This window comes from Pygocentrus nattereri, chromosome 22 (assembly GCF_015220715.1).
Source record: "Pygocentrus nattereri isolate fPygNat1 chromosome 22, fPygNat1.pri, whole genome shotgun sequence".
Lineage (NCBI taxonomy): Eukaryota > Metazoa > Chordata > Actinopteri > Characiformes > Serrasalmidae > Pygocentrus > Pygocentrus nattereri.
The window spans coordinates 17,454,244-17,526,332 of record NC_051232.1 but is presented as its reverse complement, the minus strand read 5'-3'; the positions used below and the strand labels follow the sequence as shown (position 1 = coordinate 17,526,332).

The 72,089-nt window shown below is 39.8% G+C and overlaps 2 protein-coding genes across 6 annotated transcripts; both read left to right on the top strand.

Moving 5' to 3' along the window:
- The first annotated feature begins 4,531 nt into the window (after positions 1-4,531).
- Positions 4,532-11,217, top strand: fgg (fibrinogen gamma chain). The gene is made up of 9 exons (XM_017709374.2): positions 4,532-4,689; positions 5,631-5,684; positions 6,276-6,459; positions 6,675-6,759; positions 7,049-7,179; positions 7,395-7,528; positions 8,199-8,383; positions 9,044-9,321; positions 10,085-11,217. The coding sequence occupies exons 1-9, from the start codon at positions 4,630-4,632 to the stop codon at positions 10,273-10,275; spliced, it is 1,302 nt and encodes a 433-aa protein (XP_017564863.1). The 5' UTR covers positions 4,532-4,629; the 3' UTR covers positions 10,276-11,217.
- Positions 11,218-17,842: 6,625 nt separating this feature from the next.
- trim2a (tripartite motif containing 2a) lies at positions 17,843-71,553 on the top strand. Of its 5 annotated transcripts, none has more exons than XM_017709373.2 (12): positions 17,843-17,922; positions 54,510-54,688; positions 55,886-56,126; positions 58,040-58,191; positions 59,820-60,000; positions 64,368-65,097; positions 65,458-65,561; positions 65,707-65,874; positions 66,063-66,231; positions 66,481-66,551; positions 66,901-67,041; positions 68,372-71,553. In XM_017709373.2, the coding sequence occupies exons 2-12, from the start codon at positions 54,555-54,557 to the stop codon at positions 68,522-68,524; spliced, it is 2,244 nt and encodes a 747-aa protein (XP_017564862.1). In that variant the 5' UTR covers positions 17,843-17,922; positions 54,510-54,554; the 3' UTR covers positions 68,525-71,553. The 5 variants fall into 5 exon arrangements, with proteins under 5 accessions (XP_017564862.1, XP_017564858.1, XP_017564859.1 ...); XM_017709369.2 differs by lacking the exon at positions 17,843-17,922 and adding an exon at positions 33,018-33,130; XM_017709370.2 differs by lacking the exon at positions 17,843-17,922 and adding an exon at positions 46,098-46,578.
- Positions 71,554-72,089: the final 536 nt, after the last annotated feature.

The following is a 72,089-nucleotide window of genomic DNA, read 5'->3' as shown; positions in this document are numbered from 1 at the left end:
ACAGACCGGTAAAGAGCCCGCATCACTGCTGACCCAGCACCAATCCGCCTGTCAATCTCCCGCTCCCTTGTACCATCACTCGTGAACAAGACCCCGAGATACTTAAACTCCTCCACTTGAGGCAAGAGCTCATGCCCGACCCAGAGAGGGCTCTCCACCCTTTCCCGCGTGAGAACCATGGCCTCAGATTTGGAGGTACTGATCCTCATCCCGGCCGCTTCACACTCGGCTGCAAACCGATCCAGTGAAAGCTGAAGTTCACGGCCTGATGTCCCCAATAGGACCACATCATCTGCAAACAGCAACGATGTGACCCTGAGGTCACCAAACCGGACACCCTCCATCCCCTGACTGCGCCTAGAAATTCTATCCATAAAAATTATGAATAGAAGTGGTGACAAAGGGCAGCCCTGACAGAGTCCAACTCTCACTGGGAACAAGTCTGACTTACTGCCGGCCATGTGAACCAAACTCCTGCTTTGTTTGTACAGGGCCTGAATGGCTCGTAGCAAAGAGCCATGTACCCCGTACTCCCGAAGCACCTCCCACAGAATACCCCGGGGAACACAGTCGAATGCCTTCTCCAAATCCACAAAGCACATGTGGACTGGTTGGGCAAACTCCCATGAACCCTCCAGAATCCTGGAGAGGGTAAAGAGTTGGTCCAGTGTTCCACGACCAGGGCGGAACCCGCACTGCTCCTCCTGAATCCGAGGTTCGACTATGAGCCGGACTCTCTTCTCCAGTACCCCTGCATAGACCTTGCCAGGGAGGCTTAGGAGTGTGATTCCCCTGTAGTTGGAACACACCCTCCGGTCCCCTTTTTTAAAAGGAGGCACCACCACCCCAGTCTGTCAATCCAGTGGCACCACCCCTGATGTCCACGCAGTGTTGAAAAGGCATGTCAGCCAAGACAGCTCCACAACATCCAGAGCCTTGAGGAACTCGGGACGGATCTCATCCACCCCTGGAGCCCTGCTGCCAAGGAGCTTTTTAACTACCTTAGCGACTTCGGCCTCGGTAATGGACAAGCCTATTCCCGTGTCCCCAGACTCTGCCTCCTCACTGGAGAACGTGTTGGTGGGAAGGTCCTCAAAGTATTCCTTCCACCGCCCAATGACGTCTTCAGTCGAAAACAGTGCTAGTGGCACACTGCTTTCCCCTTCTGAGTCGCCTGACGGTTTGCCAGAATCTTTTCGGAGCCGACTTAAAGTCACTTTCCAAGGCCTCACCGAACTATTCCCACACCCGGGTTTTCGCCTTGGCGACGTCTGAAGCCGCAGATCGCTTGGCCTGTCGATACCTGCCAGCTGCCTCTGGTGTCCTACAGGCCAACCATGTCCGGTAGGACTCCTTCTTCAGCTTGACGGCATCTCTCACCTGGGGTGTCCACCACCGGGTTCGAGGATTACCGCCCCGACAGGCACCAACTAATTGATCCAGCCACGGGCCCGTCCATCTGGTTCGTCAAGAGTCACTCTCATTTAATCGGTCCATAAAACCTTTGAAAAATCTGTCTTCAGATTCTTCTTGGACCAGTCTAGACACTTCAGCTTATGTGTCTTGTTCAGTGGTGGATGGGTTTCAGCCTTCCTTACCTTGGCCATGTCTCTGAGCGCTGAACATCTTGTACTTCTTGGTACTCCAGGTAGGTTGCAGTTCTGGAATATGACAGAACTGGAAGATAATGGGTTCCTGGTGGCTTCACGCTTGATTCTTCTCAAACCCTTGGCAGTTAATTTGCGTCTTTTTTTTCTCAGCACGTTTCTTGTGACCGTTTACTATTTACAACCAAACGTTTAATGGTTCTGTGATCTAGCAATTTCAAGAGTTCTGCATCCCTCTGAGAGACTTTTGGTCATTTTAAACTTTTCAGAGTCAGTTCAATCTCTTTTTTGGCCCATGTTGCCTAAAGAAAAAAGCTGCCTAATAATTATGCACACCTTGATATAGGGTGTTGACCTCCTTAGGCCACACCCTCCCTCATTACACAGATACACATCACCTGCTATGCTTAAATCCATTAAGCATTCAAGTTTATCCAGCTTGGAGTTAGAAAATATGCCTAAAAATGATAATATGGTCAAAATACTCACTGGCCTAATAATTGTGCACACAGTGTAGTAATTATGTAACAGTAGCACCAACCTTAAGTGCAACTTTACAACAGCAGATGTTTAAAATAGAACAGCACACTAACACAGTATTAACATTATATGACTTTATACAATATCCAATTGTCATCAATGATCAAAATAATGCCCCAGAAATAGTGCCTACAGAGAACAACCTTCTTGTCAAAGCACTGCCTCTAGTTTACCTTATTGTGCTTGTTCGAATTTGGGGTGAAAATGTATAGATAGCTCAAATTGTTCAAAAGGCTACTTTGCACAGTGATAGCAAAAAAAGATTCTAAAACTTAACTGCATGCTGGTTTAAGACTAATTGTTCTTAAACATGACCAGGATCTTCACATGTTGTATAGAAAATCATTGAAATGTCATTGAATTTTAAAAGAGATGCTGACAAACACGGCCATTCTTGTTTCATGTGACTTCAGCGTTGTTCAGAAGTCCATTGCTTATATTTCCAGAATGGACAGCCTACTTTGACTATCCCAAATCCCTTTGTTCTCCAAACCAAGAATATTAGGGGAGAGCTTTGCACCATCCTTTGGCACGAGGAATGTACAATTTCATAGCAGCATTTCCGCCCATTGTGGTGAGCCATATTCAATGCATAGATTACTCCAAGCATTACTGCAGTCTTGCGCAAGTGATTTGATGTTTCCTACAATAACCAAGACTTCTTAAACTACGGTTTTAGAAAAAATGGTTCTTTAAGGGTTCTTTAATAAAGAAAGTGGTTCTATATAGAGCCATGAACACTCTTTGCATGATTAAAGGGTTCTTTCAATCATTAAAGGGTTCTTCAGTTTGATAGAGTGTGTACATGGCTCATATTTGATAGATATTTGATAGAGCATCATAAGCCCATGACATATTGATTTGCTTTCTTGAGTTCCTTGTTTTTATAATTATCCCATGTTTTTATAATTATCCCACCAATGAAATGCTCTTGTTCCGCTCTCTTTCCTCAATCCCATTTACACTTCTGTCAGTTCTATTTTAGTGTAAGTTGCTGACAGTACAATCAAATGAACTGTTTTATATTAGCAAAACCCTTTAGCAAGTGTGAAAAATCGGATCAAATAGAAGCTGGTAAGGCGCTTTGATGTGTAGATTTGCACATTCTTTAGGCAGCGATTAGGCAAACTCCCACTTTCCACCTCGTAAGTCCACTTTGCTTTGTCACTGCCAGTAAAATGAATAGTGACAAATGACTCAGCGCCATCAAATATTGAAATTGGACTGTGTACTAGAGTCTGTATGTTCGTGTGACTGTGTGACCGTGTGGGTGGGTGGTTTGTGTGTGTACTTGTGTGCTTTGGAGGACATTTGTTGTTCTCTCTGAGAGAAGAAACACGCGTAATCATTAACTCAGACTTCAGTGGAGAACAACTTGTAAGCTTGTGTAGCAATACAGAGTATTGAGCAGAGTCATTCTAAACTGCATTGGTGCAATTTTAGTCCGGATTCAGTGGTGCAACTTCGAAGTGGTAGTTTGGTGATAAATACATAATAAATAAACGTACACGATGATCCCAAAACAGCCAAGACGTTTCATATTTTGCTCAATTAGTTTTTCACTGGGGTTACAAGGCTAATGTGGCTAACAAGTGCTTGAATCTTCTAGCCCAATCAATTAGCATAGATAATCACACCCTTGCCTCAAACCGTGCTGAGTTCTAAAGTAATAGACTTGCTTATGTGGTTTCTGACACTTTGTGACGTACCGTTATCTATAAAAATGGACAGACATATGTACCATAGCTAAAAGTTGTAGCAGCATCTTGTTTTTTCTGCACTTTTGTATAAAAGACAGAACTTAATACAGTGTCAGGAACCGCATAAGTACATTGAATTGAACTGTCTCATTGAAGAAGGAAAATGCTAAATTCATGTAGTTATGTTGGGGAAATTGTCTAGGTTTGATATCATGGACAGAAATGAGTGCATGAACTTAACAAGTCAAGATTACATAAAAGTAAAGGTGTCAAAAAGGTTCTTCGGAGTGATGCCGTAGAAGAACCGCTTTTGGTTCTACGAAGAACCTTTCAATGCATGATTCTTTAAAGAGTAAATGGAATGCATGGATGTGAAGAACCCTGTATACACAAATATGAAGGTTCTGAACCAGTGTGGTTTAGTTTTTTCTAGAACTGTGTGCCCAATAACCATTTAGGAGCCTTGTGTCATTTGTTCATGAATATAGGCCCCATCACTTAAATGATGTTTTGACATCAGGGTAATATCAGGATCTCTGGGGTCATTTTCTGCTGAGTCTATGGGTTAATTTTTTGTTGAGGTTATGGTAAGGACTGTGAGTCAGGCTGGCTGTGAGTAAGAGGGCGGTCTTTTTTTTTTTTTTTGCAGTTTGTGATGGAATGATGTGTTTGCATAGTGGATCGTTATCTCCATCCCTGCACAGGACCTTGATCGGATAAATATCCTGCAGGAGCAGCGGTCACTCACACTCAAGGAGCGCCACCGCGACTGCCGGACCAAAATGATCACTTTCTCACAAACAGTCGCCTCTGTTCTGTTTCTGTGTGCGTTAACAACAGCGGTAAGCATGAACCTTTACTGAAAAAAAGTGTTGCTTTTTACTTTTCCGATGTACAGCTGTCTAAAGAACATTTGAACGCCTCTAGTTGAATTCGATTTTCTCAGTGAAAATAAGCGAACGCGTGATCTGCAGGGAAAACACTTAAATATGCCCATTTTTACCAATTTAATTGCACAATTTCTGTATATTTAAGGAGTTTAACATGAATGAATGCGGAAAAAAGAAAATGTGAAATGTGTCAAAGTTTTTCACAGTTTTACACATTTAAAAAAAAATTACGTTTGATCTTTCTTCCAATGTGGCAGAACTTATTTCATATTAAAACTTCTTTTTAGGAAATTAACAAAACATGTCATTTGACCAGGCATGCCCAAAGTTTTACTTAAGATTAAGTTCACATGAATCCAATAATTGTGTTGATGTAATAAATATTGTATATTGATGTAATGTATTTAATTCATGTAAAAATTAAAAAGGTATACATAAAATATATATATATATATATATATATATGTGTGTGTGTGTGTGTGTGTGTGTGTGTGTGTGTGTGTGTGTGTGTGTGCTGATACATAAACATTTATAAGATTAAATCCATATTAATTAATGTTACAGAGGAATGTAACATTAATTTTCTATGATTATAAATACTTTGAAACCAATAAAATGCAAATATTTTAGCACAAGTAGTTCAGCGTCCCCTAATCATTGTTTTTTTCCAGAGTACAATAAACACATGATGAAATATTGATTTGAGATATCGGTCAAGTCTAAACGTCTTTCCAATGCTGATCATTTTTAAGCGATTAGTCGTTCACACTGATATGATTTTGATATGCAAGAGCATTCCAAATTGAAGACAACATTTTGTTATCAAATTATTCTTAAGTCTGAATACAATTGAATGTCCTAATTGAAGATTTCTACCATTTTATGTTATACAGCAAAGGGGAGACTACTCATTACCTCCAGAAGCATGTACCCCAAGTGATGGCTTCGTAAGTACAAGTTTATTAGAGTTACAACCACTTAGCATTAATTGCCACAAATTTTTACAATATGCATCTTTGTGCAATTTATGTTATAGATGATTTGAACTATATAAAGCCAGTTACTTTGCAAATAAATGTACAAAACAATTTAGTATGCTAGTCTTGTGCAACGTTGCAGTTTCAATGTACTGAGTATTAAGCTAGCACACAGTAAATACAAATGAAGGAATGTCCAGAATGATGGACAGAGATTCCAAAATGACAGAGAAAGCTGGATAAGATTGAGAATAAGTTCTAATAAAACTAAGAATCCGAAATATTTTTGGATTCAATATTAATCATATTTCAAAACGGGTGATCAGATCATAGACAGTCATGATAATCGATTATTTTACCATTGTATATCTTGTAACATTGAATTAAGCACCCAATATTATATGTTGTCTAGTTTATAGTATTTAAATCAGCATTATATTATTATTGAAGATAGAATAACAAAAAATTCTTATACAATGAGGGATTTTGAACTTTTATCAATGCTGAAAGCAAATGCCCTGAAACCTCCTCAAGCAATGCTAAGATGCTTTTTTCTTTCAGGGCCAATACTGTCCCACCACATGCGGTGTAGCAGATTATCTTCAAAAGTATAAACCTGGGGTGGTGAAGGACCTGAGGGATATGGAAGAAATTCTGCTGGACATTGCCAACCTCACTAAAGGAGCTCAGGACAGAGTGGTCTACCTCAGAGACTCTGAGACACAGGCTCAAAAGACCTCACCAGGTACACCTCGTCCTCCGTGTCACTATTCCAAAGAATATTGTATGAAATGTATTGGCTTTAAAGTTCTGATCTCTCTACTTATCTCAGACCAAAGCGCACATGTGTAGGTTTTGACCCTATATAGTGCAAAGTTAGCTATGTTTGGCTAGTGGCTAGAATATCATGAGTACTTTCATAGTGAAGCACATTTCTTTCTGTAAATGGATCTCTTACAGATACGTACATTCATAAATCGAGAAGCATGCTGGATGACGTGATTCGCTTTGAGAAAAGCATTCTAACTCAGGAGGAGCAAATATAGTAAGTATCTCACTGTGTACATTTGCATGGAAGTGTGATGTGAAATTTAAATTTGACGATGCTTTTTATACTTTTTAAAGCAATCCAAACTGAACTACCTAATACAAATGCCGTGTTTGCTATCAATTTTAAAGAAAAGCATTTTTAATGATAACTTCTATAATTCTAATAATTATGATGAATTTCAGTTTGGTGGTGAAAGCAGGTGGCAACATTTTGCAATTTGACACTCATTTTAATTGTGATGTTAAAGGCTCACTTATTACATTTTTATTCTTTATTCCTTCAGCACCCTGCAGTCCACCCTGGCAGCCAATGACAAGCGTATGCTGGAGCTGAAACAGCTGGCTCTTCAGCTGGACCAGAAGTGCAAGATGCCGTGCAAGGACACTGTTGAGATCCAGCCCGTCACAGGCAAAGGTAGAGAAAATGTCCAGCTGGTTTACTTTATGGTTTCAATCTTTAATAGTCTAATTATGTGAAGGTCCTTTAAACTTTAAAAAGGTTCTTCACAGAATGGTTCTTTAAAGAGCTATCCATTAGGAACCAAACGTGGTTCTTCTATGGCTCCTAAGAACTTTTTCAGCTCCTTTATTTTTCAAGATTGTATGACACGCATCCCTTTTCTTACTCAGACTGCCAGGATGTTGCAAACAAGGGTGGCAAAGTCAGTGGCCTGTACTATGTCCAGCCTGCAAGAGCGCCCGCACCCTTCCTTGTCTATTGTGAGATTGATAGCTTTGGCCGTGGATGGACAGTACTGCAGAGGGTATGCAGAGCACTTTCATTGAAAATATGAATGCTTTAAAAATTCTGATTGAAAGTGTTTCCAGGTAGACATGAAAGTTTGCAAGCTGATGTGGCCACAGTTTTAAAAACATTTATTATTTACACATTGTATTCACAAATAACAGACATATTTCAGTACATTGATGAGATCATTCCTGCTGTGATGATCATGGTGGTCCCTCCATGCCAAGCTGTTCTGCCTTGATGTCATCCAGTCTGGTTATTTCCTTAAGCAATAGAGACCTTGTTTCATACAGTTGCATGAGGAAACTTCAACCAATGGAACAACATTTACAATGCCAGGAGGACCAGCCCAGCAGGGGGACCACCATGGTCACCACATCATCACCACCACCACCGTGGTTTGGTTTGACGCAGTTAGTTTGGTGTCTGACTGAACCGGTTTGTTAAAGGGATAAAGAAAAGAACGCAAAAGAAAATCTCCAACGCAAGTGGCCACTCTGTAGCTAAAGGCTCTGCACTTCTACTGGTCAAAATGTGAAAATGTCAGCTGCCCTTTCGTCGTAGAAACATTTTCTGATAAATCACCCAATAGAAATGGCCCAGAATGAATTACAATAAAATGACAGTTAAGACAGTTTTGTTATGACAGCGCAGGTCCATGAGTCAAGTTTTTGTGTGTTTTCCAGAGACGTGATGGCTCCGTCAACTTCAACAGAAACTGGATTCCCTACAAAGAAGGCTTTGGCTATCTCTCACCTGACGACAGCACTGAGTTCTGGCTGGGCAATGAGAAGATGCACCTGCTTTCCGTTCAGTCTTCTGTCCCCTATGTGCTCAGGATAGAGATGGTGGACTGGGACGGCAAAAAAAAGTAAGGCATCATGGGAAACGTGGTTATATGACTGACAAATTGCATTGTATTGGGGTTTGGTCTTTGGAAGTTCAACTTCAATGAACTTAAGTTCACAAAATGTCATAATTAGATGGTTGACAGGTAAACAATGTAATTCCAGGTGTTTTGATGTGAAGTGGTTCATTCTAGAGAAATTTACAGCCCTAGATTTCCTTGCTAATGATAGGAACCAGGGTTCATGATGCATACAAATTTAGAAATTGGCCACAAATGTAGCCATTTTATTTATTGTCAAAAACAATCTTGTCTTCTGAGAGTTTGTATGTAATATCGATGGTGGTAAAATAGTTAGGAGCGATTTTTTCCATCTCTTAAAGTTACCATTTTGCAGATAAAAATGTGTGTTATGGTTGTGATATATCACTTACAGTGGGATTCAGAAGATATGCAGCACTTTGCCCCTTTAGAAGCTATACAAGTTATTTGATTAGAGAATTCAGTACCAAGTCACAAAGTTTACAATGGTGACCTTTTTCATCAAAGCCAACAAACCTTTAAAATGAGGATGCATCAGTTACATATGGACGTAAATGCCCACAAATGGATGCTAATGCAATTATGGAGCCCTTGTTATTATGATATATCTAATAAATCTTTTAATGTTTCAAATTTTCACAGACATGCTGACTACGCCATGTTCAAATTAGGCCCAGAGGCAGACAAGTACCGTCTGACCTACGCATATTATTTCGGAGGTGATGCTGGAGATGCTTTCGATGGGTTTGACTTTGGTGACGACGCAAGCGACAAGTTCCACACTTCCCATAACGGCATGCAGTTCAGTACAGCTGACCAAGACAACGACAAGTACCAAGGAAGCTGTGCTAAGCAGGATGGCTCTGGGTGGTGGATGAACCGTTGCCATGCTGCCCACCTGAATGGAAAATATTACAAGGGTAAGAATTTGACCATGATTTTACCTTTTGGCTGTTCATTTAGGGGAAACTATCACATGTATTTGGAGAAACGCTCTAATCACATGTATTTGAGAAATGCTCTAATATGAGGCTTGTGGGACCCAGTGATTTTATGTTAACTAGTCTAGAGAACCAGATGCCATGAGTTTCACAAAGGCATCTAGTGATGGGAAATTTAGAAATTGACATGGACGTTTTCTCTCCTTTTTTAAAAAGGCACATTTATTTGTATTGTATTTTTTTATTTATTATTTAGATATGCGCAGCGTGTCAAGAAACTAGCTTGTAACTATCGTTTAGCAAGCTGGAGGTTCTCCACAAGGGGCGCCATTAGCGGTCAAAACTAATTTCCTTAATGTCTTTTATGTATATGCAAAGCACTTTGAACTGCCCCAGTGTACACCCTTTAAAATGTTTCTTTAAGGGTTCTCTAGTAAAGGTCACATACAGAACTGTGAGTGCATTGGAATGCATAAAGGGTTCCATGCAGGGTTAAATGGTTCTTCTCTATAGTCCTTTAAAAATGGATTTATATATATGCATCGAAAAGGGTTCTGCTATTGCTACAGGTCAGTTGTTCTTGGAACCCTTTTGGCTAGTGATACAAAAGGTGTTATGAATAAAACAGCCTTGTCCTGCCTATATGCCAACTAGTTTACTAGCTTTTATTCAACAGCAAGTAAGTAATCTCTCGAATTCTTAGCAGGTATGTGATGTTTTTTGTTCTTTTAATGCTCCACAGGTGGTACGTACACAGCAAAGGATGCTGGCCAGCACGGTTTCGACAACGGTATCATCTGGGCCACGTGGCACAGCCGCTGGTACTCTTTGAAGGAGACCACCATGAAGATCATTCCTATCAACAGAATCACAGCTGGTGGCCAGCAGGGTGGTGTCGACAGCTTCGGCAAAGGAGACTTGCCAAGCCCTTAGACACGCAACAGTTTCTCCTCTGAATTCATGGTTTTGATGGAAAAGCCATTGGTGAATTAAAGGTATAAAACCTCTGTGACAGTTTTACTGTCAGCGTTTGTGTTTCGCATCCCTCTAATCTGATGCAGAGTTTTACATGAATTCTATTTTTTGGATCGAAGATATTCCAGAAGTCATTGTTGCACAATGGCTAGCTAAAGTTTTCTCACTGGAAATTTGTTAGTTGATGAAACTATTCAGTTTTCAAATTGTTTAGTTTATTAATGTGCTCAAATAACCACAAATAAACCCTTCCACCTTTTGTAATGAAAGATTTGTGCCTGTTTGTATTGAGTTAATGGACAACATACGGTCAATACAGTTATATAACTTGGGTCATTCAAAACAAGAATCATTCCAACGCATGACAGTCTAAAAGAAAAGAATATATATTTTGGGAATTAAAAAAAAAGCTAGCACAAAGGATTTGTGGCTTTTTTTCTTATGTATATATATATATATATATATATATAAAAAACTTTGCTTGCTGATCTGAGGAATCCGCTTTCTATACCAATATGTGTTTGGTTAATGATGTGCTTGTACTGCCAGTCCTGTGTGGGTGTATTTGCTTCTGCATGTGTGGTCAATAAGTCAACATTGCCACACTTTTCTCTGATTGTATGTTTCCATGAGATGGTCCAGGCCATGGATCTGACCCTGATGTTCAACATCGGGGGAGGATTTCATAATCACAGCCTAGACTTGGCCCGACCCATCGATCGATCGACACTGAATCAGCGGTTTTAAGGCAGAATCATGAACAACAGGCCTCCAAAGTGTCCCTGCTTGCATGCAGTTGCAGGAACTTCAGTCCAAATGCAGTATATTTGCACAGTTTTCACCCTCACTGCAAGGTTAGCATTGCGCAAATTGCATAATAAAATAAATAAAATAAATTCAGTCAATGTTGAGTTGTTAATTAATCTGATTCTACAACTTAAGACCAGTTTTATAGGTTCAGTGGTGCATCTTTAAAGGTATATTTAGTCAAGCAGCCAAGACATGTTTGGTTCTTTGGTTTTCTAGTGGAGCTATGAGGCTAATTTTGCTAGCAAACAAGCCGTACACAATGTTAGCATTGTGCAAACTGTATTCTCGATTCACAGTCAAGACACACTAGCTTCAGACCGCGTTGAATTGGTCAGTAATTTCAGACAGTCTTGCTTATGGTGTTTTCAGCACTGTATGTCATACAGTTATCCATAAAACTGGCAAATATGTATGTAGTGTAGCTAAAAAGAAGAGTAGCAATGCTAAAAACAGTAGTAGCGGCTATCTTAAAGCCTGAATTTTATCAGTGCTTTTACTCATTTTATAGGTAATGTCAAAAAAACAAGTTACTTAGAGATGATGGTTTGAAGATGATTTAAGCTTTCATTTGGCTAATTAATGATTAAAACCCTCCATCAGTTATTAGCTACATCAGTCTTGGAGCTCCAGCAAAAGCAGCATATGCCGTGTTTTGGATGCTGGTATGCTGGTCATTCAACATGACCATGCTGGATCACCAGCTAAACCAGCACTAGACCAGCATAAAAGAGCTTAAACCAGCCTGTTATGCTTTTTTCAGCAGGGTAGATCATTGCACACTGCTCTAACATAGGAGCGATCTTCACAGTATGGCGAGTTGTACAAAAACGTTAATAATTTATCTTTTTTTTCTACATTTTTGACCAACGGTTTAACTGTAATCTGCTTCTGCTTGGATATTTCCTAAAACAACATTTCTTAGACTGATGGAACTTGGAAAAATGGAACTTAGAAAACAAAGGATGAAAATAAAGGAAGAAAAAATATATTTATTACCCCACCAGGTGGCACAATTTCACATGTGTTTTGAGCTCTTCATTAAAAATGACGTATCAGTCTGTAATAAACACTGCCTTGATTTGAAATGGGGTTCTTTAAGACATAGCGCTGTTTCACATGAATGGATTTTTGTGCTACATGTCAAATCCCTTTGTTTAGTTTCGGTTCATCCAACATGTAAGTACCAGAACTATGGCAGGACGTGTACGGAACTAGCTACCAGAGATGGCGCGATACCACTTTAAGTACTCGCCTTTAAATTGAGCTATTTATGAGCTAAATACACAGCTGACGTCACATCACACCATGTTAATGGGGCTATTTCAGAGTAGAATTCCTACAGATTTGGATCAGATTCTTTTTTTTCCCCTCTGATCCAGCAATTTTTGTGGACAATGATCTGATACCAGTACCCATCAATACCAAAGTGTCATCTGTACCCATTACTATATGGCATTATATACAAAGGTTTGGCCACCACTCATCACATTATTGTTGTTTTTTTTGTGTTTTTTTTATTGTTGTTTTTTTTCTAATCAGTACTAATCCTATTATTTTTATCATGAATGTATAGCATTTAATAAACTGAAAATGTGGCATGTCCAAAACTTTCTGTAATATGTTCAATTCTGCCATTAAAAAGAAATTGTGCTCTAAAATGTGCTGACTGGTCACTCTTGACAGCTGGATTAACTTTCTCCGGCTGTGCCCTCGGGATTAGCTCTCAATCCCACTTTTAATCTCTTCACTGAAGGCCTGTGCTTTCTGAGCTCTAACTGTAGAAGCCGAGTTCACGCTGGAGGAAGATGTCTCTGTCCAGACTGCAACCTCTGGATGTAAAACTAATCCGACTAGCCCAAGTTTTACATTGATCTATAGTTTTGGAACACGTCGGTCTCGCTTCAGCGGTGAGTGCTGATCATGACACACCAGATGTCTGAAGTTGACACTACTTTAGTTTTAATTGAGGTGGGACCTTCATGCTCAGTCACTGTTTTCAGGTAAACTGAAAGTTTCTCTTTATCTGTTAGAATTAAACAGGCCATGCCTTTAAGACTAATATATGTAAATCAGCTTTCTTTTGATTGGATTTTGTTGTCTTTTGTTCAGAAAGCACTTTGTGCTCTCAGAACACCCTTTAAAACTTCAGTGTGAATGGGCGGAGCTAAACTGCTTTAGACTGAGTAGGTGATTATATGTGAACACATCATGATGTTGCTGGGTGGACAATAATTAACTGCTGGGTGGGCAAGATTTAAAGAATTGGCCAAAAACCCACTCAGCCTATGAGAGACTGTAGTGTGCCTACAGTATAATTCATTTAAATTGTGTATATGTGAAAGGGTAGAAAGACTGGGTGTAGATTTTATGTACTAGAGATGGGATTTTTTTTCTTCTCAGGAATATATTGTTAGATTTTGGGGAATAGAATTGATTGACAAGCTTCACCTGTTTCATGATTGCTAACTAGCCCAGTTAGCCTTGTAACCTACCCCAATAGCTGCTGTAGCAAGGTTGAAGTTACTCCAAGGGTTTTGCAGAGAACATTTATCTTGCTGCAACTGCCATGATCACAGACCAGCCGCTTCTTTAAGGTCACCTTCTTGTTTCTACACTCATTGTCCACTTCATCAGCTCCACTGAACTATGTAGATCTACAATTACAGACTGTAGTCCATCTGTTTCTCTGCATACCTTGTTAGCTCCCTTTCAACCTGTTCTTAAATAGTCAAGACCCCCACAGGACCACCACAGAGCAGGTATTATTTGCGTGGGGGATCATTCTCAGCATTGCGGTAACACTGATGTGGTGGTGGCGTGTTAGTGTGTGTTGCGCTGGTATGAGCAGATCAGACATAGCAGTGCTGCTGCAATGGTAGAATGACACATGTGTGGGTGGTGCATGAATACATCAATTGTTTATTGTTTAACCATGGAAAGACAGTGTACAAAATACCCCTTGGTATTCGGGGGTCCCACATTGGCTGGCTGCTAACTTATAGATAGATAGATAGATAGATAGATAGATAGATAGATAGATAGATAGATAGATAGATAGATAGATAGATAGATAGATAGATAGATAGATAGATAGATAGATAGATAGATAGATAGATAGATAGATAGATAGATAGATAGATAGATAGATTGATTGATTGATTGATTGATTGATTGATTGATGCTCCGCAACCTCCTACCTGAGGGGAGCGGGACAAAGAGTGTGGGTGCTGGATGAGTGGGGTCCTTCATGATGCCAGTGGCCCTTTTCCTGCATCTGGAGGTGTAAATGTCCATGCTGGTGGGAAGGCTGTGCAGCTTTCCTTTCTGCCGCAGAGCAGCTTCCGTGCCACACGGTGATGCTGGCAATGATACTAGCTTCTGTGACAACAAAATGTTTGATTTAACAATTATTCTTTTGGAAATGCTCTATTCTAGATTGGTAATGCAATTTTCTTTAGTCTGATAAATAAATAACTGTAACTCTATTCACTTGAGAAATGTTTCAGATTTACTAATATGCTGTGACATATTGTACAGTTTTTCAGAGGTATCCTGGGCATAGTTACAGTTGCTAGGCTAAGAAGGACCACTACAGCAAGACATCATGAGTTTATTTTCAGCGGTTCAGCATTCTGAATCCAGGATTCCCTGTATTTCGCACCTTGGGTAAAATCACTGTAATGCATGGTCTTGGGCATCTTATTGCTATATTTACTAACTATACAAGCAAAACAAGTGAGGGACAACATCGACACATCACCTTCACCGCAGTGTCCATTGAAGGCTGCTGGTCGGATTAGAGTTGAGGTCAGAAGTGGCTGGTGATTAGAGTTAAGAAGCTAACTGCAGATTTGTAGAGTGGGTGAAAGTTCTTCTCAGAAAAGGCCCAGCTGCTGATATACTGACTGTCTGCCCCTGATGAATGTAAATACATATGCATGGGCACACAATGAGCCTCTTTTCTGGACAAAGAGAAAATGGCAAAGCATTAAGCTTTTAACAGTCATAACAAGTAGTTGTGACAAATGTGAGGTTTTGTGTGTAAATTTGCAGACGCTTTACAGAAAGAAGAGTGAATACTTTCCACTCAGCACTGATGGTTGGAAGCAGTTGAAAAACATTGCTGAGCCAATTGCTGAGACTGTATTGAATGTGAGACCAAATATTGTCTACAGGGTTTAAATCTGGGCTCTGATCAGACCAACACACCATCAGTAATATTATATAATTACAATACACAATAATATATATATATATATATATATATATATATATATATATATATATACACATTTTCAAAGCCACTTCTCCCTCAGGGTTGCAGGGGAGCTGCTGGAGCCTATCCTAGCGGTCATCGGGTGGAAGGCAGGATACACCCTGGACAGGTTGCCAGTCCAATATATACATATATATATATTGGTCGTTTTTTTTTTTTTTGCCGAGGAGTGTACTTTCTCAGTCATACATACAACATTGTCAATATATGTTAATATCTGAGGGTGAAAATTAAATGTACTTAATGAAAATGAATGTACTTAATGGCTGTTCTGACTGGAAATGAATGATAGAACTTCTGATCAGTACTGTATGTGTACAGCTGACACACTGTAGACCACAGAGCTGCTGTTGTCCAGATATTATTTGTGTAGTGGATCATTCTCACCCTATGATACCTGGACATCAGTCCTGTCATCAGAAACTGACCGTTAATGAAGGACTAGAGGACGGCTAAAACTAATTGCTCCAGCAGATGGGCTACAGCCTCTTAACTGCACATAAGCAAAGTGGAGCTACAGTGGGTTTCTATTAAAGTGGCCTGTTGGTTTATTGACCCCTCTGTCATCTCTTTTGTGTTCACTGCACCTGTCTACATTTCCAGATTTCTCAGTGATGAAACTGGAGTCTGAGAAAGATCTTCTGTCAAATACTTGACATCATAACACTTCAACGTTTCATGACACAGGAATCAACATGGGGTAAGAAGAAAATGTTTTATTTTTCAGAAGGCTATTTAACCCTGAAGGGATGTGGTGAATTTTTTAGGTAAATATCGGATGTGCACCAGATACTCTCAGACGAGCAATGGTGGTGAGCACCCAAATTCTATCTGGTAAGCACCTGATAGTATGTGGTGCACACTAGATCGCATGGCATCTCAACTTGATAAATTTTGCTTTTCAGTAATAAGGTTGACATATTAATAACATTTAAGCAACTGTTACAACTGCCCCCTTAGTTTGTTACAATTAACCCCACCTATAGAGGAAGTCTGAAGAGTTTTTTTTTGGACTTCCAGATCTTGTCTTGACTTCCACAGTTCCCCTTAACTGCCATTTCCTAATGACATAGACAATAGATATTGAGAGCTTGAAACAGTTTGATGTCTAATTCTAGCCTTCCCATGCTTAGTTGGCATCAATCAGCTTCATTTTCAGATCTTCAGCCAGCTGCTCAGAAGGGTATAGGTTGCTGTGTGTGAGAAGAACGTTTGAGAAGTCAGAGAGTTTATTATGCTCTGGATTTGATTGACAATTCTTGATATGCCTAACCAGCCCTGATGGTTGATGAATCATTGATGATGAAGATGTGTGTGTGTGTGTGTGTGTGTGTGTGTGTGTGTGTGTGTGTGTGTGTGTGTGTGTGTGAATACATAATACAGCTATCTTGAGGAAGTCTTGAGGAAGTGTTTCAGCCTGGATGTGTTTTGAATGAGCTCATTTACATCTATCAGTCTTAAAGACACTGTTTCATTTCAAGGGATGAAGTTGTGTAAAAAATGAATGACACCTGCTTTTTGGTACATAAATCCACACAAATATCAGGGAAAAATGACTCAGTTTTGTTGTTGTTAAAAGTTCTTGCTTATGTGAAACTAGTAAGGAGCGAGAGAAAGAAAGACAGAAAAGGACAGAGTAACACTCTGTGCCGTCATGCGTGCTGCAAATGCTTCATTTCCAGTCCAGCAGGCTTCTCAAAGGCTGGCAATGCGACTCTTTTATGCGATTATCCTTGCCAATAATGAAAATGGGTGTGAGTGAGGGGGGTACAGGCTGCACCCGCTGCTAGTTTTCTGCCCGTATCAAAGAAAATCCGGATTTAAAAAGGTATGCAAATAACTTTTCTTCTCCGTTTCCCCTCCTCAGAGGGTTTTCATGGGGCTGATGCATAATGGATTGTCGGCATGGCAACCGTCTCCCCAAGGTTAGGGGGCAGGCCACTGAGGAGTTGCCAAGGTAACTGGGAGATCAGAACCCCCCCCCATTTGTCCAGGGACCCTAGGTGCTTCGGATGTTACTTCGGATATGTAGTTCACTTTGGCAACTTGGTAACAGAGCAATAGTCGTTGTTCTATAATAATGTCTCCCTGTTTTCTTTCTGTTTCAGTTTCACACATTACACAATTCATATAAATAATTCACACAGTCTGCCTCAATCAATGTTTGAAAGCCGCCGGGAATCGCTTTTGTTTTCCACCTTGATTCCGACAAAACAAGCTTCTCTGCGCTCGGATTGGCTGGTGATATCCCGCCACTTCCACTAGGATTGGCTGATATTGAGTGCTGCTTGTAAGCAGGAACTACTAGCCAATCGTAACACGGTGGCGGATACGATTAGCCAATCCGAGCACACGGGAGGCGGGATTAGTCGGAATACGGGTGGGGAAAAACACAACTAAACCCGTCCGCGTGCAGTGGAGCAAACCAATTTGCCTGCAGGGAGAGGGGCCGGGCATCAGAGCCCGTTAACGCCGCCAGCTGATCACACAGAGCACAGGTTTGGCTTTTCAGGAGAACAGTAAGTGATGATTTTAGACTTTATCGTCTTATTTCTACGATGACATTTGAAGAAGATGAAGATGGTTCTTGTTTAAAATCTGCTTTACAGACAAATTGTCACCTGTGTTGGTCTGAGTACAGATGCAGTAGTTTGGGCTGCGTTCAAAGCCTGCTATACACACTACAGTAGTGAATGTGTCCACCTAGGACTGGTGGAGTATGCGAATTTGGACGCAGCCAAGGAGTTGACATTCCTCTAGTGTTGAAATGAGTTACACTGTTGAAGCCGAGGGCTTGGTAATAATTAAATACTACAGACTTCGGCTCTGTAGGTGTGAGTTCTGTGCTGTAGGTGTTGGTTCAACTCTCTGTGTCAGCCTGATTGTGTTAAAGGGGCCCTCTGGCCAAAATGAAAAACATAACTATCTACATCTTCCGCAAACACGGTTACTTACCTCGACCAGCGGCACCTTTAGTGGTCTATAGAGTGAGATTTTGCGGTTTAGAGACTAAGAGAATCCGCTTCTGATGACGTATCTTGAAGGTGGGAGGAACTCTTGAAGAACTACAACTGCTTTGAGTTTTTTTTGTATTTCATTAGCTGGTGGATGCAGAAGGAAGCCAGATCGCTGCAGCATTAGAGCATGAAAGCTGAATGGGAGCCATGTGTTAAATACATTAAACGTCCTGAAATCTTCATTACAGTGGAGAGAATGAGTTACTCAAAGAAAAGAAATGATTTTGAGATCAGGAGTACAATAAGCTAAAAGCCACGGTTGCCTGGCTAGCTAGATGTATTACGTTGGCTTCTGTTCTCCAAATGAAAGGTAAAAAGTCTCTCTCTGGTGTCCATTTTGTGCTAAATAAATACAGGATCATCATTTTCTTTAATATTTTGTTTGACACCCGAGGTTTTAATTCATGTCTTGTAGTTGCTTTAAACGCTGGGAGTTTGGTGTGATTATCTTCATACTTGGCATATATTCAGAGCCCTTGTGTTAGACCTGATGATGTATTTATAGTGCTGAGTGGCCTAGATATTCTCTTATCATCAGCTCTTCATGTAAGCTGGCCTTTCAATTGGATCCTGTGTAATATTGCTTGTGGGGATGTTACAGTGTGGACATGTAATAGCATTACTCCACTACTGTCCACAAATGGCGTCTAGAACTCAGCGTTTGTGTGTGTGTGTACAGAAAGGCATGTAAGTAATTATATTGATAAAGTCATCAAATGGGAATGTAAAAGTGATAATGGCACTGCCCAGTGTGTCCAATAGCAGTGATAATTTCGATTGCAGTTTGCAGACCCATCTCAGATTGCAGTTCTGTTGTTGCCTGCTGTTGCCATATGGCAACGATGATCTTTTATCTTATTATATAAAACCTCTAGCATCTAAACAGGTTCTGTTTATTAAAAAGTAATTGTAACTTCCCACAGATTGCATTTACAGGGTTTTATTGGTTTATATATATATATATATATATATAATAGAATTGTACACACAATTTAAAAGGGCTAAATGCTAGACTTCAACATGTGGTGTCTGTGTGTGGAAAAATAAGGTCCTGTCTACCAGGAGGAAAGCATTCAATCAGAGGGAAAAGCATACATATTTATACATCAAGCCCTCGGTTTTGAAAGAGAAGTGATAAAAAAAAGTCACTTTTATGCTGTAGTCAGGCAAAAAATGCAAAGAATGTTTTTGTTGCCCTGTGGCAACAGCCTTAAAGAAAGGGTCTGATAGTTTGGTGTTGCACCATTACCAATACTACATCAGTATAAACACTGATACTGGCATTTAAATACAGTGTGGGCATCAGCAATAAATCATGATCATGGCTTAAGGCTAGAATCCTAAACATAGTGCGCAAGATTGCCTGTTAGTTATAGACAACATATAAATGTTATAGGCACCTATCGAGTAGGTTAGATACTCCGCGTAGGCAAAACACTGAGGACCAGGCATTCGTACCAATATTTAAAGGGGAAGAGGGGTAGCGGCGCATCTCTAAAACAGTTTAAACATCACCATATAGCTTTTCATAGCCTTGTTCATTTGTAGCTGATTTGCTGATTCAGTTTCTACGTTCCAACTTGGTCGCAAACTTCAGAGAAACGAAATATCTTGATATGTATTATGACGCATCATGATGTTTGCCAAGTCGCCCACCCATTAATGGCTACCTTTCATGCTAGTCATATAGAGGACATTAGATATGAGAGCATGATTGGTGAGGAGATCACTTATGAGTGTAATCTAATGTAATGGATGTGATCTATCAGCTTCATCGTAGGACTATCAGTAGTGACATCTCATATGAAAACGCATGTCTGTGAAACCGCCCAGCAGGCTGTAATTTGCTGACTCACTCTTGGGAATTGTCTTGATCTATTTAAACATTGATTGTCTGTGTCAGTGACTTGATGAATTAGGCAGCATCTCCAGACGTTCCTGACAGATGTTCCTTGACCTTGAAGAACATCATGACCTGTAATTGTCTTCGGCTGACCTAACATGAGCGATAGTTCCCTTCAAATATGCTTAAAGCCATCATTTAGCAAAAAATCTAACGTGCACAATTTTGTCCTCACAGCCAATGTAGTCAGTCAGACACGTTTGGTGCTTGGCGTTTTCCTCTTTGGTTTAACACTTTAGCTGTAAGGCTAACGTAACAATAGAAGCCAATTTCAAGCACCAGACATTATTTGGCTGATTGGCTACATTAGGGTAAAGGCAAAGTTATGAAAACTATTGTTTTAAAGACCGATTCCAGCCACATTCGGTGCACAATTGAATGGCTGAGACGTAAACAGAGTCTTCAGAGTGGTTTGGTGAGAAACGGTTCATTGTAGGGGATTTATTACAGTGGTGAAAGGAACTGGGGGTCACGATATCAACAACGCAATATAGCCATTTTATTTACTATCCAAAAATAAGAAGAAGAAGTTTTCTTTGGGTTCTGTTTTGTCTTGGAATGCCCTGAATGTATCTCACCACCGTGAATGTATTGTAAAATTATGCTTTAGGCCAAAACTATTCGGGCAGCGCATTCATGCCTATTTCACATTTCCTGTGTCTTTCTATGAGGGAGATTTTAGAGACACTAAACTCTTCAGACATTTGGTTCCTATCACCGCCAGTATGTTTGTCTAGAAACACTCTTGATTGAGTGATTTTGTTTACACCTCAGTGATTGTATTATTCCGAAATTTAGAAAAATAAGTGGAATTCCACATTAAGATTGATATTAGGATAAGCAGTGGTGGTCTGCCGCATTACCTATTCAGAGCCTGTGAAATGGCTGAACGCACCATTTAACATGTCATCAGGTTGGCGTGTTGATGGGGGGACGCTGTATGTGGTAATTGATTTTGTTTTTGGCGGGGGGCCTGGTGGCTTTTAAGGTTAAGTGTATGTAAATTGAAATTGGGCCATTATAAATGATGAGTTTGACCTGAGTGGTGTAGGGCCATTAATACCTCACATGCCTGACTGGTCTAGTTTAATGTTTTAGGCCTAGAAGATTTAAAGAACTACTTCTGTGTTTTCAATGTAATTTCTATCTGCTGTATGCATCTTATACAGGTGATTACCAGAGACTGAACAGAGTCAGCAGCGTGGTTTGATGTGAAAAGGTTCATTGTGGAGAAGCTTCTTTACAGTGGTGGTGAAAGGAACCAGGGGTCGTCGTGTCTACAGCATGAACATAGCCATTTTATTTACTATCCATCACCACCAGTGAACCTTTATGTGCCTTCCGGGTCTTTATATGCAATGATGATGATAGTAAAATAGTAGAAAATCTGGAAAAAAAATATTCTTTGGGGATTATTTTGCCCTCCACATCCAATTGAAATAAATGAATTCAAATAAATTTAAGCCAAAACTTTATGAAAAACTATCATAAAACAATGTGCCAGAAACCAGGCAGTGTATAGCTAACCATTTCATCTAATCATTTTCTATGAGGGAGCTTCTAAAGGTGGACGTCTGGTTCCAATCCAATCAAATCACCACCACTGTGAACAACTCCAATTCGGCAAGTTCCTGTAGAACAGAGCATGGCACATTAAACCACTCTGAAGGACTTTGTTTTGTATAGAATTTTTGAAAAATCTGTAGTTCCCTTTTAATATAATGACTCTCTTAGTGTAGAACCCATTGGGTAGTTGCTAAATTCTTATTTGTTCAAAAATATGATCTAGTTTATCTAGTTATCCAGGGGGAAGAACTTGTGGTGATTTGTCACCAGTTTAGTGCTCAGGCCCCTGATCATCCATGGATACCAGAAAACGTGAGGGAAAGCGAAAGCAACCGGGACCACTTTTTCAAGCTTCTGCAATGTTCAAAAGTTGGCTTCAACATTTTACAGGTTTACTAAAACAGGTTTACTCATGTCTGCCTCGTCCTGAGTTTAAACTGTAAACTATAGTTTTGATTTTCTCATTATGTTGTCCTGAATTCCAAATGTTTATTCACAGAATTCAGCAACTGCCCATTGGCTTCTATTGTTAGTGAGTTTTCTAAGTACAGGGAAATGAATCAAAAGGATTGTTTTAAGTGTTCAGCCTTACACTACAGATGCAGCAGGTACAGATTAAAAAAAAAAGACTGAAGTATTCCTTTAAGCTCGGGTGAAGCAAACTCTTAGCCGTATGTTAGTGTAATGTTAGTGTTAAAGCTTACATTTTTCATATGGCTTTTGTTGTTGACATTGTTTGATATGGTCCTTCATCTTGAACAGCACTCAGCAAAAGCACTGACATCTTAATACTGTACTGTGCAACACTCCCATTACAGCATCAAATATTCATCATACGCTGCTAGTCGGCTTCTATAAATAAGCATATAAAAGCATAAAAGCACAGCAGCTTTAAAAATGCAGTGGAAGCGTCCTTCAGGCTGTTTCTTCTTTACATAAGAACCCTCCCAGTGGCATGAGACCGCTCCGTTAGATCTTCCTGTACTTTCTCTGCAGAATCAGAAGTGTATTAGTAATGCATGTGGTGCAGTGTTTTACACTGGAGCATAAAAGGAAGGAAAGTGCTCAGCAGCTTAGGCTTGGCTGGTCTATATGGAAGGGAAGTAGGTACATGATCATGCTGTGTTTCTCACTGATCACTAGGAAAGGGCCTGTCATGGAAAAATTCACTCACTTTTTTTCTTTTAAATAGAGTTTTGTGGTGTGTTACCTTTCACTCCTTAATCCATACAGCCCATACATGGCATTTAAGATGCAAAAATGGTGACATCACAAAAACAAACCAACACATTTAGATACTTCAGCTTTCAGTAGTTTGGCCCAGACTGCTTTCAGAACGAGGCTTAGTACAGGACGGCCATAACAGAGTACAGTATCTACAGTACTGTGCAGAAGTCAGAGACCACGCTTCATTTATTAGTTTCCTGACAAGTTACTAATTTTCAGAAGTTTCTGATGTGATTCGTTTTAATTAAGGGGGGAAAGTCAAAGGAAAATGAATGCAAAAACGACTAGAGTTCAAAAAGTGATTAAATGAGATTCCTAACAACCACTCGCAATGCCTGGTAGACCACCAAAAGTGTCAGCTAAATGACCCTTTTCATCTTTGAGAGAGAAGAAAACATCAAGCTGCTTCAGAAAAGACGACTCAATGCTTAGTGAGAAAAGAAACAGAAGAAGTAAAGAAGCTGGTGGTGTTCGGAGATGTTCACGCTACAGTGATATTGTATCATGAAAGTAGGGCATTTAAGTAAAAGCATGCAATGGAGATTTCCTCATCTCAAACAATTTATTGAAACAAAAACCAACAACAGTGGTGGGTAAACCCCCCAAAAAATCTCAATGTCTCAGTAACTTGTCATGTGCCCTTGAGCATCAATTACAGCTTGACAGCGACGTCTCATGCTGTTCACAAGTCGACTCATTGTCTGCTGTGGCATCCCACTCTTCTTGAAGGGCGGCTCTCAGCTCATTGAGGTTCTGGAGTGCAGAGTTACGAGCCTCTACGTGGCGACTCAGCTGATCCCATAGGTTTTCTATGGGATTCAGTTCTGGAGAAAGTGCAGGCCACTCCATCTGAGGTACCCCAGTCTCCAGCAGCCACTCTCTAATGATGCGAGCTCGATGAGCTGGAGCACTGTCGTCCATGAAGATGAAATTAGGCCTGTGTTGTTCATGCAGAGGCACAATGACTGGATTAATGATGTTATTCAGTAGTTTGGGCTTGTCACTGTACCATTCACAAAGTGTAGGGCAGTTCTGTGTTGACTAGACACACCTGCCCACGCTGTAACACCACCACCACCACCTTGCTGCTAAGCTGCTTGTTAGAGAACAGCAAGTTGTGCAAAAAGTACTGAAACACTGAACAGCTGGACATGTGCATTCAAAGGTTTAGAGAAGGTCACATTAAGTTCACCTGTAGAAGTTAGAGTGCATTTTAGATTCATCCTGAAATTTCACCCGGAAGCCAAATATCAAATAACTTTTTGTGAGTAGTGTATACATACATCATATATATGTGTGTGTGTGTATGTATGCAGTTCATGAGCTGTTTAAACTTTGCAAGTTATTGCTCATTCTTATTGATTTACTATAGGCTGGAAACAGATGCCTGTGACCTGTTGACCCTGTAGGCCTTGCGGCTAAGCAGGCACGTGGTTACTAGTAACCAGTGATGTGATATGAATCAATAGGCAGTTAATTTGATTGGTTGGCATCCTTCCAACAGAACGGATGTGCAGGACTCCTGATGACCGACCGATGCATGAATCTGTCAGTAATGTATGTGGCTATAACTGTCCTGCGCTCACTTGTTGGCCTTACAGCCGTGGCTGTGAAACTTTTCAGTGGTGTTCTTTCTGCACCGACCACTAGAGGGTGCTGAAGTTTTACTCAGCTCTCAGAACTCTTTATAGTGGTGGTGACCAGGGGGAATGTCTACAACACAAATAAATAGCCATTTAGAATGTTGATGATGGTAAATAGTTTACAATATGTTTTCTTTGGGGACTATTTTTGCCTTACAATGCCCTGGAGTGCCTCTACATCCTGAACGTGTTTTAAAAAAATGTTTTTTAGGTCAAAAAGGTTTGAGGGTTTTGGGTCTTAGGCATCAGACAGAATATTTGTAACAGTTTTGTGTAAAAGCTATATGCAAAGTAACTTTTAAAGGCATCAAACAATGTCAGTAAAAACATGAGGACCTCTTAAATCTAGTGGATTTATCTTATATCTCATTTTGTGTTTGTTGAATGAACAATCTAAGATTATTTGACTTATTTCCAGATTTTTATGACTTGCTGTAAGTAGTTTTATCTTAGGAAATTGACAGATAATTGTTTTTTTCAAGAAATAGTGCTTCAAATATGAACCTATCTGCCATACGAGTATATGAGATATATCAGAATACGAGTTTCACTGCATAAAGTTACTTGAAGCAAGTAAAAAAAATCTAGGAATAAACCATCTAAATACTTTCAAAGAACATTTTTCTTAAAATGGCTAAAAGTTTGGCAAAGCTTTTAGCCTGCATTTTATGTGCAGGGTGTGGTAAAGGCAAAATAGTCCCTGTAGAAAACTTATTTCTCTGGATTTACCACTAATTTACCATCATCAACATTACATATAAAAACAGAAGCCTTGTGTAGGTTCACATGGTTCCTATGACCACCACTGTAAGGAAATCTGAGTCTGTACAGTTCTCTATAATAAGCCATTTCACATTAAACCCCTCTGGACGGCTTTGTTTACACCACACTGATTGACTTGTGCAAAAATGTAGAAAAGTTAGTGGAATTCTCCTTTAAGTTATATATATTTTTTCATTTCGTTATCAGCATTTCTAAATGTGGCACAACAGTTATTCTTATCTGTTTGGTCCATGACACACAAGCAAAGTTCCTCTCATTCTCTCCACATCTGCCTTGGAAAAAGTTATTAATTTCTCACACTCTCACACACTCTCTCTCTCTCTCTCTCTCTCTCTCTCTCTCTCTCTCTCTCTCTCTCTCTCTCTCTCTCTCTCTCTCTCTCTCTCTCTCTCTCTCATTTCCTTAACTATTCTCTCAGTCATCATGCACGCACAATCACAAGAGTACACTAAGCTTCTAGAGAAACAGGACGTTTGGGAAGGAAATGCTTCATCGGCTGTAAAACAAGCAAAGTGCTTCTGAAGATTTTGTTGGTGAATGTTTATTCTCAAATTACAAGATGTGAAGAAAGCAGAGCCTTCATTCCAGGGGCTTCAACCTTACAAGAGTTTTTTCTTCTGTATTTTCTAACTTCATTGCTTCCAAAGCATTAATGGTGATGCCATTAAAGGGCCTATATTTTACATTTTTATTACATTTTATTGCTTTATATACCAAGCCAATTATTTGTCAACCTCTCTGTATCACATAAAATTAAACAGACTCGATTTGTTAGGCAGTTATGTGCAAAAGATTGAACACCAAGCATCATAGGGTGACTCGCAGCAGCGCGCACACTCATTAAAACTACTTTCAGTTTTAGCAAGAAGATCTTACACAGTGCTGCTTTAACTAAACCTATAGATACTTTGTCACTAGTACAAAAGGGATGTGATTGTCACATCTGTAGTTTATTAGTGGAGCCTCCTTTAAAAGACAACCATCCTGGAGGATTCTGAGTGCTCTGAGGCCCACCTGTTCTCCTGCTATCACTGGAGGCATCCACAATTCATGTGTTCACGCATACATGTTGTTAACATTAAGAACATGAACACGTTAAGAATAACCCAAACCGTCAATCGGCATCCTGGGCTAAATCATATTGCCATGTTGAGCATTAAAAAAGTTATGGGCCTTTTTTATCTTACCTCTGATGACTTACCACATTTACTTTGGCAATTTCAGTAAAAGATCCCGGTTAAGAACCAAATTTGCAAACAACTTATGCAGGAAATTTTTAACACAAGCTTTGTTTTTGGCTAAAACACACCCTTCCCTGTCAGTGTGTGAAGTGATTGTGTGCTGCTAAAGTTTTGCTGAGGTAGTGATGGATATGAACGCAGGCTAAGCAGACTGAAGGGCTGTGTTTTAGCACATTGCTGTGACAGACCAGCATGAATTCTAGGCTGGTCAAAGTTGAGTATGCAGGTCTAGTGCTGGTTTAGCTGGTCATCCAGCAGGGTCATGCTGGTAGACAAGCATACCAGCATCCAAAACACAACACATCCTGGTTTGCCAGAGATCAGCATAATAACGTCCGATGGTGCTGACCATCATACCAGCATCCAACACATGACATCTGGTTTTGGTGGTGACATTCTTAAACTTTTGGCATACTTACTTCCATTGCTACAGACAAACTGGTTTTTCTAGTAAGCATGCTCGGTAACCAGAAAAACCAGCATATGTGGTGTTTTGGATGCTGGCTTACACCAGCATGGTGTATATTCATGTTGGTATATGTTGTTTTTACAGCAGGGATATTATCTTCCATTGCTGCTGACCAGCATCCACAGCACATGTCCTGGTTTTGCTGGTGACCAGCCATGCTCGTCAAAGCTGGTTTTTCTAGAAGGGTACGGCTCTCTTGATCCAAACTGATTGGGCTTTGTTTCTGAAGGAAATCTAAAAGCTTTCAATCTCTTTCTTTCCTTCTCTCCGCTTCCTGTTTCTCTGATGACTGGTGCCCTTCGGGCATTCCTGTGTCACAGAGTTACTGTTTACAATGCAACTCTAGGCCTGTATCTCAGCAGTCTGCTAACAGGCCTAGGGCGGCTTGAGCTTTGGACTCAAGAACAGAGAATTGTCTTTTAAAGAGTTTGTTGTTCACTTTTTTGGCCTTGTAATGATGATAGTTCTTGTAATATGGTCATGCTTTTTTTTGTTTGGACAGAAAGATTAGTCAGTTGCCCTTTATTTCATTGTTTTCAGTATTGTTCCTCTGTTTGTGTCTGTATGCTCGTAAAGCTCCAGAGGCCTGATGGTAACTCCAGGACGATTCTCCAGTTTCCCACACTGCCTGAGTATGACTCAGCAAATCTTGTCTGTTTTATAATGCTGAGGGCTTTGGATCAAATGTTGCTTATGTAGCTCAACCAGCTCATAGTTTAAACAAGTGTCAAGCACTGTTGTCATTGTAAAGAGAAGCTACGTTTCACTGTTTTATCTTTTCTTGAGATGGGGGAGACTCTGAAAAAGAGACTTGCAAGTAGCCCTAAAGACTAAGTGAAAGGGGCATTCCGGACTAAAACTTGTATTTAAAATGCTGGTTTTCATGTGATGTAATATTCAGTAGAGCAGCGTTCCATATCCTTCATTTCACAGAATTAGCTGTTTTGTCCTTTTTTTGTATCAGTGATAATGAAATCAAGTGATGTAGCACTACCGTAGTAAATACAGTAATACATGGCTCCCTAGCAGTAACATTTAACTACCTAGCCCTAGAACGGTGTTTATATATATATATATATATATATATATGTATATGTGTATGTGTGTATGTATGTATGTATGTATGTATGTATGTATGTAAGCCAAAAACAGCTTGTTTTGAATTTGTGTTTGTGATGTCACAACCACATGACTCCGCCTACAGCAGTTTAGCCTCAGCCATTCTCTCACTGAAGTGTGAAGGGTTGTTACTGCAGACAGCCTGTAGCAAAGTTATTGGACTGGATTAAGCGTTGTAGTGTTCCTGAATGCCAGGAGGCAAATGTATCATTTCACTTTCTAAAGGATCCAGACCCAAGAAATGAGGGGCTAAAGTTTATTTTGACTCATGAAGCCAATCAGGACAGAGGTCATTTACATGTACTAGTCTTAAAGGCCCAGCAGCAAAAACAATAGTCTGTTTAATTCTAAGCGATAAAGATAAATTGGAAAAGCATAAACACAAACATCAAAAGTGGCTATAAAATAAAAGCATTTTAAATGTTATACACTTCCGAATGACTTGCTGATTTTTGGGTTATAAACTGACAGTGAAACGTTTAGAACCTTCATCATGTGAGCATTTTCTGAAATAGCCATGCAAAGTGTACAGGGTCCAAATTGATAAAGAATTGTTTACATTTCAATCAGAAGAAGTTATTTGGACATGATTTTTATGCTTTTAAGGCCTGTATTGGGTATGAAAGATGTTTAATTTAATTGTCAGATATAATCCTGGACTACATATGTTCAGTTCTTGTGATGAGCATGCAGCACACTTTGGTTTGACTTAATTAAAAGCCAGACAGAAATGGTCAGGATTATCTCATCTGATTATTTCAAGACGTCTGGCGCTTAAGCACAGACAGCCCAAGTAATCATGCATGAGGTAACCTGCTAAGACAAAAACACACAGTTTGGTTCCATTTATTTCTGTTTGGTTTGTTTTTGTGATTGTGTATCATTGGAAATGATGGTATCGTTCCCTAGAACTGCTCCAGGGATGTAAGTTTGGGGGTGCCTGGAAGGGTCTGGGCCCTCTCAATTAGAATTGAGACCTCCCAGATTTCTGCCTATTGTGTTCTGCATCCTTTAATGCCACTGCAGACTTGGTTCCGTGCCACTATCGGTCATGTACCATCACAGTTTATCCACCAGCTCGACAATATGGACCAGAATGATGCTATTTTTCAACACCAACATGTAAACACAGCATTACCCTGCTTGCCTGTTTTTGCTGGCTGTAGACAAGCTGTGCTAAGCATAGGCCATTAGGCTATAGTGAGAGCGTTAAGAAAGTTGAATGCTGTAGTGAAAAACAATGAGAAAATCACTGTCTGGGGTAGTTGTGGGCTGGAGGATAGGGAACCAACCCTGTGTCCGGAAAGTCACTGGTTCGATCCCCTCAGCTGACAGTACATGACTGAAGTGCCCTTGAGCAAGGCACCTAACCCCGAATTCCTCCCCGGGCACCGTGGATAGGGCTGCCCACCACTCCGCGCAAGTGTGCTCACTGCCCCCTAGTGTGTGTGTTCACTAGTGTGCATGCATGTGGGTGTTTCACTGAACAGATGGGTTAAATGCGGAGGTCTAATTCCACAGTGTGCAAACACAGTTGGCAAAATGGTTCTAAATTTGGCCCAGATGTCTGTGTCTAATGCTGTAAAAGTTAGGCCTGTGGTTAATCAGCTTTAGTCGCTGTGGTATTCTGTTAGTTATTATAGTAACTAGGTACTTGAATGTGAAGTCAGCAATCGTGTGCTGTGTTTACAGTTTCAAGTTTACCTCTCAGGCTATGGTAGCTATAATGATGTAGGCTAGCTGGTGGTGATCAACCTTACTATGGTAGTGTTTTGGAACATAATCCTTCCAAGCTGCACTCACCTGCCTATCAGGGCACCCCTAAAATTAAATTGTGGCGTGGCCACTGAACTGCTCAGATAATACCAGGCCTGTCTGGGAAGTAAACTGGAGAATCTATCATATAGTGTTAGTATAGAACCCTCAGGGCCTTCTAGGCCTTCAGGGAAGGCTAAAAGATTTCGGTGAAAAAAACTTAATTATTTCATTTTATTTAATATACACTGCTCAAAAAAAATAAAGGGAACACAAACAACACAATATAACTCCAAGTAAATCAAACTTCTGTGAAATCAAACTGTCCACTTAGGAAGCAACACTGATTGACAATCAATTTCACAGCTGTTGTGCAAATGGAACAGACAACAGGTGGAAATTATTGGCAATTAGCAAGACACACTCAATAAAGGAGTGGTTCTGCAGGTGGGGACCACAGACCACTTCTCAGTACCTTTCTGCTTTCTGGCTGATGTTTTGGTCACTGAATGTTGGTGGTGCTTTCACTCTCGTGGTAGCATGAGACGGACTCTACAATCCACACAAGTGGCTCAGGTAGTGCAGGTCATCCAGGATGGCACATCAGTGCGAGCTGTGGCAAGAAGGTTTGCTGTGTCTGTCAGCGTAGTGTCCAGAGGCTGGAGGCGCTACCAGGAGACAGGCCAGTACACCAGGAGACATGGAGGAGGCCGTAGGAGGTCAACAACCCAGCAGCAGGACCGCTACCTCCGCCTTTGTGCAAGGAGGGACAGGAGGAGCACTGCCAGAGCCCTGCAAAATGACCTCCAGCAGGCCACAAATGTTTTATTATGTGTCTGCACAAACGGTTAGAAACCGACTCCATGAGGATGGTATGAGGGCCCGACGTCCACAGATGGGGGTTGTGCTCACAGCCCAACACCGTGCAGGACGCTCGGCATTTGCCAGAGAACACCAGGATTGGCAAATTCGCCACTGGCGCCCTGTGCTCTTCAAAGATGAAAGCAGGTTCACACATGTGTACATGTGACTGACGTGACAGAGTCTGGAGACGCCGTGGGGAGCGATCTGCTGCCTGCAACATCCTTCAGCATGACCAGTTTGGCAGTGGGTCAGTAATGGTGTGGGGTGGCATCTCTTTGGAGGGCCACACAGCCCTCCATGCGCTCGCCAGAGGTAGCCTGACTGCCATTAGGTACCGAGATGAGATCCTCAGACCCCTTGTCAGACCATATGCTGGTGCGGTTGGCACTGGGTTCCTCCTAATGCAGGACAATGCTAGACCTCATGTGGCTGGAGTGTGTCAGCAGTTCCTGCAAGATGAAGGCATTGGAGCTATGGACTGGCCCACCCGTTCCCCAGACCTGAATCCCATTGAGCACATCTGAGACATCATGTCTCACTCCATCCACCAATGCCACGTTGCACCACAGACTGTCCAGGAGTTGGCGGATGCTTTAGTCCAGGTCTGGGAGGAGATCCCTCAGGAGACCATCCGCCACCTCACCAGGAGCATGCCCAGGCATCGGAGGGAGGTCATACAGGCACGTGGAGGCCACACACAATACTGAGCCTCATTTTGACTTGTTTTAAGGACATTACATCAAAGTTGGATCAGCCTGTCGTGTGTTTTTCCACTTTAATTTTGTGTGTGACTCCAAATCCAGGCCTCCATTGGTTAATAAATTTGATTTCCATTGATTTTTGTGTGATTTTTGTTGTCAGCACATTCAACTTTGTACAGAACAAAGTATTCAATGAGAATATTTCATTCATTCAGATCTAGGATGTGTTATTTGAGTGTTTATTTTTTTTATTTTTTTGAGCAGTGTAATATGACTGTTCAAGAAAATAATAATAATAATAATCTCCAAAATTGCAGCTTTACAGGAGCTGAAGGCAAAACATCCTTTGCTTCTAATGTAAGTTAACACAGAAAGATTTTATTCTAAGCTATTTTGAAGCATTTCTGTTGTTTTAATCATGACAGTTGCATACAATGTGAAGAACAGCTGCTGTGATCAAATGATGTAGAAAAATGACAGATGAAAAAATGGAGATTATTTTTCTTTGAGGACAGCGATGACCGTCCTGATAGTTGTTGTATTTAAATACTGACTGATAAATACAGGTTTTGAGTAAATCAGTAGTCATCAAATCTTCACCTTCACCATCATTTTGCATTTCATCATTTATTAGAAACTAATGCAAAATGTTACATTTGACACACATTATTCAAGAACACATTGTTGAACCCTACTATCATATTACAACATATGTTTTTTTCTATTTTACAAAACAGCCATAAGAATTTTGCAGAAATAAGGGCCGTATGCGTGGACAAAAATATTCAGACGCCCCTTCTGATTAGTGAATTCAGTTAGTTTGAGGTGTATGCATAGAAAAGCATTGCTAAGATAAACAGCTACACATGAGCCTAAGGTCAGTGTTGACCTTAGTGTTGGTTAGTGGGGCAGTGGAACTGCGTTCTCTGGGGTGATGGAGCTCCACTGAGTATGGGAGCTTTGGGATGACATGGAATGATGTTTATGATCCAGAACTGATCATCCAGCATCAGTAGCTGACTTCACTAAAGCTCTTGTGACTGAATGCAATCAAATCCTCACAGCAGTGTTCCAACATCTACAGCTCGTGAAATAATATGTGGGTGTATATAAAACGATATATATATAAACATAGAAATAATATATTATGTGTTCAGAAATGCCATCCCTCCATTGTGGTGCATTTCAGGTCACCCTGCAGACACTGACACAGGTCAGAAGTCGCATCAACACGGCCCCGCCCCAGATCCTCTGAGACGCCCTGTGATTGGACAGATTAAGGTGAATTCGCGAAGCCCCTCCCCTCTCGCTCGAGCTTTGACAGTTCGTATGTTAGCGTAGAGACGAGCCGCTGGGTGAAGAGTTAGTGACGGGCTTTCTGCTTTCATTTACTTCTGTTCTTTAAAAGAGAAGAGGATAAACGCAGTCATGGAGTTCACGTAAGTGTTTAAAGACATTTTAAGGAAGAATTGGGGAAAGGGAGCGCGTCAGAGAGCGAGCGCTGAGGCTGAGCCTGAGGCTGGCGTCGGGTTTGACCGTTGGATTGTTTGAAGATGGACGGATTTGAGCTTTTTCCCCCTCAGAGCGTTTTGCTTGAAAGTGGCAGTGAAAGTCATTAAGTCGCTGTTTTTCCCTGAGCTTTAACAACAGAATGTGTAGCTAGCTACGTTACTTATATCTTCAGTTTGTGTCCGTGGGTCCTGTTTTATGCAACAGGCTCTTTCAGTCCGACAACTTTGGGGCTAAAGAGATGAAACAGCCAGTTAGTGCGTCGTTTGGATGTAGCTGATACAGGAGAGTGAGTATCTTGGGCATGTGTTTAAGATTGTGGATTTTAAGAGGAATTCTCCTGTACAATTCGGTATAATTCAGTCACTGAGGTGTAAACAAAGTCATTCAGAGGTGTTTGATGCAAAGTGGTTCGTTGTAGAGATACTTACTGACTCAGATTTCTTCACAGTGTTGGTGAATGGGACCAGGAGTCACAGTTAGATCACAAATACAGTTAGCTCAGCTCGCTAACGTTAGCTATTTGATTTGCTACCCAAAAGCACCAAAAAACATATACGAGTAAAAAAGAGCTCTGTTTGGGGTCTATTTTGCCTAAAAACGACCTACATGTATGTCTCCAACCAGAATGCTTTTAAAAATGTATGTTTTGGGCCAAGTCCTTTCCTTAAAACCTTAGTAAATCAATGTCTTAGATGTCAGGCAGCATATTCTTAATCATGTAATGTAATTTTCTTAGTTTAATGGTTCATGTATTAGATATATTTGCAGTGCACATACAGACATGTCCATAAATATGCATGGGTTTCAGCCTGCATTACCATCTACTGCCACATTCACAGTGATCATCACATGCACTTCATCTTGATATCCTAATGTGACCTTCTGAGTAAATGGCTACCACTCCTCAAGTTTAGTGAGAGTGGAACCGTTTCACTGCAGTATTGAAGCCTAAAACTGTTTTATTCAGGGCGTCTTTCATTTACTGTCTTTCCTGAAAATGGCAAAACATGAAGAAATGTAAACAGTGTCCTGAACTGGACATTGCAGTGCACCTTTCCTCTGTACTGTGGTGTATGTCTCAGTGATATGCTGCATTAGGGAGACTCTGGTTGGGGAGGTAAAATGTGACAGCGCTGGTTAATATTATTTTTTTTCTGCCTGTTGTTGCGCTGTGACATTATAAAACATCAGAAGAAGTTTTAGACGTGAGTATAAGCCACTACACCTGTATCCAGACCAGAATTTTGTCCTTTATATGGTATAGTATGACAGCTCATGCTTGACATGGCCAGGGACATGAGCTAATGACCATTTTGATTGATGCTTGATCAAGTTGACCTTGATGCATCGTGTCAGATAATCGTTTTACATATATATCATTGTGCTTTTGTGACATTTCAGTTTTGTGTGATTAAAAATGGAGACATGCTATGTAAGGTTTTTCATGAGGTAGTTCAGGTTTTGTATCATTTACAGCTCAATTGCTGTTTTGCACAAGGACATTCTACTTTATGATCTTTTGTTTTGCTTTTGTTTTCTCTGAGCCAGTCCGCTAGGTAGCATATAATTAGAGCTGTGCAGAATCTGGTCTCGCAGGGCCAGATATGATTTTGTGATGAGAGTACATGTCTGGAGACTTGTTAAACTTTGGGTGTTGGATTGCTGTGAGAGCCACTGCAAACAAGCTTTCATTGACTAATGGAACTATTGTTTACTGTGTGTAATATGCTTTTGTATTACATACATCTCTGTGCTTTACTGGCTTTTTTATGGGGGTGGTTTTCTGAGCAGTGCTAACTTACATTACATCCATGGGCTAACGACAGGCTTGGACAGTGTTGATGAGCACCTTTCTTTGGCTTTTAGCTGGTTTAGAAAATTCACATTCAGTTTGTTCCAACCCTAATAAGTCTACATTTCCACCCAGATTCAGCCCAGTCTCATCATTGAACCCAGATGTTGCTGTCACAAGATCACGAGTGTTCCCTTGAAACTATGCAGAGCCAAGAAATGAACACACAAAACAAGCTGTCTAGGGTTAGGTTAGTTTAATTACTCATGATTTCAAATTGACGTTTTGTTTTTTTTTTGTTGTTGTTGTTGTTTTTTGATGTCTGAAGTTTGCTTCATTGTTGTTGCATCTGAGCTACAGCAATATAATAGGTCATCCAAAAATACATAGTATTCCATTAACTTGTTATCTGCGTTAGCCTTATAGTTCCGGTGCAGAACTAAGAAATGCTCATTTTTAACCACTGCTTTAACCCTTTAAAACACCAGGCTTCTTACATACTAAGGCTTATTGCTCAGTAACTACAGGGACTCCAATGCAAACTGGTTGAATTATTCTTAGGTTATAAACGCTTATGGGCCCTGGCCTTTTGAGGTGTTACAGCATTTTAGAATATAAAACTAATCCTTAGTATTGTTTCTCTTGGTCTTAATTTATTTTAACTCCACGCTCTTGTCTATGGCCTGTCGAGTGTGGTTAGAAAGGACTCCCCCAGTTTCAGTGAGCGTGGAACATCCTGGTGTGTGTAAGTGGAGGTTATCAGTAAGTCCAGACTGCATTCTGACGTCCATGCAAGGAAAATTTAGTGCTCAGATATGACAAAGTGTTTGTGTGTGTGTGTGTGTGTGTGTGGTTGCACTGTCCATGACGTTAATCTTGCAGACACTAATGGGCATCTCAGACGTACTCCACAGGGGCTGACCATAAATCAACCCAGCACTAAATTCAGTATATATTCTGTAAATACAACAGGCACATTTATAATATCTGGACACTTGTTATTTTGTTCTTGAAAACATTGCCATTATTTAGTTATTTATTATTTCTTGTTTTCTCCTCCAGAGAGGCAGAAATAGATGCAGTTGTAGCTGCAAAATATTGCAGGATGAATTCCATACTCTGTCAGCAGTGTACCTTTGGATGGTTACCCAGGGAGCAGATAGGCCCACTAGCCTGAATTGCATACATGACGGAAGGAAAGCAGGCAGGGCTCATAGGCCCATAGTATTTTTGGTTCTTCTGAAATGAATGAGTCTGTAACTTATACTTCTCTCTTTAATGCTGTCCTATTAGTTTTTAGACTGGTATTAACATGTGAGTTTGGTTCATTTGTGTAGATTCATTAAAAATTGGAGGCTAAACCTGCAAACAAGTAGCTGATAGAAGGATATGCAGGATTTGTAACTATATTGGGTGATTTAGTGAATGTGATGGGGGTTGAGCGGATGGGCATGGAGTCAGTGCATCTACAGTTACTGTTGCTTACAGTGATATATCCACCAAGAAGCATGATGCGACTGGCTACTGCTCAGTGTTAGCCATGTTAGCATGTTTATCAGTCTGTTTTTTTTTTTTTGTAGACTAAAATGAAGGTTGAACATCTGTGACATTGCATGTAACTCTAGTTAATGCTGGAGGATTTGCTTCCAATCTTTTTTACAATATTTAGCGGCAAGTATATTACGTTTGTGAATGGGATCAGTTTGACCAATAACTAGATTGGTGAGGGCTTCAGTCTGGCATTGTTCAGTAATTTTGCTGTAGTTTCTTTATGGATCTTCTGCTCATGTTACAGTAGATTCAGCAGCAGCTTGGCAGCGTATCACTGTAGCTGTGAAAGGACAGCATGCATGCATTTACTCTAATGGCCTTCTCCAGTAAAAGCTGTAGGCCTGGTGGTTATCGGACATGTGTCAGAAAGTAACAGGGCAGCTGTGCTGCATTAGTGAACGTCCGCTTTACTGTCCTGATTAGCCTTTGTCTCCCTGTTAAGACCAGGGTGAGGCCATAGGATCAACTAATGACCTCACCATCAACGGGATTCTGTTTCTATGGTAACTGCCTGGCTACTGTTGCATCATCGTTATGCTTATGTTGCTGTGTGCTGTAATAGGGGAGACTTATGACTTGCCTTAGCTATACTGCAACTGTAGAAATCTGTTGTTTTGATTATGTGGTGATAATACTGTGGTGCCTTTTATGAAATGTACTTTTGCTTTGAGTCACTAGGTGTTTTTTCTGGGGTTTCAGGATGTTGTTGCTGTTAATGCCCAGCTTTCTCTGTTTTTCTTTGTGTTACTCTCCAGTGCTCACATGCATTGCACATGCACTTTACAGTTGTACATCCACCTTATGTACATATTTAACATCTTGTTCTGGCTGCTACTCGTACCAATAACTAATAATATAATATACAATGTATGTCCAAAGGTTTTTAGACCAATCATTTACACATCCAGTGTTTCCTCTGAAATCAATAGTATTAATAGGGACTTTGTCTCACCTTTGCTGCAAGAACAGTCCATACTCTTCCAGAAAGGCTTTACATTAGATGTTGGAACGTTGTTGTGAGGATTTGATTGCTCATTGCAATAGTATTAGTGAGGTCAGCTACTGATGTTGGATGGTTGGTTCTGGATCACAAAAGCCCCTCCAGCTCATCCATGAAGTATTTGATTATGTTCCATAACTCCAAAAAACATACTTCCTCTGCTTCACATCCCAATTCTGGGAGGCTTTGTATCCCTTATTCAATAGTTAGCATAGAGAATGGGCTCATAAAAGGCTATAGTTGTATTCAGCTGTAATTCAAATGTCAGATAGGAAAATGTAATTATTATTAAATAATATATCAGCTATTAACCTTTAATTAATCAAACTCTATTTTGAGTCTTGGCTCCTTTCAGTGTTTTCAGCATGCTTATGCTTCCTAGGGAGATCTTTCTGCCACTGTTTAGCCTTGGCTTGTTCGTTAGTGGCCTGGACTGTATCCGTTTAAAGCTGCTTTGGGACAATATTAAAAAGCACTGTACAGATAAAAGTCAATTATAAGCTTTCCTGAGATGATTAAAAGGGAAGGGGGAAGGGCAGACAGCAAGAGGTCAAGAGACAGCGCCACAACCATGTTGTGTGATTTAGCGAACATGATGGGGGGGGTTGGGTGGATGGTAAAGGTTAAGCATGCATGGAAGAGAGAAAGACAGAGATGGAGTTCACTCATCAGTCTCTAATGGGCCGCCACTGCCTCATTTTCTGCTAATATGAGCTCGTCCCTGCCGTCATAAAAACCACTGGTGGCTTTAATTCGGCTAACAGCCCAATGGGCGCTTTTGTTCACCTGGGTTCAGGTCGTCACATATTAGTGTCCAGTGTGGCCTGGATTACTTTTACTTAATTAATTAATATGTATAGCAGTGAGATTGTCTTTGAGAATGAATGAGAAGTTTATGGTTTTACTATATTCTTTTAATTAATTAATTAATTAAATAAATAAATAATCATAGTAATATATTTGAGGATCGTGTTTCCTGGGAACCACTGTCAATGAACAGATCTGCATCCTGTCAAACTGAAGTGGATGGGGCTGGAGGAGGGGCTTATGATACACTTACCCATGTTTAAATGATTGGGCATTTTTTTCTTTCGCTTATAAAGTCACTTTAAAACAGGGGTTGCAATTTTGGAGTTTCATTTGTTTGAAAAGATCCGTTTATCTGAGCCAAACTACTATGTGGTATATAATCAGAGCTCTGTAGATTCAGGACCTTTCTTAAACACACAAATATCAAAAGTCAAATTGGATATAAACCTCAGAATTGAACCATATCATGCCTGAAAAGATGAATAACCTTTAAAACAATATTTTTTACCTTGCATTTGTGAATGCACTGATTCTGTGTTTAAAGGCACTGTTTTTCAGAAGCCCATGCAGTGATTTCCACTACAGAATCATGCCTGTTTTTAATGCAGTGCTGCCTGAGGGTCCATAGATCACGGCCAGCAAATACTGGTTTTCAGCCTTGTCCCTTGCATACAGAGATTTCTCCAGATTCTCTGAATCCTTTAATGATCTTATGTACCCTAGATGATGAAAATCAGAATTTCTTTCTGTTTTACGTTGAGAAACGTTATTCTTGAGTTGTTTCACTGTTTGCTTGCACGTTTAGCACATTATTTGTAAGTCGCTTTGGATAAAAGCGTCTGCTAAATGTAATGTAATGTAATGTAATGTAATGCTTGCACAATCTTTCACTGAGTGGTGAACTCCTCCTCATCTTCTGAAAGACCTCTCTAGGATGCTCTTTTTGTTATTGACCTGATCCCAAATGACCATGATGTGCTTTCTTTATCATTACACAACTTTACCAGCCTGTTGTTGACCCACCTCAACTGTTTTGGAACATGTTGTTGGCATCAAACTCAAAACGAGCAAATATTTTTCAAAAAACAATACAATTTCTCAGTTTCAACATTTGATTTAACGTGTTTGTACAATTTACAGTGACATACAGGGTTTAAATGATTTGCACATCATTGCATTTTATTTGTACATCATTTACATTTTGCACAGCATACCAACTTTTTGGCATGGAAATGAGGTTGTAAATGGAAGAAATTTAGGCGCATTAAAAATGAGTACGGTTCCATGAGCACAGTTGCAAATTTTGAAAGAAATGCAAAACATTAGACCCAATAAAGGAGGCACATGCTAGCCTGAATGCTGTTTAAGCAGCGCTGTAAGAGTTCGAAAGGTTATGTTTCTACAATTGCAACTCATTAAGCTATTTTTTTGTGGGAGTGTATAAATTGTTGACTTAAAACATAGCATTTTCCATAAAGTGTAGTTTCCATTGATTTCAGAGTGGGAAGACAAAAAATGTGTGTCATTTGCCTGACACATTATGCTAATTATGGTGATTTCCCAGGCCAATTACAGCACAGGAACCACTGCTGTTGTCTGGAAACAGTGTGTAAACCGTCTGTCCTCCCACTTGTCACTCAGCTGAAGAGGTTTAAATGGCTATTCCGTCATCTTTGAGTGACAGGATGTGTGTATTATGGTGCTGTTAATGATATGTTTCAAGTGGACAGATTCCTTTTTAGCCCTGTGCTCATTCTCAAGGCATGTCAAAGAGTGATGGATAAATATGAGGTTAGATGTTCAATGTTTGATTCATTTCATCTGTTAGGGAGCTGCTTCTTTGTACAGACACTATGTGTGTTTTTAGGCCTTCACGAGTCTCTGCTCTGACTATAAAATCAGAGTTGCATCCAAACCAACAAACCCCTGCCAACAAGGGAAACAGCTCAGCCAAACCTTCTGTAGTCTTTTTGTCCTATGACTGTTCTATTATCACTTCTATTAAAAAAAGTATATGTCAAACAATAACTGTCCATTCATGCTAATACCTAATGATTATATGTTAAAAAAAAGTGGGTGCTATGCACATTGGTCAGGTCAATCTATTAATTAGTCAATAACATGGGCCAATATTGAGGCCGACAGATACTTTGGTATCTATTGTGCATAAAGTACAATACATTACTGTGCAGAGGTCTTTAGTACATTCATTTATTCATTTCCACACTATATGTCCACAAGTATGTGGACACACCTCCACTGCTAACAGCTGTATAAAATCAAGCACATAGCCTTGCAGTCTCTGTAGACAAACGTTGTCCATAGAACAGGTCATACTGAAGAGCTCAGCTCATGCTAGATCTGCCCCGGTCAACTGTAAGTGCTATTATTATGAAATAGAAGCATCAAGGAGCAACCAGCTTGATGTCCAACAACCTTATAGAGGTGTGTGACTTTTGGCCACATACTCTATTTCTGAAGAGATTAAGGTAAATCTGCACAAGGTAGAGCCAAGTCAAAGTAAAATCAGTGAAAAAAGGTGAAAATGGGACAGCCATACAAGACCTGGTAGGCTAGCAAAGCTGTTATGCTGATTTAAGATAAGCCTCTCTCCCTCAATTAATGTTGTAATATTAAATAACCTGTAATGGTGTAATATAAATAACCCACTTGGTCAGTAAACTGAACATGAAGAATAACATGTTCAGTTTCAAGCTGATGATTACAAACAGCAGCACAGCTTATGCTGCAAAATGAATGCAGTTCTTTCTTACATAGAAGCTCAACAGTAACCGATACGAATAACTGGCTATTCTTATCAATTTTCACTGCGCAGTTAGCTTTGAGATCCGTGCATATCGAATATAACCAGTCGAAGAATTATAACCCAGCTGCAGTGCAAGACTCCTGTTGTGGATGAGCACAACAAATTTGCAGGTGGGCTGAACCTCTAAAACAGCTTTGCTCTCGCAAAGTTCCTCAACCTCTTTTTCACACTAAACTTTCATTCCCCTTCATGGTTGCTTACACAGATTCTGTTACATTAGGCACTGGTTGGAAATAGGATATAGGTGTCATTCAAACACTGCCTTAAGTCCACATATTAGTCCTCCCTACACTTATCTACAAAATGTTGACGTCATGCCTGCTAATACTTCTCCTACCAGCATAATGAGAAGCTCTTTAGCACGAAACTAGCTGGATGTTTAAGAAAAGGAGTTTCAATTGTTATATTTTTGTGTTATTTATTTATTTATTCATAAAACTTTTAAACAAAAATTAGAAAACTTTTGAGCATCAATAGGTGGGTCATCGATAAAAGTTGGCTTAGGCCCAATTATACTGCCACCCCTGGCTGTCTCACAGGTTACCGTTAATTTACTCCTTTTGAATTGGTCCATATTCTTTGTTCTTTCTAATTGTACTACCCTCATTAGAGCACCCTGATCAGCTTAAGGAAGAACTAGCAACAGTATTTTATTGCTGAACAACTTTTTTCTTTGTTGAAGTCCTAAATGTTGTCACTCTATATTAAGTCATTTAATATGATTGAATAGTATTTTACGTGTGAGTAAATGAACAATGGACATGCAGAGCAAGAAGTCTCGCAAGAAGTCTTAATTCCTCCCAGTGTGACTAAAGGGAACTTGAGCACTCCTCCACCTCAGTCCACATCTGCTTATTGGCCTCGCAGCCTCTTGGCACTAACAGTAGACGGCATACGACACCCAAACAGTACCTCCTCTGCCCCCACCTTTCACCTTTCTTGTTTATGTTTTTGTCGCAGTAGTCCAGAGGACAGCTGTGGTCAGGTCCTGAGTCATCATAACACTACACTGGTCAGAGCTGTTGTCTGTGGCTCGTGTGGGCCATTGCCAGGGCAGATAGACCAGGCCAGGTCTGATCGAAACCGCTGAGCTCAGGATTCTGGAAAGACCTGGGCAGTTTGCATAGTGGAACAGTGCAATTAGTGTAGTGGAACTTAACATAGCATAACAAGCCTGCTGGGAAGACTGGCAGTGATGTAATGCTTAGCTGATCCAGGGTATGAGAGAAAAACAAGCTGTGTGTGAAGCATCTGTCTTTTCACTGAAGACAAGTGAGTATATGCTGTATTACCTGTGCTGGTTAAATGTGTAAAGTTGTTTTCATATGAAAATTGAAATGTATTTCAAGTTGCATGCCTGTTGATATGATCTCAGCCCTGATTTTGTTGGAAATCTGGTTTTATCGTAATTTAACTTGACATACTACAGTTATAGTATGTTTTGTATTTATATATATATATATATATATATATATTATATATTATATATATATATATATACTTACTGCTATATCATAAATATATCATAAGCATAAGGTAAGTAGGGATGTAACTATACAAAACATCATATTGTATTGAATCGTTTTGCACCATGTCGTACTGTATTGTCTTGTATGATTGTATTGTGATTGTCCTGTTAACTCATGGATAATGTGTTAGCTTGGGGCGAGTGTGATTAGTTTGTGAGTGGCAGTAGTTTGGGACACGATTACATTTCTAATATTGTGCTTTTATGATGCTGAATGTCTAATGAAATGAAAATGGAAACATGAAGCATGAGTCACTCTTTATTTTTACTGATTATAAAACGTGTAGAATTGAGACACCATTGTGTCATACCATCCATCCATCCATCCATCCATCCATCCATCCATCCATTTTCCAAGCCGCTTCTCCGTCAGGGTATTGTGTCATACCATTTGTATCAAATTAATTTTGTGAATTGTTCCACCCTAATGGCATGTTTGTAAGCCTAACATTTGCAGCAATTTTAAGCCATTATACCGTAATTTATATAACCGTTTTGGTGTATTTATGTGCATATATAGTCAAAATGGTGCACCTGTCTTTTATTCCTTTGTGTGTAATCTGCTCATCCATATTCTGACCACAGGGCAGGCTGCAATGTGAGTGTAGTTAATGTTCATTTGGGCTTCATACAGATATGAGTCAGTGAGTTGGAGTAACAGGCTAAATGAGCACATCTTTCCAGTTCACTTGGCTGCCCTGCCTGGAGGGAACCTGTTGCTTTGCCTTTTCTGTCTCCCCCTCTCTGATGTAATCCTTCTCTTAAGACTGTGCTTTGGTAGGAAACTGCATGATGTGGACAGAATACTAGTATTGCAATTATATTACACTTTGCAGACTGTATTGCAGTTGACTGTCTCCTCTTACATACTTCTAGCACTAAAGAGATGTCACTTGATTTTTGGAGAGTGGACGTACCTTGTTTGGCCCCCCTATTAAAGGTCAGCATATGGAGTTTGTCACTAATTACAAGTGTATAGCGGTTGTCCTAAACAACAGATTCATGTCTCTGGCTCTGATCATTTTTTCTTTTTCTCAGCTTCAAACAAACTCACTTCAACTCCTGAAGGGCTTGTAAATAAGCTGATTTCTTTGGATCAGGTGTTTTAGTAGCAGGAAAACACTAGGTTCTCGGAACCACTGATCAGTGTACTGCACTTATTAATCGAAAGGGGCAGCAAAGGTGGCAAAAAGCTGACTTCCTTTAACCATATATCAGACCAAATATAAGATGTTTTACGGTGCTTTTATTGAGTGTATTACTTGCTAGTTCAGAAATAGGTCAATTGTAGCTAAAAAATATATTTTTATTATTTACAAATATTTTTAAAAGCAAATTTTAGGACATCCATATCAGTTTAGACAATATTGATAAGTCTAGATCTCATAGCAAAGCAGCAAAAATGTTTCTGATCCAAGAAATCCATATTCTGCATCTGTTGGCTGGTATCGCAACTCCGTTTTTGTACCAACAGGGCAAAGTTATGATTCAGGCTATTAAAAGTATGGGTTGATATTTTAATTCATTGCTGTGTTGTGTTGCTCAACAAAACTCGAAAAAATGAACTGGGGCAAAAACAATTTCTTACTGCTCATTGTGCATCACTACTAAAAAAACAACAACGTTTCATGTCCTGCTTGGGCTCCTAATAAGGGCTCCTTACGCGGATTACTTTTTGACATTCAAGCAGTAAATATTTACCCCTCCAGCATGCTCACACTCATTAACCTCAGTCATTGTGGGCTGGAAATTTGAACACATTATGTGCTTTTTACTCTGTTCTCTGATTTGACAGCAACCTTAGACAATTTAATTAAAGTAGCCCATAACTGCCACTTAATATCAGTATCCTTGCCAACCGGCAAGCTTTGAATTTGCATAATTGTGCACACACATTTGTTCTTGCTCATTTGGCGTAAGCGTCTGCTTTGCTCTCTCTGTACTCTTCTGAAAGACAAATGCATTTAGGTGTCCTTTTGTATTTAACATGATCGCTACATACTGTTTAATGCTTACAGCAGAAACATACTTTATTACATACTATATTATATAGTATGATTTTGGAACGACTTACGACAACTTCAGCATATTTAAATTGTAATTAAGCTATGATTTTGTGTATGTACATGTACAAATACACACACGCGCACGCACACACACACACATATACACACACACACACACACACACACACACATACACACACATGTGTATGTGTGTGTGTACTGTCCAAAAAGGTTTAGGCATCTAAGCGAATTTTTAAACAATATACCTCCATATTTTTCTTGACACCTTCACAGCCGCCACGGAGACTTGTTAATATCATCAATTACATCATGAGCACAATTTACTGAAGCACTGATTGGTCAAACCAGGAGCTGGTTTTTAACTACATATAATACTGGACTTCCTCAAGGAGAGGTTTGAAAAATGAAAACAAACACACTCACATCCAGAAAATTATATATTATTATTATTATTATTTAATAATATAATATATTATATTATTGTTATTATTATTATTTATATATAATATTTCTAGAAATTTTGCTTATTCAATTATTAACACTTTTCTCAGCAAATAAACACATACTATTTTGAAAATGTGTTATGGGTGCCTAAGACTTTCACACAGTGTATGTGTCTGTGTGTGTTTGTGTGTGTGTTTGTGTGTGTGTGTGTGTATATGTATGTATATTACAACGTACATATGTATAATACAATGAGTGTTTACTCTTATGAAGTATTATTGAGTGATGGTAAACAATGAGTATGTATATACTTACAGGTGCTTTTCTGCTCTTAATTGGAGCAACTTACATTGCAATGAACTTAACTGAAGCAATTGTTAATACACAAATACCGTTACACGTAAAACATATTTTAAATGACTACACTTAAGTATACCTGTATTTGCTAGTATAACCCCAACCTGATTGCTCATTATTTGGAGTTATAGTGAAACTAAAATGTTAATGCATTGCTTTAAAATATACTTCTGAATAAAACACTTAAGTTGATAACAATTTAAATATAAGTGTTAAGAATGTGTATTTTAGATGTATTTCTGTAAAGTATGTGAAATACAAAAGACATGCTTTTGGTATTCTCTATACACTACTGAGTATACTATTGATGTACTTAAGCATGTTTCTTTTTTTTTTATTTTATTTTACAAGGGTATCTGTCTGCTGCTCTCGTTTTCTAGCCCTCCCTCGCTCTTATTCTCTCTCACTCACTCTCTTCCTCCTGCCTGCTTGCTGTGCAGTGACTCAGCACTGATGATGCGTGCTGACAAAAGCAGTTGCCTGCTCCCCCCCCCTCTGTCTAAACCCCCCTCAATATTGCTCTCATCTAATCTTGTTCTTTCTCGTCTCATTGGCTGCAATGCTGACCCATGCTGCATCGCAAATCCCAAAATGCTTTGCAGCTGCAGTGCCAAGAGTCAGGGAGTTAGCATGTAAGAGATGGGGACTTTGAATGGGTGGTCGAGTGAGACTGCAAAAAAGTAACAGGGAGAGAGTAGGAGTGAGAGGAAGACATAGGGAGATTTAAAAGAGAGAGCGATAGGGGGGTTGCGAAATCAGAACAGGAAGGAGGCAGAGAAACTGAATGAGAGAGAGAGAGAGAGAGAGAGAGAGAGAGAGAGAATGGTATCAATGAGGACTTGAGGGGAGAGGCTTAGCCGAAGTGATTTGATCCGCTCCTGTTCATTCACTAATCCCTGTGTGGAGTGTTAGTTGGATATGAGTCGTCATCTCTTTTCTAGCTTAGTCTCAGTGCTCAAATCCCTGCACTGCTACACACAGAGAGCTGGAGCATCACGAGGTGTCAACATGTGGGCTGGATATTGCTGACCGGTTAATGGTAGGAATTTTGCGAGTGTGTGACTGTGTCTGCTGTAAGTCACCTTTTTGTCATTGCTTTGCACTGAAGTGTGTGATGTGACATTCTCTAGATGTGCATCTTGCTTAAACACATTTATCTGTTGCTTTATATATCTTTCCTGGTCATGTATAGCGTACACATGGACAAATATTATAGTTTAGCCTCTATATACATGCATCAGACATGTATAGTCTCGGAGTCTAATGTGTGGTCATTCACCGTATACAGTATAATGTGTATTTTCTGCTTCAGTCATGTAAACATTAAGTTTGTCCATTTAGAGTGCCTTTAAATGGCTGTACTAACACATTTACTGATTGATTTTTTTTTTTCAGTAGAGACTCTGTGCATACCGTATTCTGTTTGATGTCATTGTAGCATAAAGCAGCAGTCATTTACATGGCACCGGCTATCTTACATAAATATTATGTAACGGATCTCGGCAGAGGCCGCATGAGCAATATGAGGGTGACTTGGCTTCCACGTCACTGCAGAGTTTTTCAGATTTTTTTTTTTATATTCTAGACAGAGCTGTCATGATTAATCCAAATAGATTGCTTGGTTATTACAACTGTCTAGCACAATTTAACTTAATTAATATGGCACTTAGTTTGATTTTAATGTGTATTTGAAATTCTCCTACTGGTCTTATTTACAGTATGAACTAAATAAATGGATGAACACACCCATTCACTGTGTGCAAAAGCCAAAGCCCACCTTTCTTTAATGTAATATCCTTTCAAAACAGCCATTAAATACAATTTATTCATTTTTCATTGGATGTTAGTTATTCATTTTTCATCAAATCTGGAGTTGAAAAAATATTGAAAAGCTAGAGACAACTAGAGAACGAACAATCACCTGCAAGGTGATTACTGGTAGACCACTAAAACTGTTTCCCATCAGATAAACAGCACTCAAAGCTTTCGTCTTTGAGAGAGGAGAAAATCACAGCCATTCTTCCACTGTAAGGAGGGAACTCAGCTCAAATTTGCTAATCAAACAAAAAAGCAGCTGCTGTTCTTAGAACAATGGACTGACAAGCAGAAAATGAAACCAACTTCTTAGTCTGAACTTGGGAGGAAATATATAAGCAAAGACTAATAAAGGCAAAAAATGTCATATGTAGTTGTTGAGGCTTGTGTTATTTTCGGTTGAGGCTTGTGTTATTTTTGAAGCTGATAAATGAGCTGATAAAATAACTTGTACTTAATGACCGATTTAAGTGGAAAATTTCAAGCAAATGCATTGCAGCGATGCAGTTATGTCTATATGACTGTCCACAATATTCCGATTTCTGCTGCAAACGTATTTTTAACGTAAGTCCAGTGTTTCCATTAGGTGATGGAGGCAATGAGCTGATTTGCAATGAGATTGTGCAGAACCAACTTCAAAGTGTGGGTTGACATCATGTGTTGTTTGTATGCACATTGGCTAGAATTTAGCCACCCAAAGAAGCTGCCTAGTGTGACAGCTCTGTCACAACAGAATTGCATAATATTCTCAAAAATGCTGTTCTTCACATATTGATTTTGGAGTTTGGGCCTGTTTTTAGGGTTTGCTTAAATTCAAATGCATGAATATTGTTCTGCAGTGTTAAAGCACTTTCCATGCCTTAGTACAAGCTATAGTTCACTGCAGGTATCCATCGTGCCCATTTCAGTGCATTTGCACTGTAGACATCAAATGAGTAATGCTGCAGATTCACTAATTATGACTTGAGACAAATCATTTTGTTTAAATTCTTCTCTTTTTCTTTCTTAAGTAGCTTGATTTTGCACACAAACGTTATAAATCATTGTTTGCTGCCCCATTTTGACCGTTCAACTTCACAAACCTCAGAGAAGCTAAATACTGTGATGCATATTGTATACTGAGAAAATGTCTTGATGTATTGTGATTTATTAGTCGTGTTTATTGTCAAGTTCATGAAGCACAGCTGAAAGAAGATCTGTTCTCTTTGTGCTATAAATTTAGTGGGAAAGAGTCAGACAGGTCGTTTCCCACTGAATCAGAATCAGGCCCTGCCTCTCATTCCTTCACGTCTGTTGCTCTGGATCGTATGTCTCTGACCCCCTTTCCTTGCTTTATCTGCGTTGCTATGGCGATATGGTCTCCTTCTCTGGTTGAATTATGTTCCAGTTCATTTGAATGGAATGACGGATGCCCTCAGGGCCGGGATCTCTGTACTGTTTTCAGTGGCTCTTGCTGATCCAGAGAGTCTCGACCTGGCCTATATAAGCATGCTGCACTTTGTCAAGTTCCCTATGTCTCAGACTAGGTCTGTTTAACAGTGAGGATGTCCGTCTGCATGAATCAGAAGCTGAATTTTAGCCAGCATTCTTAGCTATTAGATATCATGTCTTTGTAGTCGATTTGCTGTACTATTTATATGCAATTATATAATTTCATATGTAATTATATAGTGAGTTACTCAATGATTTACAGTTCCAGTCGGTTTTTATTTATGTATCAAGAGCTTTGAGTCTGCACTTCTGACTTATGTCCGTTTCGATGTCAATAAATTACAAATACGTAGCAAAAAGAGTTATTTCTTTCGGCAAAACGAAACTGTATGCACATCAGTAACTTTTCATCAAATTCATTTGAAATCTGTTTACAAACATAAGTGTTTTAGAATGAGTTAGAATTAATTCCAGCAGAATTTCTCTGCTTATTTCAATGAGCTATGAGCAGGGCTGGGCTATATAACAATATTAATCTAGTAATCTTTACTTTGATAAACTGCTTCACGATATGCCACAATATGCTTTTCTGAGAATATCATGGGTGTCTCCAGTATTAAAACCACTTCCCAACTGCATGTTTGATTACTAAGTGAGGCCTATTGGTCCTGTTTAATTAGATTTAGTGAAATGTTGAATTAAAGTAATTGTATTATAGGAATTATTATGGTTTACTTGCATATTCATTTAAATAGTATTGTGGCACTGCTTTGTCTGTTCCAATTTATTACATGTCAGACAAACTATTGTGTCATATCGTATGTATCGTGAAAACTTTTACATTTTTTCCATATCGCCCACCTCTAGCTATGACATAGAAATAATTTGGAATTACACCATGTTTTAGTTTCTTCTTAGATCCGAAGGCATCTTAGATGTAAAGATGCAGGGTTACTGCTTCAGGGAATTGATTGATACATTGATTTTTCTGCCTAGTATGTTCTTTATGGTATAGAATAATCTTAAGAAGTACTATTTCAAGAGTAACGCTGCTGAAATTTAGAGGAATTGTAGCTGAAATACTGTGAAAAAAACAGACTATGTTGATTCCCCACTGCAGTAGCGTTGCATTCTTTATCTGCATTCTCAGCCTGAATGACTTAAAGGTTGCATTTTAACCACTATGCTTAAAGATGCAGGACAATGCAATGAGAAAATCAATACAAGCATTTTTCTCCATAGTGTATAGGCTATGCTAAATACCTTGAATTTCATTAGCCTTACCCATTAAAATGTTGAAAAGAATCGGTCTGGCTAGAAAATCTATTTAAATAGAATTAAGATACTACAGTCTTGCAGACAGTGCTGTTTTTCATGCAGTCCAGGCCTTCATCACTATAACTCATGATTGTTATGAAAACAAAGGCATTTATTCTGTAAGAATTATTGATGAGTTTTTTTTTTTTCATAAAAGTTAAGCTATGCTTGTATTAGATGACGGCTCAATGTGGATATGATCCATGTTTGTAGCTTGCATGAGGTTGGGAGTTTGACTGTTGACTTTCAGAAAAATGCTTTTGTAATATTTAAAGCGAGCAAGGTGGTTTTCTGTAGCTCAAGGTCAGCAATATCCACCTACTGACTGAGTGAATGACTCATCCTTTCTAACATGTCTGGCTGAGACAGAGAGAGAGGTGACACTGGAGGTTTGAGATGCTCCAGGCCTACAGTTGTCCTTATTTCAACATTAATTGAATAAATATCAAAATAATTGGCAGATTAATAAGTAGATATAATACAGGCCTAACTGCATCACGCATTAATCTCTGAAAAACACAGACCAGATCATGACTACACCAAAACATGTTGTTTTAGATGGCTTTACATAGGTTTAAAAACTTGGACTGTCTGTTGGTTCGCTTTCAGAAAAAAATAATACCTTTCAGGATACAGTGATCTCACTGTGGTTGTACAGCGTAGTGGATAATACCACTGCCCTCCACATGGTAGAAGGAAGTTTGATTTTTCATTTTACATTAACATTTACGGCATTTGGCTGACGCTCTTATCCAGAGCGACTTACATCATCATCATTTTACATAGGTAAGCCAAGGCAGTGTTAGGAGTCTTGCCCAAGGACTCTTATTGGTATAGTGTAGGGTGTTTGCCTAGGTGGGGATTGAACCCCAGTCTACAGTGTAGAAGGCAGAGGTGTTAACTATCCAACCACTTTTCATCCAGACAAGCACACCATTCTACACCAACATGAGTCCTTGGGCAACACTTCTAATGTTATATTCGCCAACCTCTGTAACACGATTACACTGTTCTTTAGTGTTTGAGGGTTTATAACAGATAATATTGCAAACTTGCATGCAGAAAGTTCAGATGTGTGAAAGCAAATAAGAGACATTGAGCCCTTCCCTCAGACAAGCCCAGAATCAGTCCTGGGACTCAAGTGTGTCCAGTGTCGATAATCATAGGCAGAGTGTACCGTCACACCCCTACTGGACAGCTCTCATTTTTCTGACCATGCCATGATGTCCACTGTTGGGCAACCTTGGTCTACTTTTATAGATGGAGAGTATATCATCACGTCTTTCTCAGTTGTATGTAGGAAGGTACTGTTCCCACAAGATTACTGCCTTCCATAACAATAAATGTAAGCTGGGATCTTCACTTTCAGTTTTACGACTGCATAAATCCACACCATAGCCATTTATTCTTTGTACAAAGACTCTCAAAGCCTGTTTCTAGAAATTGCAGGCATTAACGAGATGTACATGTGCACACACATACTTTTACAGCTGCATAGTCGAGCTTCAGTTAGCACTGAGTGTGGACTGGCTCTAAGGGTCAGCACTCCACTCTGTAAAAGAATAGCCTCCTCCTTTCTTCTCTTACACTGAATGATTTACTGCTGTGAAGGCTGCTTTCTGCTTGCTTCTGGCAACATCTCTTGAGTGCTGTAGACTCCTTTGCTTGAAAGCTTAGCTGTACGAGACTTTTTCAAATCTATTTTTATGCTGCTTATGCTACTGCAAGGGAATCTAAGTGCCCTTTTGCAATTAACTTTGAGGCCACTTTGAAATCCTCAAAAATTAGTATTGAACGTGTATATACACTGTATTTCCAAAAGTATTTGCTCTTCTGCCTTCACATGTATATGAACTTGAGTGAGATCTCATTCTTAATCCATAGGGTTTAATATAATTTAGGCCCACCCTTTGCAGCTATAACAGCTTCAACTCTTCTGAGAAGGCTTTCCACAAGGTTTAGGAGTGTGTTTATGGGAATTTTTGACCATTCTTCCAGAAGCACATTTGTGAGGTCAGACACTGATGTTTGGCAAGAAGGCCTGGCTCCAGTCTCTGCTCTAATTCATCCCAAAGGTGTTCTGTCGGGTTGAGGTCAGGCCAGTCAAGTTCTTCCACACCAAACTCGCTCATCCATGTCTTTATGCTTTGCTATTCTTGCTTTGTGCACTGGTGCGCAGTCATGTTGGAACAGGAAGGGGCCAGAGTTGGGAGCATGAAATTGTGCAAAATCTCTTGGTGCTGAAGCATTAAGAGTTCCTTTCGCTGCAACTAAGGGTTGAGCCCAAATCCTGGAAAACAACCCCACACCATAATCCCCCCTTCCACCAAACTTTACACTTGGCACAGTGCAGTCAGACAGGTACCGTTCTCCTGGCAACCAGCAAACCCATGCTCGTCCATCGGATTGCCAGACAAAGAAGCGTGTTTCTCAGTCTCCACTGCTCTAGAGTCCAGTGGCGGTGTGCTTTACACCGCTGCATTTGACGGTTTGCATTGCGCTTGGTGATGTAAGGCTTGGATGCAGCTGCTCGGACTTGGAAACTCATTCCATGAACTTCTATACGCTGTTCTTGAGCTAATCTGAAGGCCACATGAAGTTTGGAGGTCTTTAGTGATTGACACTGCAGGAAGTTGGTGACCTCTGCGCACTATGCGCCTCTGCTGACTCGGCACTGTCATTTCACATGGTCTACCACTTTGTGGCTGAGTTGCTGTGGTTACCAATGCTTCCAGTTTATTATAATACCACTGACAGTTGAATATTTAGTAGCAAGGAAATTTCACAACTGGACTTGTTTCACAGGTGGTATCCTATCACAGTACCACGCTGGAATTCACTGAGCTCCTGAGAATGACCCACTCTTTCACTAATGTGTGAAGAAGCAGTCTGCATGCCTAGGTGCTTGATTTTATACACCTGTGGCCATGGAAGTGATTGGAACACCTGAATTCAATGACTTGGATGGGTGAACACTTTTGAAAATAGTGCAGGTCTATGTAGAGAATCCCATGATGTTAAATGAATTGTGATAAACAACCCACTCTTTAAGCTAACGTTAATGTGTGAATTACTGAGATACTGGCTTCCCCAAAAGAGACAAATAATCCCCATTATTCCTATAGATTGGCAGTACAGCCGCAGTGATGTCTTGTTCTGTCAGTTTCCGCACACCAGCTCCTGAACAATTTGCTGAGCATTCCTAGAGAGCATTTCATTTGGGGCAGTCGTGGGGCTGGAGGTTAGGGATCCAGCCTTGGAAGGTCGCCGGTTTGATCCCAGAGCCGACAGCACATGACTGAGGTGTCTTGAGCAAGACACCTACCCCCAACTGCTCCCCGGAGGCGCTGAGGATTGGGCTGCCCACCACTCTGGGCAAGTGTGCTCACTGCCCCCTAGTGTGTGTGTGCTCACTAGAGTGTATGTGGTGTTTCACTTCATGGATATGTTAAACGCGGAGGTGAAATTTCCCCGTTGTGGGACTAATAAGGGTCTCTTAATTAATCGTGTTTGCCTCTTTGTTCTCCTTCAGTTGCCTTCAGTCCGTTCTTTGGTAGTTGTTATTCAGCACCATCCAACAAGAGTTAGGCCTACTGCATGCATTTAAATAGTAGTGGAACAGTTCAGTTTAAAGTGCAGTAAATAAAGGCTAACAACAGCAATTAGGCAAACACCATGTTAATCGATAGCAGCTAGTTGTCATTGATCAAAGTTGTTGTTAGCTGAATTGGCAGTTTTGGTCAAACTGTTCCTTGACCAATTTAAAGTCACTGCAGTTCCAGACTGGATCCCAGTAGAGGGCAGTGCCGGTTCACGCTCCTTCATTTGTGCCATGACCTGAATTTGACCCCTCTAGTCTCTTTAATTCCTTCTTACTACAGCATGGCCTAAGCAGTGTGCTCAGAAGAAGCCAGAGAGTCATTGAATAGAGGCGTGAAAGACAACAAGCTTAATTTGAGGGCCTCTAGATCCAAGTATCTTAGGGAGGACTGTAAAGATGACAGTCTAGTTTTTGAAGTACCTTACAGCAAAAAGTTGTTTTGGTGTAGTGGCAGACAATCAATACTGTCAATACTTCCTATCCTCATCCTTTAGCAAATTCATCTTTTCATTAAACTGTTGAAATATCACAAAGATGTCACCATTTTTATCAAGTTATTCTTTATATTATTTGGTTACAGAGTGATTAAAAAAGTCAGTACTGTTGTCCATCTCTAGCAAGCAATGTGTATGTCTACATGCAAGAGTGGATACAATTTGTCATCAGTGACCCCTGCTGGCCTTCTGTGGGCAAAATATTTTTAAATTAAACTTTTATTTTTGTCTGTGGTCGTATCGCTGTGTCTTATGATGTGTTTTACAACAATAGCCCCATCTCTTTCCCTCTCTTTCTCTCTCTCCGTGCAGGCTGCAGGCAAAGAGAGAGTGTGAGAGCTGTGTGAGAGCTTTAGGATGGCCAGTGAAAGCTCTACCATTCCAAGCCCTGTGGTGCGTCAGATCGACAAGCAGTTCCTGATCTGTAGCATATGCCTGGATCGCTACGACAACCCCAAGGTCCTCCCTTGCCTCCACACCTTCTGCGAAAGGTATGGGCTTTCATTACCTTAGAATACACTAAGGTTGCCAGGTTATTTAGTAGGTTCTTCCTGTACTCTTCAGCCACTTTAACAGGACACCAATTATGTAGGTGCACATTGTAAGGTCTATAGTTATTCACTGTAGCCCATTTGCTACTGCACGATTGATCAGCTATCCTCTACCCCATTTGTCAATGAGGATTGAAAGAGACTACCATAAGGCCATATATTATTTGGGTGGTGGATCATTCTCAGCACAGAAGTACCATCAGCCTGGTGTTGTTAGCATATGTTGCGCTGGTACAAGAGAATCGGGTGCAGAAGCATCTTAGTATTTAAAAATGATTGACATCATAGTTCATAGTAAGGAGTTTCAAGTAAAGTATTAAAGTATTAAAGCATTAAAACAAAGTCATTCCGGGTGGTTTGGTGTGAAATGGTTGGTTGTAGAGAACTACACTCATTTTGACTCATTTCTTTACAGTGGTGGTGATGGGAACCAGGTGTTACAATGTCTACAACACAAATCTAGCCATTTTATTTACTGTCCAAAACCACAAGTGAACCCAAACTTGGCTTGTGAGTTTTTATATGCAGTGTTTGTAATGGTAAAATAGCAGTAAATCAGAAAAAAGTAAGTTTTGTTTGGGTCCTGTTTTGTAAGGTTTGGTACTGTTTACTTCTCATAAATAAATATTTTATGTAAATAACAAAATGTATGTTTTAGGCCAAAATCTTATCTCAAACCTACTGTAAAGCAATGTCTCAGACATCAGGCAGAGTGTTCTTAATTATTTCAAGTTTTAACTTTCTGTGTGGTAACTTTTAGAGGCATTAAACATTTTGTGTACGGTTCTTCTCACCACCACTGTGAACATTTCTAAGTCTCCAGATTTACTAGAACGGAGCACATCAAACCACTCCAAATGACATTGTTTACATCTGAATGACTGAATTATGCAGGAATTTTTAATAGTGAGTGAAACTTTTGTTTAAGATAATTGACAGATTTTAAAATGAATTTATATATTTGAAAGGTACTTATTACTGAAGAGATGTATTCAGGCCAACTTCTATGTTAAATATATTTGTTTCTTTAAGAAGTAGATGGATCAGATCATTAACCCACCCAACCCTTTTCTGCAGATGATAAACTTTGTGCTGTATTTGTTTATGTGGTCTACATTATGCTGTGCTGTCTTTCAGGTGCCTGCAGAACTACATCCCGGCCCACAGCCTGACGCTGTCGTGCCCTGTGTGCCGCCAAACTTCCATTCTGCCAGAAAAAGGTGTGGCGGCCCTGCAGAGCAACTTCTTCATCACCAACCTGATGGAGGTGCTGAAGAGGAGCCCGGACAGTGGCCGTGGAGACGAGCACGCAGGACTTGACTCCATTGATGCTGTGGCTACAGGACAGCCACTCTCTTGCCCCAACCATGGAGGCAATGTATGATTCCTGAAGCTACACGCCATGACCCCCAGTTTTTGGAAGTGCAACATGCCCTGTGTGCAAAAGCTAATAGGAAGCAAAATTTATGAAAATATTCATAATATATGAATATGAATAGCAGTGTAATATTTATCCATGATATCGGTTTTACTACATCATGCACATAGTGATGGACCCAAAAATGGCTTGTAAATGTCCCTAAAACAAATTGTAGTTTAACAGCTTAAATAATTCTTAAAAATCACAAAAACTTTTACATGTTAAATTTACACTGAGAAATATGCTTTCTTTTTCAGTGTTGTTCCACCTTTTTGGATAAAGCCCAAATGTTAAATTACACATTAAGGAAGAACACTAAAGTAATAAACAACTTATAAACAATAACAGTTATTTACTAGAAAGAGATTGTGCAACTTAGGCAATTCCCAAGACATTGCTGTGGTGTTTGGTACTATGGTATCCCTGGTGCTATGGTATCCCTGTTGTTTGCTAGGATGCTAAGTAGTTTCTGTGGTTGGGATATTACTTTGTGGTTGCTGTGGTATTCCAGGTGGTTGCAAGGGTGCTTGCTATGTTGCTGCTAAAAAAGTTGCTATGGTATCTCTGATGGTTGCTAGGGTACTTACTGGTTGCAAAGGTGTTCCAGGTGGTTGCTAAATTGTTACTAGGGTGTTGCCAGGGTATCCCAGGTGGTTGCTGGTGTGTAGCTAGGTGGTTGCAATGAATTCACAGGTGGCTGAAGCAGTGTTTCAGGTGATTGCTTTACTAGGGTGTCGCTACAAGGTTGCCATGGTATTCTTGGTGATTGTGAAGGTGTTGATAGGTGCTTGCTATGGTATCCCAGGGAGTTGCTAGGCTTCTGCTAAACAGTTGCTATAGCATCTCTGCTAGTTGCCAGGGTATTGCTAGGCAGTTGTCATGGCATTGCACGTAGTTGCTACAGTGTTGCTGATTGGTGTTGCTAGGTGGTTAGTAGGTGGCTACCAGGGTGTTGCTATGGTATGCCAGTTGGTTGCTTTTGTGTTGCTAGGTGCATGCAGTTGTGTCCTTGGTGGTTGCAATGGTGTTTTAGGGGATTGCTAGGGTCTTGCTAAGAGGTTACCGTGGTATCTCGGATGGTTGCTTTGTGTTGCTAGTTGGTTGCAAGGGCATCCTAGGTGGTTAACTGAGTGTTGTTAGTGTGCTTCTATCCTGGTGATATAAATGTTGAGCACCAATAGGAGCCCAACTAGTTCTGGCCTTCATTTCTATAGGGAAAAAATATTGTCATTTAAAGATAATTGTACAAAAACTATGTTGAAATCTGCAGGAGTGAAGATGAAGGTGACTGTACTGTTGCACTTTGCAAAATCAGTGAACACCCCTCACATCACCTGCCACTAATATAAAGCAGTAGTAACTGCTACAGCTTTGTGTCCTAGGTCAGTTGTATGATACTCATGCATGATGCATATGAAAGACTAAACCTTAAAATTTACCATAATTTCAAATACATGATGTCTAGAAATGTCTCAAGAACATACAGTCGAGCAGAGTGGTACAAATAATAACTCTTAGTGGGATACAACCTTTAAAAATTTGACTGTTAAAAACATTGTTATTACAGTTTCTAAGGTTACGGTTGGGAAAACGCAAGCTTGAGTGTGTTTCTTAAGAGCTTTATCTTTTGGAATGTTCAGTATCTTGTTCCTCTGTACTGTTTCACTCACTGGAGGAATGTTGACATTCCAGACTTTCGCAGTGAGGCCCAGGGCATTCTTTATCTCAACAGTAGCATAGCTCTACAGTAAGCTGTTTGAGAAGAGTTTTTTTTTACCATGCCTGGTTCTTCTGTATTGGCTTTTTTGTGTTCATTCAAGCATGTGAACTAAACTGAAACAGTTTGAGCTCATGGCTAGTGCCTTTGGCAGGTGATGGAGTTTTACTGCCCACCATGTGAGACAGCCATGTGTGAGGAGTGCACCAGTGGAGAGCATGCAGAACATGCTACAGTCCCACTCAAAGACGTCCTGGAACAGCATAAAGCCTCCCTGCAGGAGCAGTTAGATGCAGTCAAAAAGAGGTAAGCAGTCAACTGAAGGTTGTGGACTCAATAAATAAGCAGCCAGCATAAAAGATTCTAATATTAAAAGCGGGTAATAGGATTATGTGTTATTGTAATTCGTTATTGTAAATCAGCTTTCTTTCTTGAGCACATAGCAAACAGGCCAGTTGCATGTCTCATTTAAAAATACTTTGAATGAATAGTTAATGATTAATTCAGAACAATTGTTGAGCTTGCAAACACTAAGAAGTGGTACTACACTGTCAAATTAAAGCTGCATAGTAACAAGGAGCTGATTGGATTATACCATTACATATTATACAGTCATGTCCTCACTTTCCAAAGAAAAATACACATTTCCACAATGGTAACTTTTCAACAGAAGCCAAACATTTTCTGTACTCTTAATATAGGATAATGTAAAGAGGTTTTATCCCATAAATGATTGGAGCATGTTTGTTGGTCCATTCATTATAAAAGGACAGTTCTTGTGTTCAAGATGTAGAAAAAGAAAAATCAGCAAATATGAAAATAAAATAAGATTGGCAACTTTTGCCTGTGCAAAAGTTATGGCAAATTTCATATTTTATGCCCCGCCCCCCCACCCCCCCCACACTATATTTAACCTCAGAGACACATTTTCTCAACCGCTTCTCCTTCTGGCTCGCTGAAGCCTATCCTAGCGGTCACTGGACGAAAGGCAGGATTGCCAGTCCATTGCAGAGCAGACACACAGACATATACATTCATACACACATTCACACATATTTAGCATGTTCAGTTGGCCTGACTGCATGTCTTGGACTGTGGGAGGAAACCAGAGCACCTGGAGGAAACCCGCACAGACACGTAGAACATGCAGATTCAACACAGAAAGGACCCTGGTCACCTGGCTGGGGAAGCGAACCCAGGCTGCCCCTAATCTTGGACAATAAATAGAAATTGTATTACTTTTTGCCATGTAAGCCATCCCTACTGAATACGTTCAAAAGGATCAAGAGACTATAGAGTGCTACCACGGAGAATATTAAGTGAAAATATGAAATGAAAAACTGTATATGTGACATTTTTTCTGTAAAAATCATATAAGCATGGTATGCTTGAAGCCCATTATGTAAAATTCAGAGGTCACTAAAAGGAAAATAAAGCATAACTTGGCTTTTTAATGAGAAAGGTGCAGAAAAGAAAACAAAAACCAGTATAACTGATCATCAGAAACAATGGCGGACTGGTTAATATATGGTTTCTTGTTTGAGGCGATCAAGTGTCTATTTAATTAATCTAGGCATTCAAAATGAATTTGGAATTAATTTTGTACTGAATGTATGAATTTTTATGGCAGTGTTCTCAAAAATAATGGTCCTTTCTTGTTTAATGACTACAGCCAAAAGGTTGATCAGTCTCCGCATAGTCTTTACTGGAGTAATCAGATTACTAGACTGTACCACTTTGACATCTAGGGTATAGTTGTGAGTACTGATGTCTTTTTGCCATATCTTGAATACAATATATTGCTCCTAGGTGTATGTCAAACTTTAAACAGTGTGTGAGAGAGAAAGAGAGAGAGAGAGAGAGAGAGAGAGATGGAGTAAAAGCAACAGAGGAAGAACAAGTCTTCGTCTCATTGTCTCTTTTGTCCTTTCTAGACTTCCGGAGATCGATTCTGCCTTGCAGGTGCTATCGGAGGTCCTGCAGCAGCTGACCAATCAGAAGAGCTCAATCGAGGAAGACATTCATGCCACCTTTGATGAGCTGCAGAAGACACTCAATGTACGCAAGAGCGTCCTGCTTATGGAGCTGGAGGTCAACTATGGGCTCAAACAGAAAGTGAGTATATTTAGTTTAGCCCTGCAGAGACTGGATTTGGCTGAATAGGTTCAAACCAGTTGCTGTTATAGATCTACCTAATGTGATAACTCTCATTCCCAGCTTGTTGTATGCCATGCATTGTGCCTTTTTGTGTTTAGATGCTCAAACAGGTCTGATGCATCTGCTAATTATCAATTCTTTAAAGTGAGCTAGGAGCGTTTTGGTATCTTGTAGCTCAAAAATGTGAGCCACTGGCATGAGTAAAAGAAACTTGCACAGGCTTTAAGAGTGAACGAGCCCCATAACTACTCATGCTTTTTTTTTTTTTTTCTTCTGTGAGCATTCTGACTAATCGCAGGTTCAGATGTGCATTTCTGTAGGACTTTTGATTAATCAAGATATTTATGTAATCCACAAAAAGTCAATTATTCTGGCCAAAATATTCCAGACCTTTAGCCACATCGTTGATTCACCACTCTGCTTTAAATACATATATAGAGGTACCATAATTGTAGCATGTAGCAATATAATCACAGTACTGTGTTATTATACAGCCTCACAAAAAAACATCTAAAGTCATTGCAGAAAAGCATGTGTGGCTTAGAGGTCTGCTACCCAGCCCAAGCTCGACAAGGCCTGAGAAAATTTTGGGCTGTGGTTGGACCATTTTTTTGCAACATTAGGCTCAGGTTTATTTTCTAAATTAGATATTTTTAGTTTAGTAAATTTGTTTTTATTTGAAAAACTGCTAGATTTTGATCCTGCACACTCTTTTAAAATTGGAGGCACAAAATTTGTGTTTCGGGCCATGTTTTGGGCTGGGCCCTGGGAGATTTTTCACATGCATCTACAAGCTCAAGTTTGTTTTCTAATGAACGATTTTTCTTTACTAAGTAGATTTTTTTTACTCTTGCATTTCTCTTGCATGCTCTATCACTCTGTCTCCTTCTTGCTATAAAATATTTTTTCACATACAACATGGGGTTTTGGGCCGGGACATTTCTTCATTTACATTTGACTTGGGTTTGTATTCTGTTCTAATGAGCATTTTTTGCAAATTTTTTACATGAAGAAATATTCATACTTATTTTTATAATAATCTATACCAATACATTTTGTGCTGTCTTGTGCATTTTCTGTCCTGTATGCTCTCTCTCTCAACAAAATGTTTTTATTGCAGGGAATATGATAAGTTAAATCTACCCACTCTCGTACATTTTACCTCCCTATATGCTCTCTATATGTGTTTTAGTGCATTTTGTGTACAAAACTTTGTGTGCAAAAAAAACCTTGTTAATGGTCTTGCTAACTTTGCAGTTTACAAAATAAAATGAAAACTCCATAAAAGGGGAGCTGTTCCAGATGAGACAGGCAAGTCTTCATTGTGGAAGCATGTCCGTATCATTTCATTGCAGAAGAACTCTAGTGGGACTTGATTTCTGTTTTTCACTACTTTAAATTGCTGTTGGGTAATTAAAATGTACAAAATGCACAAATAGTTGCTGCAGATATTTAGAAGAGTCGATCAGTGTAGTTTGCATACTACATAGATTTTCATAATGTCCCTTTATTCTGCTTTAAATGTTTATACAACCTCCACCTTGGATCCTCCCACAGTGTGACACCGCCATCCAGTACTAGTAGATGATTAAACATGTCATGCAACTACGCAGCACAGGCTACCATGTGGCTCAAACTGGAGCCCTGGCAGCGTAGGTTGTGTCACATGGGAATGATTCACCAGGAAAGCCAGCTGAACAGCCCCACGCAGAGCAGTCTGGCCTCAGGCTGTACGCTGAAGACACAGACAACAGGACTAGTGACATAGCTTGAGTAGAATTTGAAGTTCTGAGTTGATTTTGATGGATAAACACGGCGATGAGGAGCTGGAGGTGAGGTGGCTGGGAGCTGTTGTGATATATAGGATTTGAACTGATGTCATCTAGAGGATCTGATCTCTTTTGAGCCATTTTGGCAATTAAGCTTCAACGAAAGCAATCTGAGACTTTTACAAAGGAAACTTAACTAAACAGCTTGCCTTTCAAAGCTTCCAGAATACTTTAACACTTTTGCCATCTAATTACTGCTGATTTGAATTTACTAGTGTTGTGTCCTTTGAGTTATTGCCTGAACAGGTATGATAACAAGACATGCATTCAATGTACAGTATGTTACTTATTATTATTGGAGAAAGTATCTGTCAGCCTTAAAGCCTTGGTTGTGTGGAAAGACTGAAGATAACGTTGAGGCATAAGGCGTTGAGCTGTAAGTAAATAAGCCGTCATATTAGTCATTTTTCACATGCAGGCTAGATACGGTGGAGGTCATGATTACATAAAACGTGACTGTATGTGAGATTTACTATAGCAGACTAGACAGAATCAGTTTTCATTGATTACAGGAAAGCACCTTTATTGGATAATTATTGCTCATGTTTCAGGCGGTTCTGTATAGCTATTGACGTTTGTATTGTGTGGTGTGCATTTCTGACCATCTTGTGTGTTAAAAATGAGGGAGGGTGTTTTGTAGTTGTGTGAGTGATGTCTGGTGGTGCATGTACTACGCACTATGGGTGGGAGTGGGCGATATGGCAAAACTCATGCCACATTTAATTAATTGCTCTAAATCAATTCATATTTTACATACTGCACTACACCAAATCCAATTAAACAGGACACTTTCTAGAGAAGAAACTTGCAGTTGATTGCTTCTTTAGATGCTGATGCCACAATATACTCAAGAAAGCATATTATCACGATAATGATAAAATATGGTCATGTTTGCCCCCTTCTAGGTGGGAATGTCAAGGCACCTCACATCCCATTTGTTTTCAAAAATGTATTCTCTATGCATCTTAATGCATTTCACTTTTTATAGATGTTGCCAACATTCTGTCTTTTTCCCGTATTTGTCATTAACAATAATGTAAGCTTAGCTGAATTTGCTGTTGCTAATGTTCATTATAATGTTACTGAGGTTTTAATATTTATCATTAGCTATTATATAATAATATTTATTATTATTAACTTACCCAGACTAGTTCTGATACTAGTTCCAGCAGTTCCAGCATAAAAGTGGACATTTCAAGTTTGTAATAGTCATTAGGGTAAAATACTGTTTGCTACATTTTTACAGTCAATTAAGTAAATTCTTAAATTTAATACTTAACACTGAATATTACTGGATAAGCCTGTTAGCATGTTAGCAATTTGCAGAGGTGCTTGTTAAAACAAATCCATGTTGCTGTTTCCTCAGGTCATTAACACTAAGGTGTTACTAGGCCATTGCTGTGGAATTCCAGGTGGTAGCTAAGGTGTTGCTACCCTACGTGCAGTGGGTCCCAAAAACAATATAATTTAATTCCTGCATAGCAAGAATCGTTTGCAAAGTTTTCAAGTTTGTATGGATCTCTGAAAGAGACTTAAATTGTTCTAAAATCTGTGTGGAGGTTTTTAGCCTGTAAAATGTTTCTAGTATGGTTTGGTTGGTTTAGGAAACCATAAATGTTTTTTTCTGTGGCACTGTTACACAACTCTTTTGACATTTTTAATTGAGTATGAGTTTGCAGGTGCTTTCCTGTTTTTGCTCCACAGCAAGAAAAACCTACTCTGAGTGTTTGTGTGTGTGTTTGGCTGCTTTCGGTGATACATGTTTCTTTCCTGGCCTGGGCTTTAGGGATCATCTGTTTATATGTACTTTGGAAACACTATTCACTCATTAGAAATTTGAACTTGTATTGAGAAACACTTGTAAAGTGTTGATATTAAAGGAGTATTTGCAAATACTTTGGGTACATTTTACAACATAAACTTCACAACCGTCAAAGTGTCTTCCTTGGTATGAAGAATGGCAGTTTTCTGTTCCAAACTATTGTAAAAAGCACATTCTGAACATCTTTTGCCCCAAAGGCTGTTTAAAGACCCGGAAAGGTTTCCATACAAAGGAGTGTTGACATCACAGCCAAGGTTCCTTTGGATAGCACAAGCAGAATCCAGAATTGAGACATGAATTGAGAATTTCAAGTATTCACAATTAAATGTGTGGAATATTAATGCATTACATTTCTCACCATATCAAACATTTCTGTATCGTTATAAAATAGAGGTGAACTTGGACTATTAAAGCTTCTATTAAAGACCTTCAGTGTGGGCCATAAATGTCAAGTCATGAGGGAAAAAAACACCTTATAAGATTTTTTGGTATTTTGTTAGTGCTAAACTAACGTTAATTCACATGAACACTTTCTGATGAGTAAGAAAGTTAGCTTAGTTGTCTGTTTCTAACAACCCACTGATTAGGCTGCTGCACATATTCACACACAGTGATGTATCTGTTGTAAATAGGTGTAAATTCATATAAGTAAGTAAATGTGTTTTTGTATGCAGGTACTGCAGACGCAGTTGGCCTCTCTGCTGCAGGGTCAGGATGGCATGCGCAGCAGCTGCAGTTTCACTGAGCAGGCTCTGAGCCATGGCTCTGAGGCTGAGGTTCTGCTCGTGAAGAAGCAGATGAGCGAGCGCCTGGGCGAACTTGCCAATCAGGAGCTGCCCCTGCGGCCAGAGGAGAACGGCCAGCTGGAGTTTCTGGCTGAGACGGAGGGCCTGAGGAAGTCCATCCACAACCTGGGCGCTATCGTCACCACCAATGCCATCGCTGGAGAAACAGTAGCTACAGGCGAAGGCCTGCGGCACTGCACTGCTGGGCGGCCCACCTCTATCACCATAACAACCAAGGATAAGGATGGCGGTCTGTGCCGGACAGGTGGTGCCCAGCTGACGGCTGAGCTGATTGGGGCGGAAGACGGGGCCCCAGCTGGCGAAGGAGAGCTTGTAGACCACAAGAACGGCACTTATGAGTTCCCGTACACACTGCCTCACGAGGGACGTTTCACACTGTCTCTAAAACTGTACGGACACCACATCCGCGGGAGCCCATTCAACATCCGCGCCACCAAAGCTGCTGACCCCTCAGCCAATGCTGATGGGGCCAAAAAGAGGCTGAAGTCACCAGGCAGTGGCCACGTCAAGCAACGTGCCATCAAACGGCCTGCCAGCATGTACAGCTCAGGCAGGAGGAAGGAAAATCCCATCGAGGATGACCTTATGTTCCGAATAGGTACATATGTGAACCGCTGGGGGAAATGGATATTTTGTCATTCTACACCTGTTTTCTTATGGAGATCCTAACCTTAAACATTTGTTGGAAATCAGGCATGCAGCAGTTTGTGAAAGTAAATTAATCCTCAGCAACATTGTGTAAAAATGTCAATTAAAAATGTTTAAGCACTCTACAGTGTACATGTTGTACAGATGGTCTGACCAGCCATATTGGAGATGCCTTTTTTTTTTGACTATAACAATTTGCTGGCGTAGATTTTAATAATTCATGTACAAGAATACAGAGCAAGACATAATAAACTAGGCCTTTTTATGAGTACTCCCTAATGTATGAACCATGTTTTGGCTTGTGTTGTAGGGACCAAAGGAAGAAATAAGGGAGAATTCACCAATCTGCAGGGAGTGGCAGCTTCCAATTTTGGAAGAGTCTTAATAGCAGACAGTAACAATCAGTGTGTTCAGGTAAGGGATTGTACATGCCAAGTCATGAAAAAAACAATGGCAATGTACTAATAATTCCTAAGTTGTTACCATTTTACAGTAAAAGAAACTGATGTATTTCACGACCGTACTTAAGATGTTTTTGTAATTGTTTGACCTCTTGAAGATATTTTCTAATGATGGGCAATTCAAAAGTCGCTTTGGAGTGCGGGGCCGGTCGCCAGGGCAACTTCAGCGGCCCACTGGAGTTGCTGTGCACCCCAACGGTGACATCATCATTGCAGACTATGATAACAAATGGGTCAGTATTTTCTCCAGTGATGGCAAATTTAAGGTGAGTAATGAAAAAAAACATAAAATATCAAAAGTATATTGCAGTTGTAATACATTTAAATATGTTGCTATAAATATATATGAGTAAACTTTACACATTTTTAAAGATTACACATTCAGTTTTTGTTTCTCTCTCTCTCTCTCACGATGTTTGCTTTTGTGTCCCTTTCTCATTGTGTCCTCTGTCAGACTAAGATCGGCTCAGGGAAGCTTATGGGTCCAAAAGGTGTGTCGGTTGACCGGAATGGCCACATCATCGTGGTGGACAACAAAGCCTGCTGTGTATTCATCTTTCAGCCGAATGGCAAACTTGTCACCAAGTTTGGCAACCGTGGTAATGGAGACAAACAGTTTGCAGGTATATTCCATACTGATGTTTACAGGACATTTCCTGACATGTGCCCAAGTGAATCTGCACCATTGTAGCACTTTATGCAGCCAGTTTTGGCAGAGAGAGTTTACAGTAGAGTGGATACTCATTAATGTAATGGAAAATGTAGAACCAAAGATGGGGTGTACTTAATATTCATGACTTTGTTGTGATAAAATTAAACTTACAATAGAAACATTCTTGTCTGTCATTCTCTTTTGTTTTGTCCCTTTTTAGGTCCTCATTTTGCAGCAGTCAACCAGAATAATGAAATCATTCTAACTGATTTCCATAATCATTCTGTGAAGGTATGTGCTTACTTAAATAATTCTTTAATCCAATGTTTGAAAGCCTTTTACTTTTTTATTAGAAGAATAAAGTTCTTTGAAATGGGCCGTTACCATGGTACCAAAATAAAACACCCCTCCAAATTATTGTGTTGTTTCAGTCACACCCATTGCTAAGTGGTGTATTAAATAAGCACAAATCCATGCATTCCCCACTGTCAAGCACTGGCAGTAGAGTGAAGTCTTGGCAATGTTATAGGATGGCACAAGTCAGTGCTAAATGTGCTATTTCTGCCCCGGTGAACTGTAAGTGCTATTATTATGTATAACTAAATGTAGAATGTAAGTTTCTTTAACTTGATGTTTGCAGGTATTTAATCCAGAAGGAGAGTTCCTGCTGAAGTTCGGCTCCAACGGGGAGGGAAATGGCCAATTTAACGCCCCCACAGGAGTTGCAGTGGACGTCAATGGCAATATCATAGTAGCTGACTGGGGCAACAGCAGGATACAGGTTAGTAGACTTTAATGCCCACACATACATCAAATTAGTAGTTTTGTGTTTCTAATTCACCAAGAAGAGCACTATAATCAGTGTCCTTGTCCATGGCTTTAATCCTGAGCCATGCTGTATTTAATGCCATGTTTCCATGGCTTTCTTGAAAGGTCATATTGAGTGTGTTTGTTTGCAGTTTAGCCTCTATTTCACTTAAGTAAGATAGAATAAAAACATACTTGTAGTATTAAATATTGTTATGATCTGGTCTAGGGTCATATGGGTTCTCCCCCCAGACCTGCTACCAATGCAAACACTGGACACTGTTTTAAACAAAACTATCTCAGGTTTATTTATATTTTCCTGACATGCTTTTAATAGCCAGTTATTCGCTGCTGTGAGGAAACGTAGCTTCAGGGACAAACATTTGCCTTAAATAATAAACAGAACAACTAACGATTGCAAAACTGACTAACCAAGCAAAAGCAAAATAAATGGCACTCGTTCCCTTCTTCTTACAAAAATTCACAGAATCTAACCATGTAAGCATAGCGAGGCAAAGTCAGGCTGGTCTGGACAGGAGCTTCCAGTTCATGTCAGAGAGGAGAGACCCCTGAAGGTCTCCACAGTTGGTGGCTTGGTGGCTTGTACAGAAGCATGCCCACTTGCGGCTGTACACAAACCTGCACATGGTGCAACATAGCCAGTGGAAAAACACAATATCAACATGATAAAAGCGTAAAAAGATAATGCCTCATGTTATAAAACATGCTGCTCATTTCCCTCATATTCTAACAGGAAAATGTATACAACTATACATCTGTAGGGAACCACATAGAGGTAATGCCTTATATAGGCTATTACATGCGAGAAAGGCTTATACCTTGCTCAACCAATAATAATAAGTTTTTTATATTTTAGTAATGTTATATAAATATGATTATATAATATTTAATTATTATCTCAGTAAAGTATTTATAGTAACCTTAAGGATAGTGGTGGGCAATATAGCAAAAATATATCACAATATTTCAAGAAAATTTCATAATAAAAGATTTGTCATATTGACTTTTCTGACAACTGATAAGTTGGAACAGACAAGAAATTACCAGTAGTCCATTAAAAAACTGTTAAAATCTATTAATACAAAGGAGTGTCTCACATGTTGCTCAGCACTAGATTCAGTTAAACAGGACTGAGTATGCTTTGCTGTACTATTGTAATGTAATTTATCATGATAACCATCAACAAAGTCATGTTGCCCAGCTCTGATTAATGATCTCTTAAAAAATAAATACTGTCTATGCTAAGTCTGTGTTAAACCTCTATACAACTGTTTGTTTTCCAGGTGTTTGACGGTAGTGGCTCATTCCTTTCCTATATCAACACCTCAGCGGACCCGCTCTACGGCCCACAAGGACTGGCCCTCACCTCCGATGGCCATGTGGTGGTGGCTGACTCGGGGAACCACTGTTTCAAAGTCTACCGTTATCTCCAATAGGACTGTCCCTGTCCCCTTATCCCTCACTTGCCCGAGAAACAGACGTTTGTACTCATCTTCCAGGACGATGACACCTCTCTCTGTGCCATACAACACCCTCAGGTCACGGCACCACTTCCCTATGCACCTGTTCCTTTTGATCACTAAGATTTGAAACAGCCTTTGTACTACATGTCCCTTGATTTGGATGACATACATGGAGGGAGCTGTCAGCATGTGGATGTCTTGAGTATATCCTGGGAGCTGATACTGAAATAGTGCTTGGTAGAATGCAGTTTTGGAGTTTTGGAGAAAGAAACAAACAAGAGTTTAAGCTTTGAGGCTGATTACTGATAGAGCCAGTAACATTTTCAGTGATTCTTTGAATAGTTCACATGATCACTGCTCACTGATATGCTTTTGGGAAATTAGTCCCTGACTTTAAAACAGTTCTCCACAAGGGCCAGCCTTGTTTCACCTGTTTTACCCACAGATACCACTCTATGGGCTGGATTTCTGACCACAGATTAAGTCCTGAGGCCTGTCTCACGAAGCATGTTCAGTCAGAGTTCCTGAATAAGTTTCAGTTTTACCGCACCTAACAAATGCAGGCACGGTTAACTCATTTTATAGTGGAATTTAACAGCCCAGTCCCCAAACAGCACGATTACAATGATGCAGTCCACACTTGCCCGTGCATGTGTGAACAGCCTAGCTGTAAGGTGTCACGTGTCACATTTTGCCATTTAAAAGGTGGCTCAGGAGCACCTGTTGCTGTACATGCAGAGCTTGCATGTTGCACAAGTCTATCCCAACATGCAGAAAAAGCTCTGTCAAGGCTTTTTGGTCTGCGCATTGTTGATGTCACCAAAGTGTAGACTTTAAATATATAGAAAGACAGTTCATAGTAGACAGTTGTCACTGTCGCTGTGTTAACTTTGGTACCTTTTGAAATTACAATAATTGCTTAATATTTTGCATAAAGCAATATTGCATAATTGGTTGTTCAGCCCAAATGCAACAAAGAAGTGAATTGGTTGGAGTTGTGGTTTTCTCCCTTTCTAATGTTGCATATGTATATAAACAAGTTTAAAAGTTGACTTGCAGCACTTGGCAAAAAAAATATGACCTAGAAAGGAGCAGAGGGTCAACCTCCACTGTTAGGCTGGCACAGTTTGGTCCAAGAGCTGTTTACGATTCACAATCTTGAGCATAACCTGCTCAGAAAAGCCAGTGCTAGATCAGGCTAAGTTTGAAGTTAGCCAGCTAAGCAAGAAATTTGGCTTTGTGAAACAGGCCTCTGTTCTAAAAGTAATCTCTGTACAAAAACACATTTTACTGTTCACCTGATTTAGACCGTCTAAGAGGAACTTGAACACTGTGTTTTAGGGTCATCTAAAAGGGTTAAAAAAATTTAAAAAATATTTGATGCACTTAAATACAAGCATAATATTTCAAGGGATGTAACTGCATCTACACAAAGCAAAACGCACATACAGCCTCACAGGGTCACAGTTGGTTGGGATGATTGTGGACAAAAAATATCTTAACAGTTCTTAACTTTGTCATCTTGTCTGTTTCACTGTGTAACCCACAAAAAAGGGAGTGTCTCTGTGATTCAAGCATGTAGGTCTTTGTAATGTTTACCCTATAATATGCAACAAGAAAGGGAAGCACTTAATGAAAAATGCGTTAAAACTAAAAAAAGAAACTCTTTGGCTTAAGGTGTTTTTTTATAAGGCCATAAACTCAGTTTGTATTTAATTTGTTGAACCTTTTTCCTCCTTACTGTGTGTTTTTTGTCCCTCAGTGCTGGATGTCTTAATCTGTCAGATCAATCCACCATTATGCTGTAAAATACTGAAGTCTTAGAAACTTTTATCACCAGTTCTTCTTGCTTAATGTGTAATGGTGCAACATCTCAGGCCACTGTTAATATCTGAGGCAGGACAAAACCGACGTTCATTCACTTTACTAGAAGTGAAACATCTCAAGACTGCGGTCATTGTGGCCTACTGCGTTTGTTACATGTGAAAATCAACCTGTGGTCGTTTTTTATGTACATTGGCGTGTCATTTTCCTTCTGCGCACCTAACCACGATGCCAAATGAATCAAAAGTGCCCATAATGTTGACTCTTTGTCGTTTTCCAGTGTGCTCACTTGGAATAGTTTAGGAAGAATCGTCCTAGTCGCATGTTTTTTGCCGTATGCTGACAAGCCCCTCCTCCTCCATTCCGATTGGCTGGTAGTATCACGTGCTGCTTTGGTGCCCTGCTTACGATCTCCCTGACGAACTGTTAGCCAATAGAGATCTGAGGTTGTGCATTATTTTGGATCCTCTGAATCATGAGATTTTTATGCATTCGAAATATGAATAATGCTACGGGAAAGCTAACACTTCTGTACATTAAATAAATTGTATAAATTGTATGAAACTGGAATACTAGCAAAGCTAGCAAAACTATTTTACACTTCTCGCTACTCTACATTGTAGCCCGTTACTGCCAAAGCCACACAAAGCTCGCTGGTTTGGGTGGGGTATTTTGATGAGGTTGCTAGTTTTGTGATGTACTAGCTTTCTTGAAACATTCAGTATTTCAATTACTTAACAACCTCATAATTCAGAGGACTCGCTGATGTTTGAGGGAAGATAAACCATCTTTGGAAATTCTTTGGAAACTTTGAGAACGCCCTTAATTTTTTTTTAGAGATAAAGGAGGTGGGGTTTGTTGGAATATGAGATGGGGGGGGGGACATGCTAACTGAGCACCTTTTTGCTCTTTCTGCTTAACGCATAAGCTTACATTTTCATTCTCTAGCTTTATGCTTATGTACAGCACCGTCTTAACGTGGTGTCTCTCCATACATTCCAAAACTTTACAGCAGACACTGCACACACGCTCTTCATTCTGCACAGCACTCATCTGGCAGATGTGTGCTACATTTGACAGTGTGGCCTGAATGCTTTGGTCATATGGTCACTTTTTCTTTTATCTTTGCTCAACATGATGTACAGCACATGAATAAAAATTATTTGGCCAAAAGAAAAGCCTAGAAAGTGTTTTTAAAATGTTTATTTAGGAATTTTCAGAGATTTGAAAAGTTTTCTTTTGAATTAGAGCGCTAAGATTAATAATAGAATACACTGAACTTCACCACTTATTTAACAATGACATGCCTGGTTTGGTCAAACCGAAAGTGCCCCTAAAACCCACCCTCTCCCACAATGACAGAGCGAAACGGAGTAACGTATTAAACTCATTTTTCTTTTCAAATTTGTATCTATTGAGGTATTTTGAAACATCACACAGTGCAATGTTTTAGAATACATCTTGAAAACAACTTTTTACCTTAAGATTTGTAAACTCTTTTGTCTTTATGACCATTGGACCACCAGATACGTTGCACTTTGGCCCACCAAGACAAAACGTTGGGCACCCCAGTTGTACATCATCTTTCCTTTGCTCTCTGAGAACTCACTGGCTCCATCACGTGGCCAGTGCATGTTTATGATGACTAAATGTTACTAAAGGATGAAGACCAAAAAAGTATGCACCCTTCTACTTTAACACACAAAGACTCATA

Excerpts from the sequence above, each read along its gene's own strand:
- trim2a (XM_017709373.2), top strand. The coding sequence starts at position 54,555 with ATGGCCAGTGAAAGCTCTACCATTCCAAGCCCTGTGGTGCGTCAGATC. Across the intron at positions 65,098-65,457 it reads TGACCTTATGTTCCGAATAG|GGACCAAAGGAAGAAATAAG; the intron begins GTACATATGTGA and ends CTTGTGTTGTAG. Across the intron at positions 67,042-68,371 it reads GGGGCAACAGCAGGATACAG|GTGTTTGACGGTAGTGGCTC; the intron begins GTTAGTAGACTT and ends TTTGTTTTCCAG.
- fgg (XM_017709374.2), top strand. The coding sequence starts at position 4,630 with ATGATCACTTTCTCACAAACAGTCGCCTCTGTTCTGTTTCTGTGTGCG. Across the intron at positions 7,529-8,198 it reads GATGGACAGTACTGCAGAGG|AGACGTGATGGCTCCGTCAA; the intron begins GTATGCAGAGCA and ends TGTGTTTTCCAG. Across the intron at positions 9,322-10,084 it reads GAATGGAAAATATTACAAGG|GTGGTACGTACACAGCAAAG; the intron begins GTAAGAATTTGA and ends AATGCTCCACAG.